General features: G+C 44.1%; 3 protein-coding genes across 3 annotated transcripts; all 3 read left to right on the top strand.

Annotated features, from left to right (window-relative positions):
• The first annotated feature begins 3,037 nt into the window (after window positions 1–3,037).
• On the top strand, window positions 3,038–6,392 carry LOC124596289 (proline-rich protein 2-like). Its single transcript, XM_047135381.1, has 2 exons — window positions 3,038–3,181; window positions 5,959–6,392. The coding sequence occupies exons 1-2, from the start codon at window positions 3,143–3,145 to the stop codon at window positions 6,235–6,237; spliced, it is 318 nt and encodes a 105-aa protein (XP_046991337.1). The 5' UTR covers window positions 3,038–3,142; the 3' UTR covers window positions 6,238–6,392.
• A 15,022-nt stretch (window positions 6,393–21,414) lies between these two features.
• LOC124596288 (proline-rich protein 2-like) lies at window positions 21,415–25,024 on the top strand. The gene is made up of 2 exons (XM_047135380.1): window positions 21,415–21,569; window positions 24,589–25,024. The coding sequence occupies exons 1-2, from the start codon at window positions 21,531–21,533 to the stop codon at window positions 24,865–24,867; spliced, it is 318 nt and encodes a 105-aa protein (XP_046991336.1). The 5' UTR covers window positions 21,415–21,530; the 3' UTR covers window positions 24,868–25,024.
• Window positions 25,025–40,952: 15,928 nt separating this feature from the next.
• LOC124595434 (proline-rich protein 2-like) lies at window positions 40,953–44,553 on the top strand. The gene is made up of 2 exons (XM_047134175.1): window positions 40,953–41,071; window positions 44,118–44,553. Exons 1-2 carry the CDS (start codon window positions 41,033–41,035, stop codon window positions 44,394–44,396), a joined length of 318 nt encoding a protein of 105 aa, XP_046990131.1. The 5' UTR covers window positions 40,953–41,032; the 3' UTR covers window positions 44,397–44,553.
• Window positions 44,554–58,873: the final 14,320 nt, after the last annotated feature.

The raw sequence follows: 58,873 nt of genomic DNA, 5'->3' as shown, positions 1-58,873 counted from the left end.
CCGAAACGTATTGCAGAACTCAATTAGTCATTCTCCTCTCTCATTCAATTACCAAACCCATATTCTAGCGTAACGTTTTCTTCTGCTCCTTGACCTTTAGATTTTCATCTCCCTTTAGGTACTGAATGACGCGTTCAATTTTCTCATACAGACTTCCTATCTCTTCTCCTTCAGCCTACGGCATCTCCATGTCTACCTGAGTGTTGTCGTCGGTGATGATTTGCTGTGACCTCTGATGAGAACGACCCTATCACTGAACTGTTTACAGTAATACATTCTTTGCTTATCGTCCTATTCACAATGGGTCCTACTTCTGATATTTTTTTCTGCTGCAGTTGATATTACCCTATACTCGTCTGACCAAAAATCCTTGTCTTCTCTCCGTTTCACTTCATTGAACACCACTGTGTCTAGACTGTGCCTAAGAATTTCCCTTTTCATATTTTCTGGCTTTCCTATGATGTTCAGACTTCTGACATCCCACACCCCGACTTTTAGAACCTTTCATCGGTCATACAATCTTTTTCTCATGGGCACCTTCCACTTAGACAGTCCTCTCCTGGATATCTGGATGGGGGACTGTTCCGGAATCTTTTGCCTATGGAGAGTTCATGGTGAAACTTGTTCAGTTACAGGTCTCATGTACTATCGATACACATTATGTGTCTTTAATGCAGTGGTTTCCATTGCCTTCTACATCTTCATGCCGGTGATCATTGCTGATTCTTCCACCTTTTAGGGGCAGTTTCCTACACCATGGGGCAAGAGAGTGCCCTGGATCTCTTTTCTCTCCTCCGCCCTCATTGACAATGATGTCGGCAGAACGAGGGTGACTTCTTATACCAGAAGTCTTTGGCTGCCATTGCTCATGACTTTTATTCAAAATTTAAGCAGTGGCGCGTTTCGCTCCTTGAACCCAGTTCGTTTCGATTACTAGTTAAAGCTCTATACTTTCTTATTCTCACAGCTTTTTTCATTACAAATGGCAGCTAGTCCTGTTGCGTTTCCTGATTATAAAGGGACCTACACGGAGGAAAGATCTATTCGCAACCGCCAATTTGACAATAAAAGAAAAAGTAACATATACACCACTTCAGACATGTACTGCTAACTACGCCTCTCCCAATAGCTCTACCTAAACATAAGAAGGGTGGTAAGCAAAGAGGCGAGAGGGTGTCATATATTTGTAAGAGAGAAAAAGGTATTTTTTTCTTCTACCTATCATGTTGCGTTTTTTTTTTTTTTTTTGGTTTGTTAATGTCTGTAACAGAGAAGATTTTTTTTTGTCTTTTTTAGTATGAGGATCCTTTTTTTCAGTGAGAAATCCATGACCGTCTTCTCCAAAATAAAGGAAGATCGTAGTATCAAACATCGCAAAATGGTGCATCAAACGAGATCAACTGCTTTTTGCAGGGACATTCCAGATAGGTGGCTGGTCGTAGGAAGCACTCCAGAGGAAGTTGGAAAAGTATTGCCTGTGTAATGTCTTGCGTCCGCGTAAGTCCAAAAATCGAGAACACATTTCTTACCAGTTGTAAAATAATACCGTACTGCAAGGGCACGGAACCAATTCGCACAGTCAATATTCGTCTGAAGGTATTACACGTAATCCTGGAACAAAGGTGTCATGTGTGGTGTAAATAGTCCAAGAGCGGAACGTTTGAGGAAAGCCAGAATTCGCTGGACCAACTACCAGACATCTACAGCTTGTGATTTCCACACCGCAAAGCGGAGAGTGTGTGAGGTGTACTTGGTGGAGGCAAGAACGATTGTTTCCCGTTGACGGGGACATACCACTCGGACCGTGCATTAGTGTCAAGAGTAGGAACGTTCACAGCCCGCCATATATGGCAGTACCTGTTGTTCTGGTGCTTCTGTTCTATCAGATTAGGGATGCAGGCCTAGACCATGGGTGCCCCGTCAACTTGTATATGGAAAAACAGACGCGAAAGGTCAAGATTCGCAGGATATGTGATGAGGATGAATGTGGACAGAATGACCAAAAGAGTATGGTAAAAATTGGGTATGACAAGAGGAGAGCCAAGTAGCAATTTGGTTGTTACACTCAGGAAGGACTGGTCAAGACTGAGAAGTTCAAAAACTGAGAAGGCAAATACACATATATTTTGCAATGCACCAGAGATCGATGACAGAGAAGGGCAGGAAAACGACAGAGAGTCGCCAATGTACCGGGCAAAATGATACGGAAGATCTCAAAAGAAGGGCGGAAGAGAAGGATGAAGAGGTTCTGGGCCAGAAGTAGATAACGCAGTTCACGAGGGCCGAACCGAGAGGAAAAGAAGAACTTTTCACACACTCTAATGCGCGAAGAGAGCTTCGCTATGTCATTTGCTGTTCAACATGAAACAAATTTCCAGGAGTGGAATACTGATTATAAAGAAAGAATGATTTTCAGTTAACGTCACGACAACGAATGTGTTAGAGCCTGACCACAAGCTTGAAATGGATAAACTTGGGGTAGAAATTGTGGAGTGTCCTTACCACAGGAATCACATCAGCATTCATAATTATGGCAACCATGGAGGAAATATGTCTGTGTGGTTGGCCAGGGTTGTTAACCACTCTCTTTCCACAGGAGACTCCAGTCCTGAACCATTGCAGAACCTTACTTTCTTTAAGAGTTTCAGGACGCCTACCCTACAAATAATACTGATGATGTACTTCAAATATATGCTTCTACAAGGCAGCTACAGCTGTATTAGTCACTTAAATGGTTGATACCACGGTACTGGACCATATACATACTTCATGACATCACATTCGTCAGATAATGTAGTATGTCACCCCCGCTATCACATTACTATTTTCTTTTTCGACGAAGTTTCGTGAAGTCTCCGCGATCAGCTACGTCATGACTTGTTGGTTCATTATTTCTTTGAGGCAGACTTCTAGGAACAATTGGGTGTCGATGAAAAACTGAGCGAAAATAAGATATTCATTTAGTCGCAGCAGTGCTCTGTGACCTTGTGATTATACCAGATCCTCCACTGTCGCATTTCGACGGCAGTCTCTGCTCAGTCCCTTTGTTAAAGAGTCACGGAATCTCGAGTATTTCACATCACGCAGTGGCGAGCCTTATAAAAGCTCTGCAGCACGGGCTCACCTCAGCACTTCCATCACCATGAGGGCAACAGTGGCAGCTCTTCTCCTGTGTCTTGTGGTGAGTAGTAAGGACTGAGACTTTATCTAAATTTGTGCTCTACGTACTTTTACTGGTACTTATTTTCACATCCACTTACAAACACTGAATGCTTCAAAATTTACCACAATTTTCTACCTGTAGCAAGTCATTCTCGAATCTAAGGGTTGGAAAGTGTTTGAAACTTTGTCGGTTCTTTAAGCGACTTCATATTAGTTCCATGCGTACAAATAAAGACAGTTGTGAGATTGTACCAAATTCATCAACTTCGTGTGAATCATGCATAATATCAGTAAATAATCTGCATCCTCCTTCTTACTGGATCAATATTTGCGAGGGTAACAGCGGAAATCCGTGTCTGAGCATCCACACGTTATTACTGGCGGATTTAAAAAATCGTAAAACATCAGTCCAAAAAGTTTCGAGATTATATTAGTACAAAGTACAGAAAAATTAAGATGGTGGTTTTAATGCTTAAGGTATCCAACGTACCCCTTCCTACCTCCCACATTTGATTACAAGGCACAGAACATCCACACACGCATGAGTAACTGTCAGCGAGATCTATCTTTGACGTGTTGTACAACTGTTGTGTCCCATTGGTTTGAAAGTCGGTTATATCGTCAAAGCGTTAACACTTCAGGTAAGTTTCTGTACTTTGTCATTCTACAGTGGCCTCAATTTCATAACACGAAATCTCATCAGCAGTGATGATTTGTCCGAGAAAAGAACTGTCCACATGTTTCGTTTCAAGCTAGTCACGGCAGGTGACCAGGCATCGTCGCTCTCGTTCAGGAGTCAAGACGTATGGGACAAACCGTGTACACACTTTCCTGCTCTTCAGGACATTCTCAAGAATGCCTCAAACACTTAGAGATGTTGCTCCATTGCGATTTCTGACACTACAGTGACTACTCCGTACGGTCGCACGTCGACTATGTACTTGACACAGCCTACTTACCTGCTTAAACTGACTAGTCCAATGTATGTCTGTGTTTTTTAGTAGTTCGTGTTGCCACTGTAGTTACTGGGCTGATTGCTTATACACCAGAAATAAAATCAGTCTCGGAATTTTGTGGATGGTCGGCGAATGTAGAGAAATGCCAGCCGATTTTCTTCCTCGTGTCTAGCTGGTACTCCATTTCTAATGCTTCTCATGATCTTGCATCTGCATATCTACATCTCTTATGAAAGATTACAGGATATTTGTTATCATCTGTTTGCAACATTCGTTTGTCGCCGTTTGTCACTTTATCAGAGAGGTTGAAATTTCTGTAGTTCTGAAAGTACAACATCAGTAATCCCTTTACAAGAGCCTATTTTCAAGTGATATTATTCAATCCTTATTCTTCAGTCATGTTGTGGTAATAATCAAAGTAGTACAACTCTGACGAGACACAGGTAAATATGAGAATTCAACAAACATAGCGATTAATCACGAATATAAAAATTGGAATAATCATGAATCAAAACCCTAAAATATTGCTATCGAGTAACTGAACAACGTAGCACATGTTACGCAAGAGCATTGTTTAGTATACTAGAAGCTCGTTACCAGGAGTAGTTCGCTTGCTTATTTATTCCCCTCTGATAGTAGACAGCAAGGGAAATCTAGTCTTATATACTGACGGGGAAAACCGCAACACCAAAATATAAATAATGTCTTGTAATGATATTTCAGGAATAGATTTTCCGAGGTAACATATTTAAATCATTAACATTGCAATATCACACGTTAACATAAATGCGAGATAAGGTATTGGAAATATCAAATCTTGGTACATCATTAACCGATGTAACGGTCACATTATTGAATGCAAGCACGGAAACAGGAATGCATTGTGTTGTACAAATGACGGATGTCAGTTTCTGGAATGCGGTTGCACGGCTGTTGCACTTGGTCGGTCAATGCTGTTTGTGGAAGACGCTAGAGTTGTCAACCGATGATATCCCAAGGCACATGTGGACACTGTAGAGCGTAGTGGGTTACAAAAGCAATATGTGGACCAGCGTAATCCTTTTGGTAAAAGCTGTTTATGGATGGGAGCACTGCAGGTCGAATCACCAAACTGATGTGCATACTTCCAGTCAGGGTGCGTGGGATGAGCACGAGACTGCTGGTGCTGCCATACAGTGTGGCACTCCACACCAGACCATATATCCAGTCGTAGGTCCCATGTGTCTAGCACGCCACTAGGTAGGTTGCAGACACTCGGATGGTCTCCAAAACACAGCCATCACTGGCACTGAGGCGGAGCCAGCTTTCATTAGAGATCACAACAAACTTTTGCCCTGCCCCCTTGCGGGCTCTCGCTTCACGACACTGACGTCGCAAATGGCGGTGGTTTAGGACCAGTCGAGTAGACGCTACAGAGCATCTACAGTAGACCCGTCCTTCAATAAACCAATTTATAACAGTTGTTTTTATCATTGTGGTGGCAACTTCTACTCAGATTGCTGCTGCAGATGCAGTACGATGTGCCTGAGCTAGACACCGAGCACGATGGTCTTCCCTCGCGGTAGTACCACACGGTTCTTTGGGACGCAATCTCCATGCTACTGTATATTCTCGCGTCCATCGCTGCCAGAAATCATGTGCAGTGTCCACATTCCTGCCAAGTCTTTCTGCAATGTCACGTAAGCAACATCCAGCTTCTCGAAGCCCTTTTATACGACCTTGTTCAAACTCAGTGACGTGTTTCTGGCGAAACACAAATAATGGCATGGTACTAACTCAAATTGACATCTATGCATACATTTCTTTATGATGTACTTTACAATATGACATTCTACTACAGGTATCAGCATGCCGCAGCCAAGAGACCCCACCTGGCCCTCCTGGGCCAACTGAAGGGCCACAACCAACTGGCCCACCAGGGCCACCAACCGGAGGTCCTGATCCAACTGGTCAACCAACCGGAGGTCCTGAACCAACTGGACCACCAGGTCCACCAACTGGAGGTCCTGAACCAACTGGAGAGCCCCAACCAACTGGAGGGCCACAACCAACTGGTGAACCTCAGCCTACTGGAGGTCCTCAACCTACTGGACCACCAGGGCCGCCTGGCCTTTTTTAGCCTGGTGTTTTCTAGTGATGCAAGATTAGCGCACCTGGAAACGTTAAAGCGTTTCAGCTTTTACTTTTATAGTTGACTTTAACTGTGTTAATTGATGGAAGTGTTCTTATGTGTAATAAAAATCAATTCTGATTAAACCAGCAATGAAAAGGCTCCATTAACGTTTTATTTACTGTGTTCTGCTAAAGCAACCAGTTCTCCAAAAATATGGTAACAATATGTAAAAATTATTACAGGAGTTACTATCGGTTCATACCTCATGAAATTCTTTACCACATGATTTGCAGTTCCAGAAGATGCCGTACGTTGCTGAAGGAGTCCGTGTTACCGACTACGTGCACTTCACGAATTGATATGAGCAAATACATCTTCAGGAAACGCTCTTGCCATCTATAAAAAGCCCTGTTCACAGTGTACTGATATATTACCTTTGAACGATATTCAGGATTTGATGTTCTGTAATACAACTTGTGACCTGAGATGATTTCTTTGAAATCTATTTTCTCCTCCTTCAGTTACATACTTTTTCCCCTTTTCTATGTATGCGAATTGGTACACATGTATAATTAGTTCGATAGTGAAATATTTTTCAAAGTGTAAATAAGAACTATGTGATTGCTGATGAAACTTCAGTAAGAAATTCTTCAACCATGACGTTTCAAATTATTCGAGGTTGGTTTTTCCAAAAATTTCCGAACTAGCCTTTCGTGATTTATATGAGAATATACTACAGCCCATTTATGTGTAGGGGCAAGATATTAGCACTACATAAACTTAACGCGTTTCCTCATATTTAAAGGCTCATTTTCTCTCGCATAGCATACTTTTAAGTGACATGGAAGTGTCCATGTTAAGCACAAGCAGTACATTATTATACTGCACTCTTTCAGGAGACCCAAACCCTGCTATACGAGCCATGTTAAATTAATGGACATTTTATATTGTGCTGCATGGCCTGTAATGATAATGATGTATAGAGAGATGATGAGTTTGTTTGAGGCATGTTCTCAAAAGAAATTCAACGCAATGGTAATTATTCTTCAGATAATCCTTTTTTAATCTCCTTTTTATAACTAGACCAATTCAAACAATGATAAAATGCGTCACTGACAGGCAGGACAAATACCAGAAATTGTATTTCATTATCGCTAGTAATTAACTTGAGAGTGTACCTTATATAGCGAAAGAGAATATTTGTGGGAAATGATGTTTGAATTTTTAACAACAGTTCATGAATGCTTTGCCTGTCTTGCTCGTGAAAGTATTTCTTTTTCCTCGTATCACTCCTCTTTCTCTCGTTGTTTATGAATGACATATTACTGATTACGTGATTTCGATGGAACATGCGCTTAATTACTCCTACTAAATATTATCATGGGCATTGTAAAGTAAATTTCCAGAATCTGCTCTGACTTGTTACTAAACAAGTGTCTCCAAAGGATGACACGGAATCAGAATTAGAGGGTGAAGAACGTGATTTTTACCAGATTTCTGATCCTCATATACTTCAAACTTTTTTTACAGAGAACGTCGTAGCTGATGTGACCTTATACCTCATTAGTGCTAGGAGCGTTGTCCGCATTATAACAAAAAAACTGTTCTTGTTTTGTTACTGATTACGTCCACGAACGCTTGATCTTCATACAGAAGCTATTTTCAGGCATATAATAAGTGCAGTGTACTAACGATACAATACAAAGTCAACAACAAAGATATTATCTTATTCTTGAGGCTCGCCATTTCAAACTGAAACATTTGACTGCTTTCCCACGTTCGCCAACTGTAGGAAGATGTAAGACAGATGATTTGTTATATATTTCCAGCTAATATTTTAGGAGAAGCTTGTGTATATATACTTGTTAGAAAATAAATTAAAAATACCGTACTTGGAATTAAGCTAAACAAAAACTAAGTATATTATTTTGAGAAGAAAGTCTCTACTATTTCAGTTCACAAGAAGCACAAAAATTACATTTTCATTACTACCTAGGTCCAGGGTACGTTAATGACGGCGACTTCGAAGATATTAGGGAAATTGCGGGATAATAATATAACCAGGAAAATGTCATTCGTTTATAGCACACAAATAGGGAGTAGCTGGTACAACACAAACCAGCATATCAACGCATACAAATTTATACACAGCCAAAATTGTACAACATTGTGCTTTGGGATATGTACTCGGAGTACCTAGTTAGTAGTAATCTACAATAATACAATCAAATCTTGTCTATCAGATGTTTCGCACAAAATCCGACCACACACTGAAAAGTCCGCAACTTTTATCAGGTTCAAGAAAAGAGAAACGAGATAGCTCGGACTGTCAGGAAATAATTGATCGTGGCGCATCACTGAGAAAATGTTTACGGATTTTGAATTAGGTCATTACGTTTAAACAAATTAAAAAAAATGCATCATTCATCTCAGCAGCAGTGAACGTGCATCTCATGACAGACGTGATCTTTCGTTACGGAGGAAAAGGAAGGATGAGACACCGGGAAAAGCTCCGTCGACGAAGCAAACGTTTTGCCAGTTTTGTCACAAGAATCAGATGTGAACTAAACATTTTCGTTGTTATTAAATCTCAGCAGACAGTCCATGGAAAGCAAATGTACGTTGGTAGTATTGTAGATTTAATAAACATCTACATCTGCATCTACGTGACTACTCTGTAATTCACTCTTAAGTGCGTTGTAAAGGATTTTTCGAAGCACCTTCAGAATATTTCCCTACCGTTCCACTGTTTAACAGCATGTGGGGAAAAGAATACACACATCTTTCTGTACGAGCTCAGATTTCTGTTATTCTATCATGATGCTCATTGCTCCCTAAGTATGTTGGCGGTAATAAGAAAGGTTTCACACTCAGAGGAGAAAAGAGCTCACTGCAACGAAAAACCCTTTGTCTTAATGACCACCAAACTCTTTTATCATATCCGTGACAGTCTTTCTCCTGTCTTCCGATAGTAGAAAGCTGCCCTTCTTTGAGCTTATCTGTCTGGTAAGTATCCCATACAGAACAAAAATAGTCCAGCAGTGGACGAACAAGCACAGTGATGGCCGTCTCTTTAGTAGAACTGTTACAGGTTTTCTGTCAATAAAACGTAGTATTTGGTTTGCCTAAATAAATGGCTCTGCTAATGCATAACGACAACGGATGCACTGTATCCTCATCTTTTTTTTCTTTCTTTATTGTGATTTTAAATACATTATACAAAGCAGCACAATACGCCGCTCTTCAGCCTTGAGTTTGACAACAAGTAGTACATAAAGGTGGCACAGAGAAGACAGTCAAAACGGTGGGCAAAAAATGTAGACACTAAAAATCGAAAAAACATGGAGCCGTTCACGCTGGACGGGAAGCAGCACTAACACTAGGCAACACGGTGCACAGAACATGGATGATGGCGACGGCATGTGAACGGTGCTGGCGTGACGGCGAACAACACTACACACAAACGAAGGCACACAGACGAAACACTGACGGCGACGATCTCCGGCGCGCGAATGTTTACTGAGCGTGTACGAGTCCGGGGACCTGCCAAGAGTGGTGGAGGTGGAGGAGGAGGAGGAGGAGGAGGGGAATGGGAGAGGGGAGAGCAGAGATGCCATGGGCAGAGGAGTGACGGGGAGGGAGGAAGGGGGAGGGGAAGCCTGGGGGAAGAGGGGAGGAGGAAGGGTGGAAAGGAAAGAGAAGGAAAGGGAAGGGAAGGGAGGGAGGGAGGGTGCCTAAAGGAAAGGACACAGGAAGTGGGGGGGAGGATCAAAGTTGATAGGAGGGGTAGATGGAGGGGAGGAGGACATCATCAGGGAGGGGGAGCTGGCGGAAGCCACCTGGGGAGAGGGTAAGGAGGGTGCAGAGATGGAGACCGGGTGGGACGTGGGAATACACGCACGGCAGCTGGCGGGGTGGGAGAGGATCGGGGAGACTAGCGGGTGAGGAGGATCAAGTTTACGGGAGGTGTACAGGATCCGTATCCTTTCAAGGAAAAGGAGGAGGTGGGGGAAGGGGATGAGATTGTACAGGATCCGCGTGTGGGCGGGGAGATGGATGCAATAGGTGAGGCGGAGAGCATGGCGTTCAAGGATTTGGAGGGATTTGTAAAAGGCTGGGGGGGGCCGGAGATCCAAGCCGGATGGGCATAACAAAGGATAGGGCGGATGAGGTACTTATAGGTGTGGAGGATGCTGGAGGGGTCCAGACCCCTCGTACGGCCGGAGAGGAGCTTGAGGAGACTGAGTCGGGAGTGTGCCTTGGCTTGGATTGTCCGGAGGTGGGGAGTCCAGGAGAGGCGACGGTCGAGGGTGACGCCAAGGTACTTAAGGGTGGGAGTGAGGGCGATAGGACGGCCATAGATGGTGGGATAGAAATCGAGGAGGCGGAAGGAAGGGGTGGTTTTGCCTACAATGATTGCCTGGGTTTTGGAGGGATTGACCTTGAGCAACCACTGGTTGCACCAAGCAGTGAACCGGTCAAGATGGGATTGGAGAAGGTGTTGGGAGCGCTGCAGGATGGGGGCAAGGGCAAGGACGGCGGCGTCATCGGCAAACTGGAGAAGGTGGACGGGGGGTGACGGCGGCGGCATGTCCACCGTGTACAAAAGGTACAGTAGGGGGGAGAGGACGGAGCCTTGGGGCACACCAGCGGAGGGGAAAAAGGTGTAGGAATCTGTGTTATGGATGGTGACATAGGAAGGACGGCGGGAAAGAAAGGAGCCGATCAGACGGACATAGTTAATGGGAAGGGCGAAGGTTTGGAGCTTGAAGAGGAGACCGGAATGCCATACGCAGTCATAAGCACGTTCGAGGTCCAGGGAGAGGAAGATTGCGGAGCGATGGGAATTAAGCTGGTCGGAAAGGAGATGAGTGAGGTGACGGAGAGGGTCGTCGGAAGAGAAGGACGGCCGAAAGCCACACTGGGTAATGGGAAGGAGGCGGTGCTGGCGGAGATGCTGGTTGATGCGTCGGGTGAGGATAGATTCCAGGACCTTGCTGAAGACCGAGGTAAGGCTGATGGGATGGTAGGAGGAGACGGCGGACGGCGGTTTGCCAGGTTTAAGGAACATGAGGATACGGGAGGTTTTCCACAGGTTGGGGTAGTAACCGGTGGACAGGACTACATTGTAGAGCCTGGCCAGGGTGGAGAGGAAAGAGACCGGAGCTTCATGAAGGTGACGGTAGGTGACACGATCGTGACCAGGAGCGGTGTTGCGTTTTGTGCAGAGTGTAGCAATGAGATCCCGTGTAATGATAGGGGCATTGAGTTCCGTGTGTGCAATGTTGTCCAAGTACTGGAAACCAGGAACGAGGGGAGGGACAGAGGTGTCAGTTTGATTGCGGATTTCCGGGAAGAGGGAGTAATCAAACTGGGGATCATCGGGGATGGAAAACACATTGGACAGGTAGGAGGCAAAGTGATTGGCCTTACTAAGGGCGTCAGGGAAGGGGCGATAGTCATGGAGGATAGTATGGGGAGGGGTTAGTTCCGGTAAGGCGACGGAAGGCTGACCAGAACTTGGACGAGTTGACAGGTAGGGTAGCATTTAAACGGGTGCATGTCTGTCGCAAGTCCCGGCATTTCTTAGCCGCGAGCAAATTACGAATGTGTCGCTGTAGTTGCTGGTGGCGTCGTAGGGTGTCCGGGTCACAAGCGCGGAGGAAGGCACGGTAGAGACGGCGGGATTCACGGAGGAGGAGGACAGCCTGTGGAGGTAAGGTAGGACGGTGGAGGTGGATGGCGGCAGTAGGGACGTGGGTCTCCTATCCTCAGACAAGGTCTGCTGGAGAAAGGAGGCGGCATGGGTGACATCATCTGGGTGGTGGTAGGTGAAAGGGTGGCTATCGACCTGGGTGGGGAAGGTATCCTGGTAGGCATTCCAGTTGGCATGGGAATAGTCATGGACATACTTAGGGGGAGGGTCATTACGAGGGTCGGGGCGGGGGCGACGACCATCTGAAACTGTGAGGAGGACAGGGAGATGGTCGCTACCAATAGGCTCCAGGACATCCACTGTAATGCGACCATAGAGGTTGGGGGAGGAGAGAATAACATCGGGAGTGGAGTTGGATTCGGGACGGGTGTGTTGGGGGATGGGGATGAGGTCGCCTTGAAGGGAGGAGAGGAACCGATGCCACTGCCGTAACTGGGCAGCGGAACGACTATGGATGTTGAGGTCGGCGGCGATCACGTAGGAGGAGAAGGTACGGTCGATGTGGGAGAGGAAGTCGAAGGGAATAGGAGCGTTGGGGCGGACATAGATGGTGGCGCAGGTGACGGTAAGGCTGGGGAAGAAGAGACTAAGAATCAGGTGTTCGGTGGGGTCAGGAAGGAGAGGTTGGAGCCGAACAGGGATCTGGTGGTGGTGCCCAATGGCAACTCCGTCACGAGCAATCAGGAGGGGATTATCGGAGTGGTGGATGAGGTAGGGCAAAGTGTGGACGGTGTGGTGGGGTTGCAGGAAGGTTTCATTGAAGAGGAAGGCATCCACACGGTGGGTGGCAAGGGTGTGCAGGAAGAGGTTCTTGTTGGCGGGAAGGGAGCGGATGTTGTTGAAAAGGATACGGTGCTGTTGCGACATGATAGGGATTTAAACGAGGGTGTCAAGATGAGAGAAGGTGAAATGGGGCTGGTTGTTGGAGTAAGTGGCGTACATTTTGAGTTGGAAACGGAACGGGCGGCGAGGGAGATCTGTTGGGGGGTGTGCGGGCGCTGAAAAGGATGAACATTCTGAAGGACGATGGTGAGGAATCTGATGATGTCCTCAGCGGTAGGGGGTGGGCGAAGGGAGTTGCTGGAACGGGTGGGGGCGTCCAGAGGGCGGACGGGAACGGTGAGTTCGGGAGTGGTAGGAGGGGTCGGGTCTTACACTTCTGGGAGTAGGTGGGATGAGGGAGGTTACAGGTATCACAGGAGGGGGGGGGCACTGGAGATTGGGGCACTGCCATAAAAAGTGGGCTTGCCAACACTGCGGGCAGGTGGGGCCTTGCAGCACTCAGATGTTGGGTGAGCGTTATACCACAAGCACCTTTGGCAGTGGAGGGATTGAGGAATTGAGGAGGGGAATCGGAGGGGTGGACTTTGTAACATTGGTTAAAAACGAGGGCACCCTCCTTCAGGAGATGGCCGATGGAGGGGGCGTGCTCAGAAAAAATCCGCATGAGGTAGGTGGGGCCGGCAGCGTTGTGGATGCGACGAACCGCACGCACCTCCAGATGGGGATGGGCCTGAAGCTCCGCCAACACCTCCTCCTCCGTGATCGCCGGACTGAGCCGAGTGATCAAGGCAGTGAAGGTCAGCAGGCGACGCGGAGGTTGGGTTTGGCGGGAGGGAGGTGGGGAATGAACAGGGGGGAGAGAGGCATGAGGGCCAAAGCGGGTGACAGGGATGCGGGAAAGGAGGTCTGTGTGGAGGGTAGGGCTGTTGGAGGAGATGAGCACCGAATCACGGTGAGGAGTGAGGAGGGAGATGGGGGCACCAGCACAATTCTCTCGAAGGAAGAGGGTGAGGTTCCGGGCTTCAAGGAGGGAGGGATCAGGACGGGAGAGGAGGTAGCGGTAGGAGGAGGGGGTAGAGGAGGAGGAGGAGAGGGCAGGGACGGGTGGGGAGACATCCATGGCATCATGGGTGGGGGAAGGGGGATGAGGTGGAGCCTTTTTGGGAGCAGTGGAGGCAGGGGTACCACTGGGGCGCTTGACGGCGGCGGAGGAGGTTTGGGGGATGGGAACAACTGGAATGTGGCGGGGAGTGGCAGGTCCTGGGACTGGAGTCGGCGCCAGAGATGGTGAGGGCGATGGCGATGGCGAAGGCGACGGTGATGACGATGACGAGGACGATGAAGGTGAAGGGGAGAGTGGAGCATGGGCCGTAGCCCGCCGGGCGACCACCCTGGCGAGGGCCGCAGAAACGGAAGGAGCAGAGGGAGGAAGTGGAGGGAAGGGATCAGAGGAGGCGCAGGAGGGAGGAGCCGGGGACAGGGCGACATATAGGGTGGGAGATGAGAGAGTGAGTAGTGGGGGGATTGACTGAGGGGGGAGTGAAGCGGCACACCACGTGATAGTGGTGGCAGCAGCGGAGGGGGAGGTGTATATAATGGCAGTGGTGGTGGCTGTAGAAGAGGTGGTGGGGGTTGACATTATGATAAGGGGGAAAAAAACACAGTACTAGGCAAAGGAGCAAACGAGAGACGGGCAGGGCGACGAGAGATACACAGGAGAAAGGGACGGAGAATGACGAAGGAGACTGGGGCCTAAGCCCCACTCTGCTGCCACTGGGGGGGGGGGGGGCGACCCAGCTGGCTGGCTGGCTGGTGGGGACGCCTCTGCTGCTGCTGCTGCTGGCGGATGGAGGGGGCAGCTAGGACCACTGGCGGCCGCTGGCTGCGACCGCTGGTGGCCACCGGAAGCTGGCTGTTGGCTGCTGGCTGCTGGCTGGGGCCAGCGAAGGCGAAGACCGCTGCGTGCTGCTGGCGGGGACACTGCTGGCGTAGACCGCTGCTGGCTGCAGGCGGGGACCGCTGCTGGCTGCTGGCTGCTGGCTGCTGGCTGCTGGCTGCTGCACGCCGACGGGCTGGCTGGCTGGCTGGCTGGCTGGAACCTGCAACACCTATCGCTTCGATTGGTACCAGAATAGCACAATCGAAGGGCGGTATTCAACTGAAGTACCGCCGGAGATGCGTGTATCCTCATCGCCCTGACACGCCTTATATACCCTTAACTGCTAGTGCTGCCACCCGCCAACTGTGCGTGGTTACTGTTGTGTACATAGCTCTGCGTAGTCAGCGCGTACACAACTTTCCCACTAGAGCGAGTCCCGCTAAGCACAACAGTGCAGGCGCAGCGCTCGTCCGTCTCCGCACTACGAGATGGCGCTGCCATAAAGACGCACCAAATTCTGCTTTTGCCGATCCGCGTATTAATATGTAACGCAGCCGATGAGTTTGCTGCTAACGTAGAACCTTTTCTCCTCGCGGATCACATTCGCGCAGTGATACCTAAACGCTCGAGGTATTATAACGAGCGTACAGACCTCCAGGCCTCCGGTCGGTCCTGCATTAATCTGCATTTGTCTGTAGGCGTCTGTAGTCAAGTTTCAGTCTGCGCCTACTAAAATTATCATATTCCTGTACATAGCCATGAAGAAAAATGTATAGACACTTTGACAGACATCAGAACTGCCTCTGAGATGTCTTCCTACACCTAGACCGATCGTTATCTTTGCCTTTCCTAAACCCAAAATGATCGTCATCAAACAGATCCTCCTTTCCTATTCTATTATTTTGTATATTATTCCTGTCAGCAGCTTTGATGCATGAGCTGTGCGATAATTCTCCCACTTGTAGACTCTTGCTTAACAGTGATATTCCGACTCCATTCTTAATGTTGCCGTCTTTGCTTTTAATTTCTCTGAAGATCGTTTCGGCCTCTCTGTTTGCTGAGTGAGTTCTTCTGACAATCATTTGTTTGTCAGTTTCTTCACATTTATCCTTAGCTTCCATGCACTTCCTATTCATTTTATCCCGAAGTGACACGTATTTCAGTATCCCAGAATTACCTTGCATATATTTTTGTACTTCCTTCTTTCGTCGATCAAATGAACTATTTCTGTATTGGCCATAGCTTCTTCGCAGTTACCTTCCTTGAACGTAACTTTTTCTTTCCACCTTCTGTGAATGGCGTCTACAACTGTCCTTAGCTCTATAACTGAACAGACTACTGAGCTACGCATTGATTTTTCCTGGATAGTTTGTTAAACGTCAGCCTGCTCTTCAACATTACTAAATTGTGATCTGGATCTTTATCTGCTCCTTGATACGACTTACAGTCTAATATTCGATTTCGAAATTTTCCCTTGGCCATGATCTGGTTAGCGTCTTCCTATATATACCAGTCCTGTCTAAATATATCAATATTCTTGTGATTCTTGAAGAACGTATCCGCAATTCCTAGCCGAAATGTATTGCAGAACTCAATCAGTCATTCTCCTATCTCATTCAGTTACCAAACCCATATTCTCCCGTAACGTTTTCTTCTGCTCCTTGCCCTTTAACCACATTCCAATCCTCAATGACTATTAGATTTTCATCTCCCTTTAGGTGCTGAATGACGCGTTCAATTTTCTCATACAGATTTCCTATCTCTTCTCCTTCAGCTTACGGCATCTCAACGTGTACCTGAGCGTTGTCGTCGGTGATGATTTGCTGTGAGTTCTGATGAGAACGACCCTATCACTGAACTGTTTACAGTAATACATTCTTTGCTTATCTTCCTATTCACGATGGGTCCTACTTCCGATATATCATTTTCTACTGCAGTTGATATTACCCTATACTCGTCTGACCAGAAATCCTTGTTTTCTCTCCGTTTCACTTCATGGAACACTACTGTGTCTACACTGTGCCTTACACTGGCAGCACTGACCAGTCCCCAGCTCAGGACGCCGGGGTACGGGAGTGTAACAAATGGTTCAAATGGCTCTGAGCACTATGGGACTAAACTTCGGAGGTCATCAGTCCCCTAGAACTTAGAACTACTTAAACCTAACCAACCTAAGGACATCACACACATCCATGCCCGAGGCAGGATTCGAAACTACGACCGTAGCGGTCGCGCGGTTCCAGACTGTAGCTCCCAGAACCGCTCGGCCACACCGGCCGGCATGAGTGTAACACTATAAGTAATGCTACCTAAGGGTGTTTCACAAGTCATCTTACACACTTCAAGAGCTTTTTGAGGGGACTTAGCAGATCTCGTTTTACAGAGGAATCAATGTCTGGAAACGGTCGATTCCCATTTTAGGAGAGTTCTCACTTCTTTGATGTGGCCCCACCACAAATTCCTCTCATGTGTGAACGTTTCCATCTCAGACTAGAACTTGCAACACACGTCCACAGTTATTTTCTAGGTGTATGCCAGACTCTGTTTTCCTGTCTTCCTCTACAATTTTTACCCTCTACATCTCGCTATAGTATTATTGATTCCTTTTAACACACCCTGTAATACTTTTTCACTTTCACTGAAGACAGTAATGGCATCAGCAGATCTTATCGTTGTTCTCCCTTTACCTTGAGTTTTAACCCGGCTCTTGAACCTACCTTTTATTCCCGTCATTGCCTCTTCACTGTACAGATCGAAAAGTTGGGGCGAAAGACTACATCCTGTCTTACACCCATTTTACAGTAACCTGTGTACTTCTTTCTTGCTCTTCCAGTCTTATTGTTCCCTCATAATTTTTGTACATACTGTATATTAGCCGTCTTTTCCAGTAGTTCACCCGTATTTCTCTCAGAATTTCGAAATTTTGTACCATGTTACAATGTCGAACGCTTTTCTCAGGTCAACAGATCCTGTGAATGTGTCTTGATTTTCCTTCAGCCTTGCTACCATTATTAGCTGCAACATCAGAATGCCTCTCAGGTTTCTTTGCCTTTCCTAAACCCAAAATGATCGTCATCTAACAGATCCTCGTTTCCTTTTCTATTATTTTGCATATTATTCCTGTCAGCAGTTTTGATGCATGAGCTGTGCGGTAATTCTCCCAATTCTAGACTCTTGCTTAACAGTGACATTCTGCCTGCATTCTTAATGTTACCGTCTTTGATTTTAATTTCTCTGAAGATCGTTTAGGCCTCGCTCTGTTTGCTGAGTCACTTCTTCAGACAATCTTTTGTTTGACAGTTTCTTCACATTTATTCTTAGCTTCCATGCACTTCCTATTCATTTTATCCCTAAGTGATTTGTATTTCAGTATCCCCGAATTTCCGTGAGTATTTTTGTACTTCTTATGTCGATAAAAAAAATTTCTGTATTGGCCATAGCTTCTTCGCAGTTACCTTCGTTGTACGTAACTTTCTCTTTCACCTTATGTGAATGCCCTCCACAACTGTCCTTACCTCTATAACTGAAGTGACTACTGAGCTATGAAGTTTCCTGCCTAGTTTCTTATACGTCAGCCTATTCTTCAACATCACTAAATTGTGATCTGGATCTTTATCTACTCCTTGGTATGACTTACAGTCCGATATTTGATTTCGAAATCATCGCCTAACCATGCTCTGGCTGGAGTCTTCGTATATATACCGGTCCTGTCTAAATATATCACCTCCTCTTGTGATTCTTGAACGTATTTGCAAATGCTGGCCGAAATGTATTGCAGAACTTAATTAGTCACTCTCCTCTCTCATTCAGTTACCAAACCCATCTTCACCCGTAACGTTTTCTTCTGCTCCTTCCCCTTTAACCGCTTTCCAATCCTCAACGACTATTAGACTTTCATCTCCCTTTAGATACCGAATGATCTGTTCAGTATTATCATACAGATATCATATCTCTTCTCCTTCAGCTTTGGGCATCTCCATGTATATCTGAGTGTTGTCGTCGGTGTTGATTTGCTGTAAGTACTGATGAGAACGACCCTATCACTGAACTGTTCACAGTAACATACTCTTTGCTTATCTTCCTATCTCAAAACCGATCCTACTTCCGACATATAATTTTCTACTGTAGTTGTTATTACCCTATACTCGCCTGACCAGAAATCTTTGTCCTCTCTCCACATCACTTCACTGAACACCACTGTGTCTAGACCGTGCCCTAGAATTTCCTTTTTCAGATTTTCTAGCTTTCCTATCAGACTTCTGACGTTCCACACCGCGACTTTTAGAACCTTTCATCGGTTATTCAATCTCTTTTTCATGGTCACCTCCCCCGTTGGCAGTCCTCTCCTGGATATCTGGATGGGGGACTGTTCCGGAATCTTTTGCCTATGGAGAGTTCATGGTGAAACTTGTTCAGTTACAGGTCTCATGTACTATCGATAAACATTATGTGTCTTTAATACAGTGGTTTCCATTGCCTTCTACATCTTCATACCGCTAATCATTGATGATTCCTCCACCTTTTAGGGGCAGTCTCCTACACCATGGGCAGAGAGGGTGCCTGGAAGTCTTTTCTCCCCTCCGCCCTTTTTGACAATGACGTTTCCAGAACGAGGGTGACTTCGTATGCCAGAAGTCTTCGGCAGCCATTGCTGATGACTTCTATTCAAAATTTAAGAAGTGGCGAGGTTCGCACCTGGAACAGAGGACGTTTTCATCACTAAATAAAGCTCTATACTTTCTACTTCTAACAGTTTTTTTAAATTTCAGATGGCAACTAGTCCTCCTGCGTTTCCTGATTATAAAGGGACCTACACGGAGGAAGGATCTATTTGCCACCGCCACTTTGACAGTAAAAGAAAAAGTAACATATACACCACTTCAGACATGTACTGCTAACTACACCTCTCCCAATAGCTCTACCTAAACATAACAAAGGTGGTAAGCAAAGGGGCGAGAGGTTGTCATATATTTGTAAGAGAGAATAAGGTATTTTTTCTTCTACTGATTATGTTGCGTTTTATTTTCAGTTTGTTAATGTTTGCAACAGAGGAGGTTTTTTTTTTCTTTTTAAGTATAATGTTGCCTTTCTTCAGTGAGAAATCCATGACCGTCTTCTCGAAAATAAAGGAAGATCATAGTATCAAACATCGAAAAATGGTGCCTCAGACGAGATCACCTGCTTTTCGCAAGGACATTCCAGATAGGTGGCTGGTCGTAGGAAGCACTCCAGCGGAAGCTGGAAAAATATTGCCTATGAAATGTCTTGCGTCCGCGTAAGTCCTAAAATCGAGAATGCTTTTCTTGACGGTTGAAAAATAATACCGTACTGCAAGAGCACGGAACCAATTCGCGCAGTGAATATGCAATATTCGGCTGCGGTGTTATACGTAATCCTGGAACAAAGGTGTCATATGTGGTGTAAATCGTGCAAGAGCGGAACGTTTGAGGAAAGTCAGAATTCGCTGGACCAACTGCCAGACATCTACTGCTGGTGATCTGCACCCCGCAAAGCGGAGAGTCGGCGAGGTGAACTTGGTGGAGACAAGAACGATTGTTTCCCTTTGACGGGTACATCTCACACGGAGCGTGCTTTAGTGTCAAGACTAGCAACGTTCACAGCCCGCCATATATGACACCACGTGTAGTTCTGGTGCTTCTATTCTATCACATTTGAGGTGCAGCCCTAGACCTCGGGTTCCCCTGCAACTCGTACGCGGAAAATCAGACTGGGAAGGCCAAGATTCGCAGGATATGTGATGAGGCTGAATGTGGACAGAATGACCAAAAGAGTACGGAAAAAATGGGTATGACAAGCGGAGAGCCAAGTAGCAATTCGGAGGGATTATTCAAAACTGAAAATTAAGTTGAAAAACTGAGAAGGCAAATGCACATATATTTTGCAATGCACCAGAGATCGATGACAGAGAAGGGCAGGAAAACGACAGAGAGACACCAATGTAGCGGACAAAATGATACGGAAGATCTCGAAAGAAGGGCGGAAGAGAAGGATGAAGAGGTTCTGAGGCAGAAGTAGAAAACGCAATTCACGAGGGCCGAACTGAAGGAAAAGAACTACTTTTCTCACGCTCTAATGCGTGAAGAGAGCTTCGCTATGCCATTTGCTGTGCACCACAAAACAAATTTCCAGGAGTTATAGTTGTGGAATCCAGATTAGAAGGAAGGAATGATTCGCAGTAAACGTCACGACAACGAATGTGTTAGAGCCTGACCACAAGCTTGGAATGGATAAACTTGGGGTAGAAACTGGGGAGTGTCCTTACCACAGGAATCACATCAGCACTCATCATTATGACAACCATGGAGGACATATGTCTGTATGGCTGGCCAGGGTTTTTAACCACACTCTTTCCGAAGGAGGGTCCGGTCCTGAACCATTGGAACCTTACATTCCTGAAGAGTTTCAGGATGCCTACCCTACAAACTGCAGTGATGATATGCTTGAAATATATGCTTCTACAAGGCAGCTACAGCCATATTAGTGATTTAAATGGTTGATAGCACGGTACGGGAGCATACACATACTTCATGAAATCACATTTGTAAGATATTGTTGTATGTCACCTCCGCTATGACATTACTATTTTCTTTTTCGACGAAGATTCGTGAAGTCTCCGCTATCAGCTACGTCATGACTTGTTGGTTCATTATTTCTTTGACGCCGACATCTAGGAACAATTGGGTGTCGATGAAAAACTGAGCGACAATAAGATATTCAGTTAGTCGCAGCAGTGCTCTGAGACCTTGTGATTATACCAGATCCTCCACCGCCGCATTTCGACGGCAGTCTCTGCTCAGTCCCTTTGTTAAAGAGTCACGGAATCACGAGTACTTCACATCACGCAGTGGCGAGCCTTATAAAAGCCCTGCAGCACGGGCTCACCTCAGCACTTCCATCACCATGAGGGCAACAGTGGCAGCTCTTCTCCTGTGTCTTGTGGTGAGTAGTAAGGACTGAGACTTTATCTAAATTTGTGCTCTACGTACCTTTACTGGTACTTATTTCCACATCCACTTACAAACACAGAATGCTTCAAAATGTACCACAATTTTCTACCTGTAGCAAGCCATTCTCGAATCTAAGGGCTGGATAGGATTTGAAACTTTGTCGGTTCTTTAAGCGACTTCATATTAGTTCCATACGTGCAAATAAAGACAGTTGTGAGATTGTACCAAATTCATCAACTTCGTGTGAATCATGCATAATATCAGTAAATAATCTGCATCCTCCTTCTTACTGGATCAATATTTGCGAGGGTAACAGCGGAAATCCGTGTCTGAGCATCCACACGTTATTACTGGCGGATTTAAAAAATCGTAAAACATCAGTCCAAAAAGTTTCGAGATTATATTATTACAAAGTACAGAAAAATTAAGATGGTGGTTTTAATGCTTAAGGTATCCAACGTACCCCTTCCCACCTCCCACACTTGATTACAAGGCACAGAACATCCACACACCCATGAGTAACTGTCAGCGAGATCTATCTTTGACATGTTGTTCAACTGTTGTGTCCCATTGGTTTGAAAGTCCGTTATATTGTTAAAGCGTTAACACTTCTTGTAAATTTCTGCACTATGTCATTCTACAATGGCCTCGATTTCATAACACGAAATCTCATCAGCAGTGATAATTTGTCCGAGAAAAGAACTGTCCACGTGTTTCGTTTCAAGCTAGTCACGGCAGGTGACCAGGCATCGTCGCTTTCGTTCAGGAGTCAAGACGTATGGGACAAACCTTGTACACACTTTCCTTCTCTTCAGGACATTCTCAAGAATGCCTTAAACTCTTAGAGCTGTTGCTCCATTGCGATTTCTGACACAACAGTGATTGCACCGTACGGTCGCACGTCGACTAAGTACTTGACACAGCCTACTTACCTGCTTAAACTGACTCGTCAAATGTATGTCTGTGTTTTTTAGTTGTTCGGGTTGCCACTGTAGTTACTGGGCTGATTCGCTTATACGCCAGAAATAAAATCAGTCTCGGAATTTTCTGGATGGTCGGTGAATGTAGAAAAATACCACCAGATTTTCTTCCTCGTGTCTAGCTGGTACTTCACTTCTAACGCTTCTAATGATCTTGCTTCTGCATATCTACATCTTTTATGAAAGATTACAGGATATTTGTTATCATCTGTTTGCAGCATACGTTTGTCGCCGTTTGTCACTTCTTCAGAGAGGTTGAAATTTCTCTAGCTCTGCAAGTACAACATCAGTAATCCCTCTACAAGAGCCTATTTTCAAGTGATATTATTGGGTCAATCCTTATTCTTCAGTCATGTTGTGGTAATAATCAGAGTAGTACAACTCTGACGATACACAGGTAAATATGAGAATTCAACAAACATAGCGATTAATCACGAATATAAAACTTGGAATAATCATGAATCAAAACCCTAAAATATTGCTATCGAGTAATTGAACAATGCAAGAGCATTATTTAGTATACTAGAAGCTCATTACTAGGAGTAGTTCGCTTGCTTATTTATACCACTCTGATAGTAGACAGCAAGGGCAATCAAGTCTTATATACTGACGGGGAAAACCGCATCACCAAAAAATAAATGATGTCGAGTAATGAAATTTCAGGAATAGATTTGCCGAGGTAACATATTTAAATCATTAACATTGCAATATCACACGTTAACGTAAATCCGAGATACGGTATTGGAAATATCAAATCTTGGTACATCAGTAACCGATGTAACGGTCAGATTGTTGCATGCAATCACGCAAACACGAATGCATTGTGTTGTACAAATGACGGATGTCAGTTTCTGGGATGAGGTTGCACGCCTGTTGCATTTGGTCGGTCAATACAAAGACGGTTAGTGCTGTTTGTGGAAGACGCTAGAGTTGTCAACCGATGATGTCCCAAGGCACATGTGGACACTGTAGAGCGTAGTGGGTTACAACAGCAATATGTGGACCAGCGTTATCCTTTTGGTAAAAGCTGTTTATGGATGGGAGCACTGTAGGTCGAATCACCAAACTGATGTGCATACTTCCAGTCAGAGTGCGTGGGATGAGCACGAGACTGCTGGTGCTGCCATACAGTGTGGCACTCCACACCAGACCATAAATCCAGTCGTAGGTCCCGTGTGTCTAGCACGCCACTAGGTAGGTTGCAGACACTCGGATGGTCTCCAAAACACAGCCATCACTAGCACTGAGGCGGAGCCAGCTTTCATTAGAGATCACAACAAACTTTTGCCTTGCCCCCTTGCGGGCTCTCGCTTCACGACACTGACGTCGCAAATGGCGCTGGTTTAGGGTCAGTCGAGTGGACGCTACAGAGCATCTACGGCAGACCCGTCCTTGAATTAACCAATTTATAACAGTTGTTTTTATCATTGTGGTGGCAACTTCTGCTCAGATTGCTGCTGCAGATGCTGTACGATGTGCCTGAGCTAGACACCGAGTACGATGGTATTCCCTTGAGGTAATACCACACGGCTCTTTGGAACGCAATCTTCTTGCAATTGTTTATTCTCGCGACCATCGCTGCCAGAAATCATGTGCAGTGTCCACATTCCTGCCAAGTCTTTCTGCAATGTCACGTAAGCAACATCCAGCTTCTCAAAGCCCTTTTATACGACTTTGTTCAAACTCAGTGACGCGTTTCTGGCGAAACACAAATAAAGGCATGGTACTAACTCAAATTGACATCAATGCATACATTTCTTTATGATTACTTGAAGTAATCATCAATAATCGTCGAACATGTTCTTTCATTCACTTTCTGTAATGAAACAGTAAGATTGATTTCTAATTTGTGTCAGTGAATAAAGATGCATCTGATGATACAGTCCTAATAGTCACAATTCATAATTTCTGCGATTCATTGTCTTTGTTTCAAAACTACATTAGCAGAATCTTAATCTCCGTTCAGAAGGAATACCACTTCAAACTCATCTACATATATGATGTACTTTACAATATGACATTCTACTACAGGTATCAGCATGCCGCAGCCAAGAAACTCCACCTGGCCCTCCTGGACCAACTGAAGGGCCACAACCAACTGGCCCACCAGGACCACCAACCGGAGGTCCTGATCCAACTGGTCAACCAACCGGAGGTCCTGAACCAACTGGACCACCAGGTCCACCAACTGGAGGTCCTGAACCAACTGGAGAGCCCCAACCAACTGGAGGGCCACAACCAACTGGTGAACCTCAGCCTACTGGAGGTCCTCAACCTACTGGACCACCAGGGCCGCCTGGCCTTTTTTAGCCTGATGTTTTCTAGTGATGCAAGATTAGCGCACCTGGAAACGTTAAAGCATTTCAGCTTTTACTTTTATAGTTGACTTTAACTGTGTTAATTGATGGAAGTGTTCTTATGTGTAATAAAAATCAATTCTGATTAAACCAGCAATGAAAAGGCTCCATTAACGTTTTATTTACTGTGTTCTGCTAAAGCAACCAGTTCTCCAAAAATGTGGTACCAATATGTAAAAATTATTACAGGAGTTACTATCGGTTCATACCTCATGAAATTCTTTACCACATGATTTGCAGTTCCAGAACATGCTGTACGTTGCCGAAGGATTCCGTGTTACCGACTACATGCACTTCACGAATTGATATGAGCAAATATATCTTCGGGAAATACTCTTGCCATCTATAAAAAGCCCTGTTCACAGAGTACTGATATATAACCTTTGAACGATATTCAGGCTTTGATGTTCAGTAATACAACTTGTGACCTGAGATGATTTCTTTGAAATCTATTTTCTCGTCCTTTAGTTACACATTTTTTCCTCTTTCTATGTATTAGAATTGGTACACATATATAATTACTTCAATAGTGTGAGTCTTAAATTTCATGGGTCTTCTTTTATATAATTAATATGTTGCCTTCTAATAAAAATATTTATCTGGGATCTTCGTAGATCCTAGCATATCTCCCAGAACGAATATTACCGCATCTCAAACTTAGCATATCTCCCAGAACGAATATTAACCACAACTCAGTGTAACATCAGTAGTAGCAATGACAGAATGGATGGAAACGAACCTCTTTTTGACTGCTCTTACGTGGTGCAACCATTTATAAGGTACATGTCGCTAATGAGAAATTAAGCTCTATTTATCAAGATATAAATAGTAATCAATATGACTAGATGACTGTCCTCAGTATTGTTTTAGAGTACCATCACCAATAAAATAGAAGTTACTAAACTTAATCATACCGATATGACCAAACCGTTCAGTTTGAACCAGAATGGCTATGTGGATGCTACAACATTAAATCTAAAAGATTAAATAGGAAAGAAAATGAACTGCGAGTCATTAAGGAAATAACGAGCAGATGCATTGTCTTTTCAGTCGAAATATTATTGAAGGCTCTCTAGGCAATATGCAGCTCTGAGTAATACACAGCCATCCATTTCAAATTGGGTAAACTGAAATATTTTTGGAATTCTAAAGAAGAACTATGTGATTGCTGATTAAACTTCAGTAAGAGATTCTTCAACCATGACGTTTCAAATTATTCGAGGTTGGTTTTTCCAAAAATTTCAGAACTAGCCTTTCGTGATGTATATGAGAATAATACTACTGCCCATTTATATGTAGGGGCAAGATATTAGCACTACATAAACTTAACGCGAGTCCACATATTTAAAGGCTCATTTTTTCTCGCATAGCATACTTTAATGTGGCTTGGGAGGGACTATTCTTAAGCACAAGCAATACATTATTATACTGCACTCTTTCAGAAGACCCTAACCCTGCTATGCGAGACATGTTAAATTAATGGACATTTTATATTGTGCTGCATGGCCTGTAATGATAATGTTGTATAGAGAGATGATGAGTTTGTTTGAGGCATGTTCTTAAAAGAAATTCAGCGCAATGGTAATTATTCTTCAGATAATCCTTTTTTAATCTCCTTTTTATAACTAGAAAAATTAAAAACAATGATAAAATGCGTCAATTGACAGGCAGTACAAATACCAGAAATTGTATGTCTTTTATCGCTAGTAGTTAACTTGAGAGTGTACCTTATATAGAGAAAGAGAATATTTGTGGGAAATTATGTTTGAATGTTTAAAAACAGTTCATGAATGCTTTGCCTGTCTTGCTCGTGAAAATATTTCTTTATCCTCGCATCACTCCTCTTTCTCTCGTTGCTTATGAATGACATATTACTGATTACGTGATTTCGATAGAACATGACACCTAATAAAATTCGCTTTGGTGCATATGACACTAGAATGGTATACTCCAAAGGGTATAATGTACTCTGCCTTCAAAACGTGAACCATTATATGGATTATGTTTAAATGGACCAGACACTTGGTTCGAATACAATAGGTACCAACGACCAAAGCATGTATATGCGCTTAATTACTCCTACTAAATATTGTCATGGTCATTGTAAAGTAAATTTTCAGAAACTGCTCTGACTCTGAGTTACTAAACAAGTGTCCCCAAAGGATTACACGGAATCGGAATTAGAGAGTGAAGAACGTGATTTTTACTAGATTTCTGATCCTCATATACCTGAAACTTTTTTTGCAGAGAACGTCGTAGTTGATGTGATCTTATACCTCATTAGAGCTAGGAGCGTTGTCCACATTGTAACAATAAACTGTTGTTGTTTCGTTACTGATTACGTCCATGAACGCTTGATCTTCACACAGAAGCTATTTTCAGGCATATAATAAGTGCAGTGTACTAACGATACAATACAAGGTCAACAACAAAGATATTATCTTATTCTTGAGGCTCGCCATTTCAAACTGAAACATTTGACTGCTGTCCCACGTTCGCCAACTGTAGGAAGATGTAAGACAGATGATTTGTTATATATTTCCAGCTAATATTTTACGAGAAGCTTGTCTACATATACTTGTTAGAAAATAAATTAAGAATATCGTACTTGGAATTAAGCTAAACCAGAACTAAGTATATTATTTTGAGAAGAAAGTCTCCACTATTTCAGTTCACAAGAAGCACAAAAATTACATTTTCATTATTACCTAGGTCCAGGGAACGTTAATGACGGCGACGTCGAAGATATTAGGGAAATTGTGGGATAATAATATAACCAGGAAAATGTCATTCGTTTATAGCACACAAATAGGGAGTAGCTGGTACAACACAAACCAGCATATCAACGCATACAAATTTATACACAGCCAAAATTGTACAACATTGTGCTTTGGGATATGTACTCGGAGTACCTAGTCAGTAGTAATCTACAATAATACAATCAAATCTTGTGTATCAGATTTTTCGCACAAAATCCGACCACGCACTGAAAAGTCCGCAACTTTTATCAGGTTCAAGAAAAGAGAAACGAGATAGCTCGGACTGTCAGGAAATAATTGATCGTGGCGCATCACTGAGAAAATGTTTACGGATTTTGAATTAGGTCATTACGTTTGGACAAATTAAAAAAAATGCATCATTCATCTCAGCAGCAGCGAACGTGCATCTCATGACAGACGTGATCTTTCGTTACGGAGGAAAAGGAAGGATGAGACACCGGGAAAAGCTCCGTCGACGAAGCAAAAGTTTTGCCAGTTTTGTCACAAGAATCAGATGTCAACTAAACATTTTCGTTGTTATACAATCTCAGCAGACAGTCCATGGAAAGCAAATGTACGTTGGTAGTATTGTAGATTTAATAAACATCTACATCTGCATCTACGTGACTACTCTGTAATTCACTCTTAAGTGCGTTGTAAAGGATTTTTCGAAGCACCTTCAGAATATTTCCCTACCGTTCCACTGTTTAACACCATGTGGGGAAAAAGAATACACACGTCTTTCTGTACGAGCTCAGATTTCTGTTATTCTATCATGATGATCATTGCTCCCTAAGTATGATGGCGATAATAAAAAAGGTTTCACACTCAGAGGAGAAAAGAGCTCACTGCAACTAAAAACCCTTTGTCTTAATGACCACCAAACTCTTTTATCATATCCGTGACAGTCTTTCTCCTGTCTTCCGATAGTAGAAAGCTGCCCTTCTTTGAGCTTATCTGTCTGGTAAGTATCCCATACAGAACAAAAATAGTCCAGCAGTGGACGAACAAGCACAGTGATGGCCGTCTCTTTAGTAGAACTGTTACAGGTTTTCTGTCAATGAAACGTAGTATTTGGTTTGCCTAAATAAATGGCTCTGCTAATGCATAACGACAACGGATGCACTGTATCCTCATCTTTTTTTTCTTTCTTTATTGTGATTTTAAATACATTATACAAAGCAGCACAATACGCCGCTCTTCAGCCTTGAGTTTGACAACAAGTAGTACATAAAGGTGGCACAGAGAAGACAGTCAAAACGGTGGGCAAAAAATGTAGACACTAAAAATCGAAAAAACATGGAGCCGTTCACGCTGGACGGGAAGCAGCACTAACACTAGGCGACACGGTGCACAGAACATGGATGATGGCGACGGCATGTGAACGGTGGTGGCGTGACGGCGAACAACACTACACACAAACGAAGGCACACACACGAAACACTGACGGCGACGATCTCCGGCGCGCGAATGTTTACTGAGCGTGTACGAGTCCGGGGACCTGCCAAGAGTGGTGGAGAAGGAGGAGGAGGAGGCGGAGGAGGGGAATGGGAGAGGGGAGAGCAGAGATGCCATGGGCAGAGGAGTGACGGGGAGGGAGGAAGGGGGAGGGGAAGCCTGGAGGAAGAGGGGAGGAGGAAGGGTGAAAAGGAATGAGAAGGGAAGGGAAGGGGGGGAGGGAGGGAGGGTGCCTAAAGGAAAGGACACAGGAAGTGGGGGGGAAGATCAAAGTTGATAGGAGGGGTAGATGAAGGGGAGGAGGACATCATCAGGGAGGGGGAGCTGGCGGAAGCCACCTGGGGAGAGGGTAAGGAGGGTGCAGAGATGGAGACCGGGTGGGACGTGGGAATACAGGCACGGCAGCGGGCGGGGTGGGAGAGAATCAGGGAGACTAGCGTGTGAGGAGGATCAAGTTTACGGGAGGTGTACAGGATCCGTATCCTTTCAAGGAAAAGGAGGAGGTGGGGGAAGGGGATGAGATCGTACAGGATCCGCGTGTGGGCGGGGAGACGGATGAAATAGGTGAGGCAGAGAGCATGGCGTTCAAGGATTTGGAGAGATTTGTAAAAGGTTGGGGGGGCGGAGATCCAAGCCAGATGGGCATAACAAAGGATAGTGCGGATGAGGGACTTATAGGTGTGGAGGATGCTGGAGGGGTCCAGACCCCTCGTACGGCCGGAGAGGAGCTTGAGGAGACTGAGTCGGGAGCGTGCCTTGGCTTGGATTGTCCGGAGGTGGGGAGTCCAGGAGAGGCGACGGTCGAGGGTGACGCCAAAGTACTTAAGGGTGGGAGTGAGGGCGATAGGACGGCCATAGATGGTGGGATAGAAATCGAGGAGGCGGAAGGAAGGGGTGGTTTTGCCAACAATGATTGCCTGGGTTTTGGAGGGATTGACCTTGAGCAACCACTGGTTGCACCAAGCGGTGAACCGGTCAAGATGGGATTGGAGAAGGTGTTGGGAGCGCTGCAGGGTGGGGGCAAGGGCAAGGAAGGCGGCGTCATCGGCAAACTGGAGAGGGTTGTCGGGGGGTGACGGCGGCGGCATGTCCACCGTGTACAAAAGGTACAGTAGGGGGGAGAGGACGGAGCCTTGGGGCACACCAGCGGAGGGGAAAAAGGTGTAGGAATCTGTGTTATGGATGGTGACATAGGAAGGACGGCGGGAGAGAAAGGAGCCGATCAGACAGACATCGTTAATGGGAAGGCGAAGGTTTGGAGCTTGAAGAGGAGACCGGAATGCTATACGCAGTCATAAGCATGTTCGAGGTCCAGGGAGAGGAAGATTGCGCAGCGATGGGAATTAAGCTGGTCGGAAAGGAGATGAGTGAGGTGAAGGAGAAGGTCGTCGGAAGAGAAGGACGGCCGAAAGCCACACTGGGTAATGGGAAGGAGGCGGTGCTGGCGGAGATGCTGGTTGATGCGTCGGGTGAGGATAGATTCCAGGACCTTGCTGAAGACCGAGGTAAGGCTGATGGGATGGTAGGAGGAGACGGCGGACGGCGGTTTGCCAGGTTTAAGGAACATGAGGATACAGGAGGTTTTCCACAGGTCGGGGTAGTAACCAGTGGACAGGACTACATTGTAGAGCCTGGCCAGGGTGGAGAGGAAAGAGATAGAAGCTTCACGAAGGTGACGGTAGGTGACATGATCGTGACCAGGAGCGGTGTTGCGTTTTGTGCAGAGTGTAGCGATGAGATCCTGTGTAGTGATAGGGGCATTGAGTTCCGTGTGTGCAATGTTGTCCAAGTACTGGAAACCAGGAACGAGGGGAGGGACAGAGGTGTCAGTTTGATTGCGGATATCTGGGAAGAGGGAGTAATCGAACTGGGGATCATCGGGGATGGAAAACACACATCGGACAGGTAGGAGGCAATGTGATTGGCCTTACTAAGGGCGTCAGGGAAGGGGCGATCGTCATGGAGGATAGTAGGGGGAGGGCTTAGTTCCGGTAAGGCGACAGAAGGCTGACCAGAACTTGGACGAGTTGATAGGTAGGGTAGCATTTAAACGGGTGCATGTCTGTCGCCAGTCCCGGCATTTTTTAGCTGCGAGCAAATTACAAATGTGTCGCTGGAGTTGCCGGTGGCGTCGTAGGGTGTCCGGGTCACGCGCGCGGAGGAAGGCATGGTAGAGACGGCGGGATTCACGGAGGAGGAGGACAGCCTGTGGGGGTAAGGTAGGACGGTGGGGGTGGATGGCGACAGTAGGGACGTGGGCCTCCACGGCCTCAGACAAGGTCTGCTGGAGAAAGGAGGCGGCATGGGTGACATCATCTGGGTGGTGGTAGGTGAAAGGGTGGCTATCGACCAGGGTGGGGAAGGTATCCTGGTAGGCATTCCAGTTGGCATGGGAATAGTCATGGACGTACTTAGGGGGAGGGTCATTACGAGGGTCGGGGCGGGGGCGACGACCATCTGAAACGGTGAGGAGGACAGGGAGATGGTCGCTACCAATAGGCTCCAGGACATCCACTGTAATGCGACCATGGAGGTTGGGGTAGGAGAGAATAACATCGGGAGTGGAGTTGGATTCGGGACGGGTGTGTTGGGGGATGGGGATGAGGTCGCCTTGAAGGGAGGAGAGGAACCGATGCCACTGCCGTAACTGGGCAGCGGAACGACTATGGATGTTGAGGTCGGCGGCGATCACGTAGGAGGAGAAGGTACGGTCGATGTGGGAGAGGAAGTCGAAGGGAATAGGAGCGTTGGGGTGGACATAGATGGTGGCGCAGGTGACGGTAAGGCTGGGGAAGAAGAGACTAAGGATCAAGTGTTCGGTGGGGTCGGGAAGGAGAGGTTGGAGCCGAACAGGGATCTGGTGGTGGTGCCCAATGGCAACTCCGTCACGCGCAATCAGGAGGGGATTATCGGAGCGGTGGAGGAGGTAGGGCGAAGTGTGGACGGTGTGGTGGGGTTGCAGGAAGGTTTCATTGAGGAGGAAGGCATCCACACGGTGGGTGGCAAGGGTGTGCAGGAAGAGGTTCTTGTTGGCGGGAAGGGAGCAGATGTTGTTGAAAAGGATACGGTGCTGTCGCGACATGATAGGGATTTAAACGAGGGTGTCAAGATGTGAGGAGGTGACATGGGGCTGGTTGTTGGAGTAGGTGGCGTACATTTTGAGTTGGAAAACGGAAGGGGCGGTGAGGGAGATTTGTTGGAGGGTTTGCGGGCGCTGAAAAGGATGAACATTCTGAAGGACGATGGTGAGGAATCTGATGATGTCCTCAGCGGTAGGGGGTGGGCGAAGGGAGTTGCTGGGAGGGGTGGGGGCGTCCAGAGGGCGGACGGGAACGGTGTGTTCGGGAGTGGTAGGAGGGGTCGGGCCTTGCACTTCTGGGAGTAGGTGGGATGAGGGAGGTTACAGGTATCACAGGAGGGGGGGGACTGGAGATTGGGGCACTGCCATAAAAAGTGGGCTTGCCTACACTGCGGGGAGGTGGGGGCCTCTCGGCACTCAGATGTAGGGTGAGCGTTATACCACAAGCACCTTTGGCAGCGGAGGGATTGAGGAGGGGAATGGGAGGGGTGGACTTTGTAACATTCGTTAAAAAGGAGGGCACTCTCCTTCAGGAGATGGCCGATGGAGGGGGCGTGCTCAGAAAAAACCCGCATAAGGCGGGTGGGGCGGCAGCGTTGTGGATGCGACAAACCGCATGCACCTCCAGATGGGGATGGGCCTGAAGCTCCGCCAACACCTCCTCCTCCGTGATCGCTGGACTGCGCTGAGTGATCAAGGCAGTGAGGGTCGGCGGGCGACGCAGGGGTTGGGGTTGGCGGGAGGGAGGTGGGGAAGGAGCAGGGGTGAGGGAGGCATGAGGGCCAATGCGGGTGACAGGGATGCGAGAAAGGAGGTCTGTGTGGAGGGTAGGGCTGGGGGAGGAGATGAGCACCGAATCACGGTGAGGAGTGAGGAGGGAGATGGGGGCACCAGGACAATTCTGGCGAAGGAAGAGGGCCAGGTTCCGGGCTTCAAGGAGGGAGGGATCAGGACGGGAGAGGAGGTAGCGGTAGGAGGAGGGGGTAGAGGAGGAGGAGGAGGGGGCAGGGACGGGTGGGGAGACATCCATGGCATCATGGGTGGGGGAAGGGGGACGAGGTGGAGCCTTTTTGGGAGCAGAGGAGGCAGGGGTGCCACTGGGGCGCTTGACGGCGGTGGAGGAGGTTTGGGGGATGGGAACAACTGGAATGTGGCGGGGAGTGGCAGGTCCCGGGACTGGAGTCGGCGCCATAGATGGTGAGGGCGATGGCGATGGCGAAGGCGACGGTGATGACGATGACGAGGACGATGAAGGTGAAGGGGAGAGTGGAGCGTGGGCCGTAGCCCGCCGGGCGACCACCCTGGCGGGGGCCGCAGAAACGGAAGGAGCAGAGGGAGGAAGTGGAGGGAAGGGATCAGAGGAGGCGCAGGAGGGAGGAGCCAGAGACAGGGCGACAAATAGGGAGAGAGATGAGAGAGTGAGTAGTGGGGGGATGGACTGAGGGGGGAGTGAAGGCACACCACGTGATAGTGGTGGCAGCAGTGGAGGGGGAGGTGTATATAATGGCAGTGGTGGTAGCTGTAGAAGAGGTGGTGGGGGTTGACATTATGATAAGGGGGAAAAAACACAGTACTAAACAAAGTAGCAAATGAGAGACGGGCAGGGCGACGAGAGATACACAGGAGAAAGGGACGGAGAATGACGAAGGAGACTGGGGCCTAAGCCCCACTCTGCTGCCGCTGGGGGGGGGGGGGGCGACCCGGCTGGCTGGCTGGTTGGTGGGGACGCCTCTGCTGCTGCTGCTGCTGGCGGATGGAGGGGGCAGTTAGGACCACTGGCGGCCGCTGGCTGCGACCGTTGGTGGCCACCGGAAGCTGGCTGTTGGCTGCTGGCTGCTGGCTGCTGGCTGCTGGCTGGGGCCGGCGAAGGCGAAGACAGCTGCGTGGTGCTGGCGGGGACGCTGCTGGCTGCTGACGTAGACTGCTGCTGGCTGCAGGCGGGGACCGCTGCTGGCGAGGACCGCTGCTGGCTGCTGGCTGCTGGCGGGGACCGCTGCGGGCGAGGACCGCTGCTGGCTGCCGGCGGGGACCGCTGCTGGCAGGGACCGCTGCTGGCAGGGACCGCTGCTGGCTGCTGGCTGCTGGCTGCTGCACGCCGACGGGCTGGCTGGTTGGCTGGAACCTGCAACACCGATCGCTTCGATTGGTACCAGAATAGCACAATCGAAGGGCGGTATTCAACTGAAGTACCGCCGGAGATGCGTGTATCCTCATCGCCCTGACACGCCTTGTGTACCTTTAACTGCTAGTGCTGCCACCCTCCAACTGTGCGTGGTTACTGTTGTGTACATAGATCTGCGTAGTCAGCGCGTACACAACTTTCCCACTAGAGCGAGTCCCGCTAAGCACAACAGTGCAGGCGCAGCGCTCGTCCGCCTCCGCACTACGAGATGGCGCTGCCATAAAGACGCACCAAATTCTGCTTTTGCCGATCCGCGTATTAATATGTAACGCAGCCGATGAGTTTGCTGCTAACGTAGAACCTTTTCTCCTCGAGGATCACACTCGCGCAGTGATGCCTAAACGCTCGAGGTATTATATCGAGCGTACAGACCTCCAGGCATCCGATCGGTCCTGCATTAATCTGCATTTGTCTGTACGAGTCTGTAGTCAAGTTTCAGTCTGCGCCTAATAAAATTATCATATTCCTGTACATAGCCATGAAGAAAAATGTATAGACACTTTGTCAGACATCAGAACTGCCTCTGAGGTGTCTTCCTACACCTAGACCGATCGTTATCTTTGCCTTTCCTAAACCCAAAATGATCGTCATCTAACAGATCCTCCTTTCCTTTTCTATTATTTTGTATATTATTCCTGTCAGCAGCTTTGATGCATGAGTTGTGCGATAATTCTCCCACTTGTAGACTCTTGCTTAACAGTGATATTCCGACTCCATTCTTAATGTTTCCGTCTTTGCTTTTAATTTCTCTGAAGATCGTTTCGGCCTCTCTGTTTGCTGAGTGAGTTCTTCTGACAATCATTTGTTTGTCAGTTTCTTCACATTTATCCTTAGCTTCCATGCACTTCCTATTCATTTTATCCCGAAGTGACACGTATTTCAGTATCCCAGAATTACCCTGCATATATTTTTGTACTTCCTTCTTTCGTCGATCAAATGAACTATTTCTGTATTGGCCATAGCTTCTTCGCAGTTACCTTCCTTGAACGTAACTTTTTCTTTCCACCTTCTGTGAATGGCGTCTACAACTGTCCTTAGCTCTATAACTGAACAGACTACTGAGCTACGCATTGATTTTTCCTGGATAGTTTGTTAAACGTCAGCCTGCTCTTCAACATTACTAAATTGTGATCTGGATCTTTATCTGCTCCTTGTTACGACTTACAGTCTAATATTCGATTTCGAAATTTTCCCTTGGCCATGATCTGGTTGGCGTCTTCCTATATATACCAGTCCTGTCTAAATATATTAATATTCTTGTGATTCTTGAAGAACGTATTTTCAATTCCTAGCCGAAATGTATTGCAGAACTCAATCAGTCATTCTCCTATCTCATTCAGTTACCAAACCCATATTCTCCCGTAACGTTTTCTTCTGCTCCTTGCCCTTTAACCGCATTCCAATCCTCAATGACTATTAGATTTTCATCTCCCTTTAGGTGCTGAATGACGCGTTCAATTTTCTCATACAGATTTCCTATCTCTTCTCCTTCAGCTTACGGCATCTCAACGTGTACCTGAGCGTTGTCGTCGGTGATGATTTGCTGTGAGTTCTGATGAGAACGACCCTATCACTGAACTGTTTACAGTAATACAGTCTTTGCTTATCTTCCTATTCACAATGGGTCCTACTTCCAATATATCATTTTCTACTGCAGTTGATATTACCCTATACTCGTCTGACCAGAAATCCTTGTTTTCTCTCCGTTTCACTTGATGGAACACCACTGTGTCTACACTGTGCCTTACACTGGCAGCACTGACCAGTCCCCAGCCCAGGACACCGGGGTACGGGAGTGTAACAAATGGTTCAAATGGCTCTGAGCACTATGGGACTAAACTTCTGAGGTCATCAGTCCCCTAGAACTTAGAACTACTTAAACCTAACCAACCTAAGGACATCACACACATCCATGCCCGAGGCAGGATTCGAACCTGCGACCGTAGCGGTCGCGCGGTTCCAGACTGTAGCTCCCAGAACCGCTCGGCCACACCGGCCGGCATGAGTGTAACACTATAAGTAATGCTACCTAAGGGTGTTTCACAAGTCATCTTACACACTTCAAGAGCTTTTTGAGGGGACTTAGCAGATCTCGTTTTACAGAGGAATCAATGTCTGGAAACGGTCGATTCCCATTTTAGAAGAGTTCTCACTTCTTTGATGTGGCCCCACCACAAATTCCTCTCATGTGTGAACGTTTCCATCTCAGACTAGAACTTGCAACGCACGTCCACAGTTATTTTCTAGGTGTATGCCAGACTCTGTTTTCCTGTCTTCCTCTACAATTTTTACCCTCTACATCTCGCTATAGTATTATTGATTCCTTTTAACACACCCTGTAATACTTTTTCACTTTCACTGAAGACAGTAATGGCATCAGCAGATCTTATCGTTGTTCTCCCTTTACCTTGAGTTTTAACCCGGCTCTTGAACCTACCTTTTATTCCCGTCATTGCCTCTTCACTGTACAGATCGAAAAGTTGGGGCGAAAGACTACATCCTGTCTTACACCCATTTTTCAGTAATCTGTGTACTTCTTTCTTGCTCTTCCAGTCTTATTGTTCCCTCATAATTTTTGTACATACTGTATATTAGCCGTCTTTTCCAGTAGTTCACCCGTATTTCTCTCAGAATTTCGAAATTTTGTACCATGTTACAATGTCGAACGCTTTTCTCAGGTCAACAGATCCTGTGAATGTGTCTTGATTTTCCTTCAGCCTTGCTACTATTATTAGCTGCAACATCAGAATGCCTCTCAGGTTTCTTTGCCTTTCCTAAACCCAAAATGATCGTCATCTAACAGATCCTCGTTTCCTTTTCTATTATTTTGCATATTATTCCTGTCAGCAGTTTTGATGCATGAGCTGTGCGGTAATTCTCCCAATTCTAGACTCTTGCTTAACAGTGACATTCTGCCTGCATTCTTAATGTTACCGTCTTTGATTTTAATTTCTCTGAAGATCGTTTAGGCCTCTCTCTGTTTGCTGAGTCACTTCTTCAGACAATCATTTGTTTGACAGTTTCTTCACATTTATTCTTAGCTTCCATGCACTTCCTATTCATTTTATCCCTAAGTGATTTGTATTTCAGTATCCCCGAATTTCCGTGAATATTTTTGTACTTCTTATGTCGATAAAAAAATTTCTGTATTGGCCATAGCTTCTTCGCAGTTACCTTCGTTGTACGTAACTTTCTCTTTCACCTTATGTGAATGCCCTCCACAACTGTCCTTACCTCTATAACTGAAGTGACTACTGAGCTATGAAGTTTCCTGCCTAGTTTCTTATACGTCAGCCTATTCTTCAACATCACTAAATTGTGATCTGGATCTTTATCTACTCCTTGGTATGACTTACAGTCCGATATTTGATTTCGAAATCATCGCCTAACCATGCTCTGGCTGGAGTCTTCGTATATATACCGGTCCTGTCTAAATATATCACCTCCTCTTGTGATTCTTGAACGTATTTGCAAATGCTGGCCGAAATGTATTGCAGAACTTAATTAGTCACTCTCCTCTCTCATTCAGTTACCAAACCCATCTTCACCCGTAACGTTTTCTTCTGCTCCTTCCCCTTTAACCGCTTTCCAATCCTCAACGACTATTAGACTTTCATCTCCCATTAGATATCGAATGACCTGATCAGTATTCTCATACAGATATCATATCTCTTCTCCTTCAGCTTTGGGCATCTCCATGTATACCTGAGTGTTGTCGTCGGTGTTGATTTGCTGTAAGTACTGATGAGAACGACCCTATCACTGAACTGTTCACAGTAACATACTCTTTGCTTATCTTCCTATCTCAAAACCGATCCTACTTCCGACATATAATTTTCTACTGTAGTTGTTATTACCCTATACTCGCCTGACCAGAAATCTTTGTCCTCTCTCCACATCACTTCACTGAACACCACTGTGTCTAGACCGTGCCCTAGAATTTCCTTTTTCAGATTTTCTAGCTTTCCTATCAGACTTCTGACGTTCCACACCCCGACTTTTAGAACCTTTCATCGGTTATTCAATCTCTTTTTCATGGTCACCTCCCCCGTTGGCAGTCCTCTCCTGGATATCTGGATGGGGGACTGTTCCGGAATCTTTTGCCTATGGAGAGTTCATGGTGAAACTTGTTCAGTTACAGGTCTCATGTACTATCGATACACATTATGTGTCTTTAATGCAGTGGTTTCCATTGCCTTCTACATCTTCATACCGCTAATCACTGATGATTCCTCCACCTTTTAGGGGCAGTCTCCTACACCATGGGGAGAGAGGGTGCCTGGAAGTCTTTTCTCCCCTCCGCCCTTTTTGACAATGACGTTGCCAGAACGAGGGTGACTTCGTATGCCAGAAGTCTTCGGCAGCCATTGTTGATGACTTCTATTCAAAATTTAAGAAGTGGCGAGGTTCGCACCTGGAACAGAGAACGTTTTCATCACTAATTAAAGCTCTATACTTTCTACTTCTGACAGTTTTTTTAAATTTCAGATGGCAACTAGTCCTCCTGCGTTTCCTGATTATAAAGGGACCTACACGGAGGAAGGATCTATTTGCCACCGCCACTTTGACAATAAAAGAAAAAGTAACATATACACCACTTCACACATGTACTGCTAACTACGCCTCTCCCAATAGCTCTACCTAAACATAACAAAGGTGGTAAGCAAAGGGGCGAGAGGTTGTCATATATTTGTAAGAGAGAATAAGGTATTTTTTCTTCTACTGATTATGTTGCGTTTTATTTTCAGTTTGTTAATGTTTGCAACAGAGGAGGTTTTTTTTTTCTTTTTAAGTATAATGTTGCCTTTCTTCAGTGAGAAATCCATGACCGTCTTCTCGAAAATAAAGGAAGATCATAGTATCAAACATCGAAAAATGGTGCCTCAGACGAGATCACCTGCTTTTCGCAAGGACATTCCAGATAGGTGGCTGGTCGTAGGAAGCACTCCAGCGGAAGCTGGAAAAATATTGCCTATGAAATGTCTTGCGTCCGCGTAAGTCCTAAAATCGAGAATGCTTTTCTTGCCAGTTGAAAAATAATACCGTACTGCAAGAGCACGGAACCAATTCGCACAGTGAATATGCAATATTCGGCTGCGGTGTTACACGTAATCCTGGAACAAAGGTGTCATATGTGGTGTAAATCGTGCAAGAGCGGAACGTTTGAGGAAAGTCAGAATTCGCTGGACCAACTGCCAGACATCTACTGCTGGTGATCTCCGGCCCGCAAAGCGGAGAGTCGGCGAGGTGAACTTGGTGGAGACAAGAACGATTGTTTCCCGTTGACGGGTACATCTCACACGGAGCGTGCATTAGTGTCAAGACTAGGAACGTTCACAGCCCGCCATATATGACACCACGTGTAGTTCTGGTGCTTCTATTCTATCACATTTGAGGTGCAGCCCTAGACCTCGAGTTCCCCTGCAACTTGTACGTGGAAAATCAGACTGGGAAGGTCAAGATTCGCAGGATATGTGATGAGGCTGAATGTGGACAGAATGACCAAAAGAGTACGGAAAAAATGGGTATGACAAGCGGAGAGCCAAGTAGCAATTCGGAGGGATTATTCAAAACTGAAAATTAAGTTGAAAAACTGAGAAGGCAAATGCACATATATTTTGCAACGCACCAGAGATCGATGACAGAGAAGGGCAGGAAAACGACAGAGAGACACCAATGTAGCGGACAAAATGATACGGAAGATCTCGAAAGAAGGGCGGAAGAGAAGGATGATGAGGTTCTGGGGCAGAAGTAGAAAACGCAATTCACGAGGGCCGAACTGAAGGAAAAGAAGAACTTTTCTCACGCTGTAATGGGTGAGGAGAGCTTCGCTATGTCATTTGCTGCGCACCACAAAACAAATTTCCAGGAGTTATAGTTGTGGAATACAGATTAGAAGGTAGGAATGATTCGCAGTAAACGTCACGACAACGAATGTGTTAGAGCCTGACCACAAGCTTGGAATGGATAAACTTGGGGTAGAAATTGTGGAGTGTCCTTACCACAGGAATCACATCAGCATTCATCATTATGGCAACCATGGAGGACATATGTCTGTATGGCTGGCCAGGGTTTTTAACCACACTCTTTCCGAAGGAGGGTCCAGTCCTGAACCATTGGAACCTTACATTCCTTAAGAGTTTCAGGATGCCTACCCTACAAACTGCAGTGATGATTTACTTCAAATATATGCTTCTACAAGGCAGCTACAGCTATATTAGTAATTTAAATGGTTGATAGCACGGTACCGGAGCATACACATACTTCATGAAATCACATTTGTAAGATATTGTTGTATGTCACCTCCGCTATCACATTACTATTTTCCTTTTCGACGAAGTTTCGTGAAGTCTCGACTAACAGCTACGTCATGACTTGTTGGTTCATTATTTCTTTGAGGCAGACATCTAGGAACTATTGCGTGTCGATGAGAAACTGAGCGACAATAAGATATTCATTTAGTCGCAGCAGTGCTCTGTGACCTTGTGATTATACCAGATCCTCCACTGTCGCATTTGGACGGCAGTCTCTGCTCAGTCCCTTTGTTAAAGAGTCACGGAATCTCGAGTATTTCACATCACGCAGTGGCGAGCCTTATAAAAGCTCTGCAGCACGGGCTCACCTCAGCACTTCCATCACCATGAGGGCAACAGTGGCAGCTCTTCTCCTGTGTCTTGTGGTGAGTACTAAAGACTTAGACTTTATCTACATTTGTGCTCTACGTATCTTTACTGGTACTTACTTCCAAATCCACTTACAAACACTGAATGCTTCAAAATGTACCACAATTTTCTACCTGTAGCATGCCATTCTCGAAGCTAAGGGCTGAATAGGGTTTGAAACATTGTCGGTTCTTTAAGCGACTTCATATTAGTTCCATACGTGCAAATAAAGACAGTTGTGAGATTGTACCAAATTCATCAACTACGTGTGAATCGTTTATGAACTATACATGCATAATATCAGTAAATAATCTGCATCTTCCTTCTTACTCGAGCAATATTTGCGAGGGTAACAGCCGAAATCCGTGTCTGAGCATCCACACGTTATTAATGGCGGATTTCAAAAATCGTAAAACATCAGTCCAAAAAATTTCGAGATTATATTACTACAAAGTACAGAAAAATTAAGATGGTGGTTTTAATGCTTAAAGTATCCAACGTACGCCTTCCCACCTCCCACATTTGATTAGAAGGCACAGAACATCCACACACCCATGAGTAACTGTCAGCGAGATCTATCTTTGACATGTTGTTCAACTGGTGTGTCCCATTGGTTTGAAAGTCGGTTATATCGTCAAAGCGTTAACACTTCACGTAAATTTCTGCACTTTGTCGTTCTACTGTGGCCTCGATTTCATAACACTAAATCTCATCGCCAGTGATGATTTGTCCGAGAAAAGAACTGTCCACGTGTTTCGTTTCAAGCTAGTCACGACAGGTGACCAGGCATCGTCGCTTTCGTTCAGGAGAAAGACGTATGGGACAAACCATGTACACACTTTCCTTCTCTTCAGGACATTCTCAAGAATGCCTTAAACACTTAGATATGGTGCTCCATCGCGATTTCTGACACAACAGTGATTACACCGTATGGTCGCACGTCGACTATGTACTTGACACCTTCTACTTACCTGCTTAAACTCACTCGTCGAATGTATGTCTGTGTTTTTTAGTTGTTCGGGTTGCCACTGTAGTTACTGGGCTGATTCGCTTATACGCCAGAAATAAAATCAGTCTCGGAATTTTCTGGGTGGTCGGTGAATATAGAAAAATGCCATCAGATTTTCTTCCTCGTGTCTAGCTGGTACTCCATTTCTAATGCTTCTAATGATCTTGCATCTGCATGTCTACATCTTTTATGAAAGATTAATGGATATTTGTTATCATCTGTTCGCAGCATACGTTTATCGCCGTATGTCACTTCATCAGAGAGGTTGAAATTTCTCTAGTTCTGCAAGTACAACATCAGTAATCCCTCTAGAAGCGCCTATTTTCAAGTGATATTATTGGGTCAATCCTTATTCTTCACTCATGTTGTGGTAATAATCAAAGTAGTACAACTCTGACGATACACAGCTAAATATGAGAATTCAACAAACATAGCGACTAATCACGAATATAAAAATTGGAATAATCATGAATCAAAACCCTAAAATATTGCTATCGAGTAATTGAACAAAGTAACACATGTTACGAAAGAACATTATTTAGTATACTGGAAGCTCGTTACCAGGAGTAGTTCGCTTGCTTATTTATTCCACTCTGATAGTAGACAGCAAGGGAAATCAAATCTTATATACTGACGGGGAAAACCGCAACACCAAAAAATAAATAATGTCGAGTAATGAAATTTCGGGAATAGATTTGCCGAGGTAACATATTTAAATCATTAACATTGCAATATCACACGTTAACGTAAATGCGAGATAAGGTATTGGAAATATAAAACTTTGGTACATCAGTAACCGATTAACGGTCAGATTGTTGAATGCAAGCACGCAAACACGAATGCGTTGTGTTGTACAAATGACGGATGTCAGTTTCTGGGATGGGGTTGCGCGCCTGTTTCACTTGGTCGGTCAGTACAAGGACGGTTAATGCTGTTTGTGGAAGACGCTAGAGTTGTCAACCGATGATGTCCCAAGGCACATGTGGATACTGCAGAGCGTAGTGGGTTGCAACACCAATATGTGGACCAGCGTTATCCTTTTGGTAAAAGCTCTTAATGGATGGGAGCACTGCAGGTCGAATCACCAAACTGATGTGCATACTTCCAGTCAGGGTGTGTGGGATGTCCACGAGACTGTTGGTGCTGCCATACAGTGCGGCAATCCACACCAGACCATACATCCAGTCGTAGGTCCCGTGTTTCTAGCACGCCAATAGATAGGTTGCAGGCATTCGGATGGTCTCCAAAACACAGCCACCATTGGCACTGAGGCGGAACCAGCTTTCATCAGAGATCACAACAAACTTTTGCCTTGCCCCCTTGCGGGCTCTCGCTTTACAACACTGACGTCGCAAATGGCGGTGGTTTAGGACCAGTCGAGTGGACGCTACAGAGCGTCTACAGTAGACCCGTCCTTGAATTAACCGATTTATAACAGTTGTTTTTATCATTGTGGTGGCAACTTCTGCTCAGATTGTTGCTGCAGATGCAGTACGATGTGCCTGAGCTACACACCGAGCACGATGGTCTTCCCCCTCGGTAATACCACGCGGCTTTTTGGAACCCAATCTTCTTGCTACTGTATATTCTCGCGACCATCGCTGCCAGAAATCATGTGCAGTGTCCACATTCCTGCCAAGTCTTTCTGCAATGTCACGTAAGCAAATTCCAGCTTCTCGAAGCCCTTTTATAGGACCTTGTTGAAACTCAGTGACGTGTTTCTGGCGAAACACAAATAATGCCATGGTACTAACTCAAATTGACATCAATGCATACATTTCTTTATGATTACTTGATGTAATCACCAATAATCGTTGAAATTGTTCATTCGTTCAGTTTCTGTAATAAAACAGTAAGACTAATTTCTAATTTGTCTCAGTGTAAAAAGATGCATCTGATGATACAGTCTTAATAGTCACAAGTCATCATTTCTGCGATTCATTGTCTTTGTTTCAAAACTACATTAGCAGAATCTTAATCTCCGTTCAGAAGGAATACCACTTAATTTCCATCTTCATATATGATGTGGTTTACAATATGACATTCTACTACAGGTATCAGCATGCCGCAGCCAAGAGACTCCACCTGGCCCTCCTGGACCAACTGAGGGGCCACAACCAACTGGTCCACCAGGGCCACCAACCGGAGGTCCTGATCCAACTGGTCAACCAACCGGAGGTCCTGAACCAACTGGACCACCAGGTCCACCAACTGGAGGTCCTGAACCAACTGGAGAGCCCCAACCAACTGGAGGGCCACAACCAACTGGTGAACCTCAGCCTACTGGAGGTCCTCAACCTACTGGACCACAAGGGCCGCCTGGCCTTTTTTAGCCTGGTGTTTTCTAGTGATGCAAGATTAGCGCACCTGGAAACGTTAAAGGATTTCAGCTTTTACTTTTATAGTTGGCTTTAACTGCGTTAATTGATGGAAGTGTTCTTATGTATCATAAAAATCAATTCTGATTAAACCAGCAATGAAAAAGCTCCATTAACGTTTTATTTACTGTGTACTGTAAAAGCAACCAGTTCTCCAAAATATGGTACCAATATGTAAAAATTATTACAGTAGTTATTATCGGTTCATACCTCATGAAATTGTTTACCACATGATTTGCAGTTCCAGAAGATGCTGTACGTTGCCGAAGGAGTCCGTGTTACCGACTACGTGCACTTCACGAATTGATATGAGCAGATTTATATTCAAGAAATACTCTTGCCGTCTATAAAAAGCCCTGTTCACAGAGTACTGATATATAACCTTTGAACGATATTCGGACTTTCATGTTCTGTAATACAACTTGTGACCTGAGATGATGTCTTTGAAATTTATTTTCTCCTCCTTCAGTTACATATTTTTTCCTCTATTTATGTATAAGAATTGGTGCACATATATAATTATTTCGATAGTGTGAGTCTTAAACTTCATGGGTCTTATTTTATTTAATTTATATGTTGCCTTCTAATAAAAATATTCATCTGGGATCTTCGTAGATCCTAGCATATCTCTCAGGACGAATATTAACCGCAACTTAAACCTAACATATCTCCCAGAACGAATATTAACCGCAACTCAGTGTAACATCAGCAGTAGCAATGACAGAATGGATGGGAAGGAACCTCTTTTTTACTGCTCTTACGTGGTGCAACCATTTGCAAGGAACATGTCGCTAATGAGAAATTAAGCTCTATTTATCAAGACATAAATATGAGTAGATGACTCTCCTCAGTATTGTTTTAGGGTACCATCACCAATAAAATAGAAGTCAATAAACTTAATCATATCGATATGACCAAACTGTTCAGTTTGAACCAGAATGGCTATGGGGATGCTACAACATTAAATGTAAAAGATTAAATAGGAAAGAAAATGAACTGCGAGTCATTAAGGAAATAACGAGCAGATGCATTTTCTTTACAGTCGAAATATTCTTGAAGGCTCTCTAGGCAATATGCAGCTCTGAGTAATACACAGCCATCCATTTCAAATTGGGTAAACTGGAATATTTTTGAAAGTCTAAAGAAGAACTATGTGATTGCTGATGAAACTTCAGTAAGAAATTCTTCAACCATGACGTTTCAAATTATTCAAGGTTTGTTTTTCCAAAAATTTCCGAACTAGCTTTTCGTGATGTATATGAGAATATACTACAGCCCATTTATATGTAGGGGCAAGATATTAGCACTACATAAACTTAACGTGTGTCCACATATTTAAAGGCTCATTTTTTCTCGCATAGCATACTTGAATGTGACATGGAAGGGACCATTCTAAAGCGCAAGCAATACATTATTAGACTGCACTCTTTGAGGAGACCCAAACCATGCTATATGAGCCATGTCAAATTAATGGAAATTTTATATTGTGCTGCATGGCCTGTAATGATAATGTTGTATAGGGAGATGATGAGTTTGTTTGAGGCATGTTCTCAAAAGAAATTCAACGCAATGGTAATTATTCTTCAGATAATCCGTTTTTATTCTCCTTTTCTATAACTAGAAAAATTAAAAGAATGATAAAATGCGTCAATTGACAGGCAGTACAAATGCCAGAAATTGTATGTCATTATCGCTAGTAGTTAACTAAAAAGTGTTCCTTATATACCAAAAGAGAATACTTGCGGGAAATGATGTTCGAATTTTTAACAACAGTTCATGAATCCTTAGCCTGTATTGCTCATGAAAGTATTTCTTTTTCCTCGTATCACTCCTCTTTCTCTCCTTGTGTATGAATGGCATATTACTGATTACATGATTTCGATAGAACATGACACCTAATAATATTCGCTTTGGTGCAGATGACACTAGAATGGTATACTCCAAAGCGTATAATGTGCTCTGCCTACAAACCTTGAACCATTATATGGATTATGTTTAAGTGGACCAGACACTTGGGCGAATACAATAGGTAGCAACGACCAAAGCATGTATATGCGCTTAATTACTCCTACTAAATATTGTCATTGGCACTGTAAAGCAAATTTCCAGTAACTGCTCTGACTCTGAGTTACTAAACAAGTGTCTTCAAAGGATTACACGGAATCAGAATTAGAGAGTGAAGAATGTGATTTTTACCAGATTTCTTATCCTCATATACTTCAAACTTTTTGCAGAGAACGTCGTAGTTGACGTGACCTTATACTTAATTAGAACTAGGAGCGTTGTCCGCATTATAACAAAAAACTGTTATTGTTTTGTTATTGATTACGTACACGAACGCTTGATCTTCATACAGAAGCTATTTTCAGGCATATGATAAGTGCAGTGTACTAACGATACAATACACAGACAACAAAGATATTATACAATTCTTGAGGCTCGCCATTTCAAACTGAAACATTTGACTGCTATCCCACGTTCGCCAACTGTAGGAAGATGTAAGACAGATGATTTGTTATATATTTCCAGATAATATTTTACGAGAAGCTTGTGTATATATACTTGTTAGAAAGTAAATTAAAAATACAGTACTTGGAATTAAGCTAAACAAAAACTAAGTATATTATTTTGAGAAGAAAGTCTCTACTATTTCAGTTCACAAGTAGCACAAAAATTACATTTTCATTATTACCTAGGTCCAGGGAACGTTAATGACAGCGACTTCGAAGATATTAGGGAAACTGTGGGATAATAATATAACCAGGAAAATGTCATTCGTTTATAGCACACAAATAGGGAGTAGCTGGTACTACACAAACCAGCATATCAACGCATACAAATTTATACACAGCCAAAATTGTACAACATTGTGCTTTGGAATATGTACTCGGAGTACCTAGTCAGTAGTAAGCTACAGTAATACAATCAAATCTTGTGTATCACATGTTTCGCACAAAATTCGACCACACACTGAAAAGTCCGCAACTTTTATCAGGTTCAAGAAAAGAGAAACGAGATAGCTCGGACTGTCAGGAAATAATTGATCGTGGCGCATCACTGAGAAAATGTTTACGGATTTTGAATTAGGTCATTACGTTTGGACAAATTAAAAAAAATGCATCATTCATCTCAGCAGCAGTGAACGTGCATCTCATGACAGACGTGATCTTTCGTTACGGAGGAAAAGGAAGGATGAGACACCGGGAAAAGCTCCGTCGACGAAGCAAAAGTTTTGCCAGTTTCGTCACAAGAATCAGATGTCAACTAAACATTTTCGTTGTTATATAATCTCAGCAGACAGTCCATGGAAAGCAAATGTACGTTGGTAGTATTGTAGATTTAATAAACATCTAAATCTGCATCTACGTGACTACTCTGTAATTCACGCTTAAGTGCGTGGTAGTCGATATGAGCGCTTTATTTGGGCGTAATGTTACTGAGGAATTCGTTACGCAGGTGACGTCTGATGCCTGGTCCAAATTTTAAGTCACTGACCTCTCCTGACCCACTAATTCTGCTGTCCGAATGCTTTTGATCAGATACTATACCTCGCCTGGCTTAGGTAGAATATATAACCGTATGAAATCAGGAAACAGTTATCTGTAGTGGACATATCCAGAAATGTTCTCTCCCCATAAAGTCTTCTGGAAAAGATGTTTATTCTGTCCACTCAAACATAGTAAGAGAGAAAATGAAAACTGAGTTTTAATCCTGAGGACGACGGGGTCACTACTAACATAGCTATGAGGAAGGGAACTGGACTAGCACTATTGACAATCAGTCTCACAGGATTTGCCTTGAGAGTGTCAGGGATCCACAGAAAGCGATATCTTTACGGGCAGAGGGTCATTTGAACTTCAGTCCTCTTTAATACGAGTCTAGTATCTTTATTATTATCTTATCCCTCTCATAGGCTACCTTGCATAAGAACATCGACACGTTATTTTCTCAAGAATGAGAATCCATCTATAAAACATCGCTCACGATTCCTAAAACTTAAATTGGTTCAAAAGGCTCTGAACACTATGGGACTTAACATCTGAGGTCATCAGTCCCCTAGAACTTAAAACTAATTAAACCTGACGAACCTAAGGACATCACACACATTCATACCCGAGGCAGGATTCGAACTTGGAATCGTAACGCTTGCGCGGCTCCAGACTGAAGCGCCTAGAACCGCTCGGCCACAGAGGCCGACCATAAAACTTAAGGTATGCGTCATGTAACCACGATCTCCTTTTCATTAAGCCATCTAGATTTCTATTTATTACTAATTGTGATTAATATACATCGACCAGCAATTTAGCTTCGGGTCTAAGTTGTGAAAGGGAAGAATGAGCTGGAACTACACAAAAATTACGGGAGTTTAACACTATAAGTAATGCTACCTCAAAGCGTTTCACAAGTCATCTTCCACACTACAAGAGTTTGTAGAGGGGATTAAGGAGATCTCGTTTTACATAGGAATCCATGTCTGCAAACGGTTGATTTCCATGTTAGAAAGAAAACAAGAGCTACTCCATGGCACGTCATCAGACTGCTGTGATGGGGCCCCCACACGAATCCCTGCCTTCTGCCAACCTTCCCATATCAGACTAGCATTTGCAACCTACGTCCACAGTTATTTTCTAGGTGTATGCCATTCTCTGTCTTCCTCTACAGATTCTTCCCTCTACAGCTCCCTATAGTACTATGGAAGTCATTCTCTAAAGTCTTGACGCATGCTTTACTATACTGTCGTTCCTTCTTGTCAGTGATTTCCATATAGTCCTTTTATCTCCGATTCTGTCCCTTCTACCTGTCACTGTTTCTTTCCTCTCCAATTTTCTTGAGAACCTCTTTATTCCGTAACTTATCAGTGATTTAATTTTCCACGTTTTTCTATTGCACCACATCTCAAATGCTTCGATCCTCTTTTGTTCTGGTTTTTCCACAGTCCATGTTTAACTAGCACACAATGTTGTGCTCCAAACGTCATCAGAGTTCTCATGTACGAAACTTTCCATCTCAGAGTAGCACCTGCAACCTACGTCCAGAGTTATTTTCTAGGTGTATGCCAGTCTCTGTCTTCCTCTACAGTTTTTGCCCTCTACAGCTCGCTCTAGTGCTATTGATTCCTTGTAACACATCCTGGAATACTTTTTCACTTTCACTGAAGACAGTATGTCATCAGCGAATCTTATCAATATTATCCCTTCACCTTGCGTTTTAATCTCGCTCTTGAACCTACCTTTTATTTCCGTCATTGCTTCTCCGTTGTACAGATCGAAAAGTAGTGGCGAAAGACTACATCCTGTCTTACATCCATTTTACAGTAATCCGTGTACTTCTTCCTTGGTCTTCCACTCTTATTGTTCCCTCATAGTTTTTGTACATACTGTATATTACCCGTCTTTTCCAATAGTTCAAAAAATGGCTCTGAGCACTATGGGACTTAACATCTATGGTCATCAGTCCCCTAGAACTTACAACTACTTAAACCTAACTAACCTAAGGACATCACACAACACCCAGCCATCACGAGGCAGAGAAAATCCCTGACCCCGCCGGGAATCGAACCCGGGAACCCGGGCATGGGAAGCGAGAACGGTTCCAATAGTTCACCCGCATTTTTCTCAGAATGTAAAACATTTTTGTACCAGGTTAAATGTCTAACGCTTTTCTCAGGTCAACAGATCCTGTGAACGTGTCTTGATTTTTCTTGATCCTTCCTGCCATTTTCAACTTCAACATCAGAACTGCCTCTGAGGTGTCTTTGCCTTTCCTACACCCAGACCGATCGTCATCTAACAGATCCTCCTTTCCTTTTCTATTATTTTGTATATTATTATTTTGTCAGCAGCTTTGATGCATGAGCTGTGCGATAATTCTCCCACTTATAGACTCTTGCTTAGCAGTGATATTCCGACTCCATTCTTAATGTTATCGTCTTTGCTTTTAATTTCTCTGAAGATCGTTTCGGCATCTCTGTTTGCTGAGTGAGTTCTTCTGACAATCATTTGTTTGTCAGTTTCTTCACATTTATCCTTAGCTTCCATGCACTTCCTATTCACTTCATCGCTAAGTGGCACGTATGTCAGTATCGCAGATTTACCCTGAATATATTTTTGTACTTCCTTCTTTCGTCGATCAAATGAACTATTTCTGTATTGGCCATAGCTTCTTCGCAGTTACCTTCCTTGTACGTAACTTTTTCTTTCCACCTTCTGTGAATGCCGTCTACAACTGTCCTTAGCTCTATAACTGAACAGACTACTGAGCTACGCAGTGATTTTTCCTGGATAGTTTGTTAAACGTCAGCCTACTCTTCAACATTACTAAATTGTGATCTGGATCTTTATCTGCTCCTTGTTACGACTTACAGTCCAATATTCGATTTCGAAATCTTCCCCTGACCATGCTCTGGTTGGCGTCTTCCTATATATACCAGTCCCGTCTAAATATATCAATATTTTTGTGATTCTTGAAGAACGCATTCGCAATTCCTAGCCGAAATGTATTGCAGAACTCAATTAGTCGTTCTCCTCTCTCATTCAGTTACCAAACCCACATTCTAGCGTAACGTTTTCCTCTGATCCTTCCCCTTTAACCGCATTCCAATCCTCAATGACTATTAGATTTTCATCTCCCTTTACGTACTGAATGACGCGTTCAATTTTCTCATACAGATTTTTCCTAAAGCCAAACCGATCGTCATCTAACATATCCTTATTTTCTTTTCCATTCTTTGATACATTATTACTGTCAGCATTTTGGATAAATAACCTGTCTAATTGCTTGTGCCTTAATTCTCCCTATTGTAGTCTCTTGCTTGACAGTGGTATTCACATAACATTCTTAATGTAACCGCCTTTGCTTTTAATTCCCCTGAATATCGGTTCAGCCTCTCTGTTTGTTGAGTAGTTTCTTCCGACAATCATTTCTTTTTCGATTTCTTCACATTTATCTTTAGCTTCCCTGCACTTTCTATTTATTTCATTTGTAAGTCACTTGTATTGTAGTAACCCCGAATTTCCCAGAAAATTTTTGTTCTTCCTTCTTTCGTCGATCACCTGAACTATGTATTGTGTTAGCCGTGGCTTACTCCCAGTTGACTTCCTTGTACCTACCTTTTTCTTTCCAGCTTCTGTGAATGCCCTCTACAACTGTCCTTACCTCTATAACTGATCTGACTACTAAGCTGTGCAATGATTCTTCCTGGCTACTCTGTTAAACTTAAGCCTACTGTTCATCATTACTAAATTGTGATTATTATCTGTGTCTGCTCTTTGGTACGCCTTACAGTCCAGTATTTGATTTCAAAATCTTCGCCTGACCATGCTCTGACTGGGGTATTCCTATACCTTCCAGTCTCTTCCAAGCATACATCCTCCTCTTGTGATCCGGGAAAATTTTTTTGATATTGCTAGCCGAATTTTATTGCAAAAGTCAATTAGTCTTTTCTTTCTCTCATTCAAATATCAAGTCCACATTCTCCCGTAACGGTTTCTTCTGCTCCTTACCTTTCAACCGCGTCCCAATCCCCAAAGACTGTTGCACTTTCATCTCCCTTTATGTATTGAATTATCTGTTCGATATTCTCATACAGTTTCCCTATCTCTATGTATACCTGAACGTTGTTGTCGGTGTTGAGTTGATATCGATTTTGAGGAGAACAACCGTGTCGCTGAACTGTTCACAGTAACTCACTCTTTGCCTATCCTCCTATTCACAATGAATGCTACTACGGGTGTATTATTTTCTGTTGCAGTTGATTTTACGCTATACTCGTCTGACCAGAAATCCTAGCCTGCTCTCCAGTTAACTTCACTAAACACCACTGTATCTAGAACGAGCCTTAGAATGTCAGCCATCCTTATTGCATCAAAGTGTTTGAGGCCTGAGAAATAAAATTAATGAATTATCTGTGTAGATGAATTAGAGTCTTCAAACCCAGCTGACGTAATCTGCCTCTCTGAACATCATGCGATCACTGGTATAGAACTTCTAAGTGTTACAGGGTTTAGCTTGGCATCTCACTTTTGTAGATCACAAAAGGAGAAAGGAGGAGTTGCCACATTCATTAGGAACTGTCATAAATTTAACAACATAGACATTCATAAATTTTGCCTAGAACAGCATATGGAAGCATGTGCAACAGAAGTAGAATTTCACAAAAAAATTCTTCATAATATTAAGTGTATATCGAGCACCTACGGGTAACTTTAATCTATTCGTAAACCACCTTGAAGCTATACTGGCCCATTTAACAACCATAAACAAAGAAATAGTGGTTGCTGCTGATTTCAATGTAGACTTCCTTAAAGACTCTCCCAATAGGAACTTATTTGAGTTAGTAACACTATCATTCAACTTAATTCCTATTGTAAAGTTCCCCACTAGGGTATCCAATTATTCACAAACAGCCATTGATAATATCTTTATAGAAAAGTCCAATGAACAAAATTATATTACAAAACCAGTAGTCAATGGCCTCTTAGACCATGACATGCAGTTCGTTCTGTTAAATGTTAATACTGGACAGGATATAAAACCTGTTAAATCTGAGCTCAAGAGGGTAATCAATAAGCCGAAAATTTATTATTTTTGGACACTCCTCAGAGACATTCATTGGACTGATGTTTACAGTGCTTATGGCATGAATGAAAAATATAACACTTTTGCTAATAAAGTGCTTACCTTATTCCAACACTGTTTTCCCCCAAAACTTACCAAGGTTAGAGCAAAGTCTACAAAGAAGCCATGGATTGCTCAAGGAATAGGGGTATGTTGTAAAACAAAAAGAAAACTGTATCTGTCAGTCCCGAACAGTTCCGATGATGATGCTATAGCACATTACAAGAAATACTGCAAAATATTAAAACTGTAAAATGGACATCAAAGTAAATATATTACAAGGAGAAGATAGTCATATCAAATAACAAAACAAAGACAATATGGGATATAGTGAAGTAGGAGACTGGTAGAACCAGACATGAAGAGGAACAAATAGCATTAAGAGTAAATGATACATTGGTGACAGATGTGTATAGTGTTGCAGAACTTTTTAACGAACACTTTATAACTGTTACTGAAACGTTGGGGTTGTCAGGTTCAGTAGAAGCTGCTATGGAATACCTCAGACCAGAGATTTCAAGTAACTTCCATGATATGAATTTGACCCTCACTATCCAAGCAGAAATAATGTCCATCATAAAATCTTTAAAATCAAAACATCTAGTGGGTATGATAAAATATCAACAAAGTTAATTAAAGAATGTGATTCTGTGATAAGTAACATATTAATCTATTTGTGTAACCAGTCGTTTATCAGTGGAATAAGTCCTGAATGGTTGAAATATGCTGAAGTCAAGCCACTGTTTAAGGAGGGAGATAAAGAAACAGCATCAAATTTCCGCCCAATTTCACTGTTGCCAGCATTCTCAAAAATTTTAGAAAAAGTTATGTACAATCGACTTTAAAACTATCTTATTACAAATAGCATACTGTCAAAGCCACACTTTGGATTTCTTAAGGGTTCTGATATTGATAAGGCTATCCACATGTACAGTGAAAATGTGCTTAATTCATTAGACAAAAAATTTCAAGCAACTGGTATATTTTGTGATCTTTCAAAGGCATTTGACTGTGTAAATCACAATATCCTTTTAAATAAATTAGAATATTATAGTGTAACAGGAAACGCTGCAAAATGGTTCAAATCTTATATCTCTGGCAGGAAACGAAGGGTGTTATTAGGAAAGAGACATGTATCCAGCTATCAGGCATCATCCAACTGGGAACTAATTACATGTGGGGTCCCACATGGTTCGATTTTGGGGCCCTTACTTTTTCTTGTGTATATCAATGACCTTTCATCAGTAACATTACCACATGCCAAGTTCGTTTGGTTTGCTGATGATACAAAAATTGCAATAAAGAGCAAAACAAGTGTAGTCTTAGAAAGATCAGCTAATAAAATATTTGTGGACATTAATCACTGGTTCCTAGCCAAATATTTGTCACTAAACTTTGAAAAAACACACTACATGCAGTTCAGAACTTGTAAGGAGTGTCCCACGAGTATATGCCTAACATACGATGACAAGCAGATAGAAAAAGTGGACAGTGTTAAATTCTTGGGATTACAGCTTGATAATAAATTAAACTGGGAGGAGCACACCACAGAACTGCTGAAGCATCTTAACGAATCTCTATTTGCGATGCGAATTGTGTCAGACATAGGGGATATAAAAATGAAAAAGCTGGCATACTATGCTTACTTTCATTCCATAATGTCACATGGGATTACTTTTTCGGGATTATTCATCAGGCCGGGCTAAAGTTTTCCGGGCACAGAGACGTGCAGTAAGAGTTATATGTGGTGTGAACTCAAGAATATTCTTCAGAAGCCTGTTTAGGGAACTAGGGATACTAACTACTCCTTCCCCATATATTTATTCCTTAATGAAATTTGTCATTAAAAGTATATCACTTTTTCAAAGCAATAGCTCAATTCATGGAATAAATACTAGAAATAAGAATAATCTTCACAAGGATTTAAAGTCACTTAATCTTGTACAAAAAAGTGTGCATTATTCAGGAACACACATTTTCAATAACTTGCCAGCAGCCATAAATAGCTTAGCAACCAATGAAATTCAGTTTAAGAGAAGACTAAACGATTTATTGGTGGCCAACACCTTCTACTCCATTGATTACTTTCTCAGTAAAACCAACTAATATAACGTCTGCACAATTTCAGTGCAGTAATATGTTGATTGTCAATATGTGTGTGTGTGTGTGTGTGTGTGTGTGTGTGTGTGTGTGCGTGCGTGCGTGCGTAAGTACAATCTAACTTCTGCACCATTTCTGTGCAGTAATGTGTTCATTGTACTATAGTAGTTGTATTACACGTTCATTACCCTATAAATAAATTAAAAAAAACCTTTTTTATTTTAAATTCAGTGCATTAGTATGTGTAAAATGACTCTTTCATATAGTGTTCATAAAAAAATGACGATCAATCCACTTGGGACCTGTGGAATGGTACATTAGCTTATTTGTTTTAGTTGTAAATATCTGTCATGTATTGTTAATTTTCTGACATGTTCTACAACCTGTAGGACCTACTTACTATGGATCAATTGGAATGAAAGTATATCTAATCTAATCTAATCTTAGAATTTCCCTTTTCAGATTGTCTAGCTTCCCTGCCACGTTGAGACTCCTTAAATTCGACAACCTGGCTCTTAGAACGTTAACCTCTGATTAGTCATTCAGTCTTTTTCTCATTGTTACCTCCCTTTGGCAGTCTTCTCCCGGAGATCGAAATCGGGGACTGTTGTGAAATCTTTTGTCTACAGAGAGATTATCAGGACACTTGTTCAGTTACAGGTATCACGTACTGTGGATACACATTATGTGTCTTTAATGTAGTGGTTTACACTGCCTTCTACATGCTCATGCCGATGATAATTGACTATTCGTCCGCCTTTTTAGCTCAGTTTCCTACCCCATGGGGCGAGAGATTGCTCTGGATCTCTGTCCACTCGTCCGCCCACTTTGACAATGCCGTTGAGACAGTCAGGGTGACTTCTTATGCCAGAAGTCTGCGGTTGCCATTGATGATGATTTTTATTTAAAATTTAAGCAGTGTTGATGTTTGCACCTGGGACCCAGGACGTTTTGATTAATGGTCAATAGCGCTACACTTCCTTTTCTCTCAGTTTTCTTGTTACAGGTGGTAGCTCGTCCTCCCTTTTTTCTTGATTACAAAGGAAGTTACGAGGATGAAGTATCTATTTGCCACAGCCACTTTGACCCCTAAAGAAAAGATGACATCTACGCTAACTTTAGACATGCCTCCCTAACTATGCATATTCAAACATAACAAACGAGGAAAGGGGAGGGGCGAGAGGTTTTCATATGTTTGTAAGAGAGAGGAAAGTATTTTGTATTCTAGTGATCACGTTGCGTTTTAGTGCTTGTTTATGTTTGTAACAGAGAAGAATTTTTCTTTCTTTGAGTAAACTCGCTGTGTAAACCATTGCACATAGTGAGCCTTCGCCTGCCAGTGGTACGCATATATTTTGGAACAAAGGTATCATTTGAGGCGTAGGTCTGTCAAGAATGGCAAGTGTGAAGGAAGTCAGAATTCGCTGGACCAGCTACTGGTGATGATCTCCACCCTGCAAAGCGGAGAGTCGGCCAGATGAACTTGGTCGAGACAGGAACGATTGTTAACCGTTGACGGTGACATACCACACAGAGCGTGCAATAGGGTGAAGACAAAGGGCGTTCGTAGCCCACCATATATGACGCCACCTATAAATTGGCTGCCTCTATTCTATCACACTGAGGAGCAGTCTTGGATCAAGGGTTCCCATGTAACTTGTACCAGGAAAGGGGTAAGATTCACAGAATATGTGATAAGGATGAATGTGGGTAGTATGACGAAAAGAGTGTGGGTATGACAAGCCGAGAGGAATGCAGCAGCTATGTTATTAAACACAGGAAGTATTGACCGAAATTTTGGATGAAGTTGGGAAACTGAGGAGGCAAGTGCGCGTACATATTGCAAAGCACCAGAGATCAGTGACACATAAGGCCAGGAAAACGGAAGGGAGGCACCTGTGGAGCGGACAAAATGATACTGACGATCTGGAAAGAAGGGCGAAAGAGAAGGATGAAGGGGTTCTATGGGCAGGAGTAGAAAACGCAGTTCACAACGGGGTTATCTGTGGTGCCAAAAGACCGAAACGAAAGGGAAAGAACATTTCTCATGCTCTAATGTGCGAAGAGAGCTTAACTGCCCCATTTACCTTTTCACCAGGAAAGGAATTTCCAGGAGTCATAGTTTTGGAATACAGTTTAATAATTATATATCGAGATGTCACGATATTTTAAAGCCAGTTCAGCACAAAAATATGCAGAGGAATCTCTCTTCTGAGGGTGTGGATGGAAAGAATGATTCCGAACTAACGTCACAACGAATGTGTTAGTGACAGACCAAGCTTGAAATGGATAAACTTGGAGCAGAAATTGCGGATTGTCCTTATCACAGGAACCATATCAGCATTCACCTTTATCGTAACCACGGAGGGTATACACTATGTGGTCAAACGTGTCCGGACACCTGGCTGAAAATACTGACAAGTTCGTGGCGCCCTCCATCGGTAATGCTGGAATTCAATTTGGTGTTGGTCCACCCTTGGTCTTGATGACAGCTTTCATTTTCGCAGGCATACTTTCAATCAGGTGCAGGAAGGATTCTTGGGGAATGGCAACCCATCCCTCACGGAGTGCTGCACTGATGAGAGGTATAGATGTCGGTAGGTGAGGCCTGGCACGAACTCGGCGTTCCAAAACATCCCGAAAAAGTTCTGTAGGATTCATTTCAGGACTTTGTGCAGGCTGGTCCATTACAGGAATGTTATTGTCGTGTAACCCCTCCGCCATAGGCTGTGCATTATGGACAGGTTCTCGATGGGGTTAAAAGATGCAGTCGACATCCCCGAATTGATCTTCAACAGTGGGAAGCAAGAAGGCGTTTAAAACATCAATGTAGGCCTGCTTTGTGATAGTGCCACACAAAACAACAATTGGTGCAAGCGTCCTCCATGAAAAGCACGACCACACCATAACAACACCGTCTCCGAATTTTACTGTTGGCACTACATACACTGGCAGACGACGTTCACCGGGCATTCGTCATACCCACAGCCTGCCATCGGATCGCCACATTGTGTACCGTGATTCGTCACTGCACACAACGTTGTTCGACTCTTCAATCGTCCAATGTTTACGCTCCTTACACTAGGCGAGGCGTCGTATGGCATTTACCTGCATGATGTGTGGCTTATGAGCAGGCGCCTGGCATTGAAAATCAAGCTTTCTCACCTCCCGCCTAACTGTCATAGTACTTGCAGTGGATCCTGATGGAATCTGGAATTCCTCTCTGATAGTCTGAATAGATGTCTGCCTATTACACAATACGACCCTCTTCAACTGTCGTTGGTCATTGTTAGTCAACAGATGAGGTCGGCCTGTACGCTTTTGTGCTGTACGTGTCCGTTCACGTTTCCACTTCACTATCACATTGGAGACAGTGGATATGGAGATTTTTAGGAGTTTGTAAATCTCGCCCACAGTCGTATGACACAAGTGACGCCGACTCACCTGACTATGTTCAAAGTTCGTGAGTTCCACAGAGAGGCCCATTCTGCAGTGTCACGTCTAATGACTACTGAGGTCGCTGATATGGAGTACCCGGAAATAGGTGGAACCACAATGCACATAATATGAAAATCGTATATTTTGGGGTGTCCGGATACTTATGATCAAATAGTGTACATCACCTGCATTTTTCTCAAAATTTCGAACATCCTGTACCATTTTATAGTGTCGAACGCTTTTTTCAGATCAACACATTCTGTGAGCTTTTCTTAATT

This window comes from Schistocerca americana, chromosome 2 (assembly GCF_021461395.2).
Source record: "Schistocerca americana isolate TAMUIC-IGC-003095 chromosome 2, iqSchAmer2.1, whole genome shotgun sequence".
NCBI lineage: Eukaryota > Metazoa > Arthropoda > Insecta > Orthoptera > Acrididae > Schistocerca > Schistocerca americana.
Note: the sequence above shows the minus strand (reverse complement) of the source record. Positions and strands in the feature narration are given on the sequence as shown.

Excerpts from the sequence above, each read along its gene's own strand:
- LOC124596289 (XM_047135381.1), top strand. The coding sequence starts at position 3,143 with ATGAGGGCAACAGTGGCAGCTCTTCTCCTGTGTCTTGTG. Across the intron at positions 3,182-5,958 it reads CTCTTCTCCTGTGTCTTGTG|GTATCAGCATGCCGCAGCCA; the intron begins GTGAGTAGTAAG and ends ATTCTACTACAG.
- LOC124596288 (XM_047135380.1), top strand. The coding sequence starts at position 21,531 with ATGAGGGCAACAGTGGCAGCTCTTCTCCTGTGTCTTGTG. Across the intron at positions 21,570-24,588 it reads CTCTTCTCCTGTGTCTTGTG|GTATCAGCATGCCGCAGCCA; the intron begins GTGAGTAGTAAG and ends ATTCTACTACAG.
- LOC124595434 (XM_047134175.1), top strand. The coding sequence starts at position 41,033 with ATGAGGGCAACAGTGGCAGCTCTTCTCCTGTGTCTTGTG. Across the intron at positions 41,072-44,117 it reads CTCTTCTCCTGTGTCTTGTG|GTATCAGCATGCCGCAGCCA; the intron begins GTGAGTACTAAA and ends ATTCTACTACAG.